The sequence below is a fragment of the Apium graveolens genome, unplaced genomic scaffold (assembly GCF_009905375.1).
Source record: "Apium graveolens cultivar Ventura unplaced genomic scaffold, ASM990537v1 ctg5527, whole genome shotgun sequence".
Lineage (NCBI taxonomy): Eukaryota > Viridiplantae > Streptophyta > Magnoliopsida > Apiales > Apiaceae > Apium > Apium graveolens.
Window position 1 is genome coordinate 22,351 of NW_027419001.1, and position 72,089 is coordinate 94,439.

At 32.9% G+C, this 72,089-nt stretch overlaps 2 protein-coding genes across 2 annotated transcripts; one reads left to right on the plus strand and one right to left on the minus strand.

Annotated features, from left to right (window-relative positions):
- Positions 1-37,956: 37,956 nt before the first annotated feature.
- Positions 37,957-38,978, minus strand: LOC141702697 (protein FAR1-RELATED SEQUENCE 5-like). The gene is made up of 2 exons (XM_074506324.1): positions 38,565-38,978; positions 37,957-38,424 (listed from the first exon to the last, which is right to left on the minus strand). Exons 1-2 carry the CDS (start codon positions 38,976-38,978, stop codon positions 37,957-37,959), a joined length of 882 nt encoding a protein of 293 aa, XP_074362425.1.
- A 4,680-nt stretch (positions 38,979-43,658) lies between these two features.
- On the plus strand, positions 43,659-52,702 carry LOC141702696 (serine/threonine protein phosphatase 2A regulatory subunit B''beta-like). Its single transcript, XM_074506323.1, has 13 exons — positions 43,659-44,002; positions 45,193-45,435; positions 45,562-45,667; positions 45,804-45,903; positions 46,827-46,932; positions 47,088-47,178; positions 48,462-48,603; positions 49,834-49,981; positions 50,153-50,262; positions 50,756-50,912; positions 51,568-51,693; positions 51,792-51,942; positions 52,323-52,702. The coding sequence occupies exons 1-12, from the start codon at positions 43,853-43,855 to the stop codon at positions 51,930-51,932; spliced, it is 1,620 nt and encodes a 539-aa protein (XP_074362424.1). The 5' UTR covers positions 43,659-43,852; the 3' UTR covers positions 51,933-51,942; positions 52,323-52,702.
- Positions 52,703-72,089: the final 19,387 nt, after the last annotated feature.

The window sequence follows — 72,089 nt, forward strand, 5'->3', positions numbered from 1 at the left end:
ACCTGTTTTACCTTACCTTATTTATTGCACCAGTTATACCTTGTAATACCATGTGCCCTGTTTTCCATAACTGTTTATATTCTGTAAAGAAGCATGCAATTTACTTAGTTACAACTGTTTTCAAAAAGAGATATTTCTATTTCACAAAACTTTTCTTTTATACAAAGATTTGATTCAAAAGCTAAATAAATTGATTGATTCTTTACAGAGAATGCCTCCCAGAAGAAATACCCGCACCAACACCCAGAATGAAGAAACCAACAACAATAATAACCAAAATGATATAAACCATAATGTGAACCCAGGACCCATGGACCCAGCAATAGCCCAGATTCTTCAAATCTTGGCCCAACAAACAGTTCACCTCGCACAACAATAGCAGAGACAGACCAATCCCCAGGTAACTTTCAAAACTTTTCAGGCAATAAACCCACCAGAATTCAAGGGTTCCTTAGAGCCAATTGAAGCAAATGTTTGGTTAAAAGAAATAGAAAAGGCATTTGCCTTAGTGAAAGTGAAAGAGGAACAGAAGGTTGAGTTTGCAAGTTACTATCTGAAGAATGAGGCCACCTATTGGTGGGAAATGGTGAAGACATTGGAAGGCACAGATGTTATTAGTTGGGAAAGGTTCAAGGAATTGTTTTTAGAAAAGTATTTTCCTCAGTTTGTTCAGGATCAAATGGAGCTGAAGTTTTTAGAGTTAAAGCAAGGGAATATGTCGGTAACAGATTATGAGGGGAAGTTTGAGGAATTGTCAAGGTATGTGCCGTCGTATGTTGATACTGATAGAAAGAAAGCTAAGAGATTCCAGCAAGGCTTGAAGCCATGGATCAGAGGGAAGGTAGCTATTTTTGAATTGGATACCTATGTCGGGGTTGTACAGAAAGCTGTGATCGCAGAGACAGAGAGTGAGATGTTCCAGAAAGATAAGGAAAGCAAGAAAAGGAAAGTTGAGGGAAGTGAGGGTCAGTCACAAACAGGGAAGTTTCCAAATTTTAAGAAGGGCAAGTTTCAGCCAGGGAGAAATTTTAATTTCAGGAGACAAAATGTAGGATACGGAGGCCAGGGCAATCATTCAGCTAATGTGAATCAGCCGAATCAGTTGAGATTAACTTTTCCAGATTGTCAAGTATGTGGAAAGAAGCATGGAGGAGTTTGTAACAAGTTGAATGTGGTATGTTTTAAATGCAACCAGAAAGGGCACTACTCGAGGGACTGCCAAAATCAGCCAGCAAGAGAGCCAGTGAATAAGGATCAGCCTATCCGGAATCCAGCAGTGAAGGTTCTATTCATTGGATTTACATGCTTTAAATGTGGGAAGCCAGGACATATGGCCAGGGATTGCAAGACACCAGCCCCAGTTAGTAATGCATTTAGGATTATGGGATCTACCCCAACAGTGAATGAGACTCCGAGAGCTAGAGTTTTTGACATGTCGGTGAAGGATGCGATCCAGGATACGGATGTCGTGGCAGGTACGCTTAATGTGAACTCTTTATGTGCCAAAGTGTTAATAGATTTGGGAGCAACTCGATCGTTTGTTTCACAAGATTTTGTTAGTAAATTAAATTGTCCAGTTGAGTGCTTAAATGAGATAATGACTGTGGAGTTAGCAAATCAAGAACGTGTAGCTGTGAATCAAGTTTGTGAGAATTGTGAGGTTGAGATTTTTGGTAGTAAGTTTTGTGTAGATTTGATACCATTTAAGTTAGGAGAATTTGATGTGATATTAAGGATGGATTGGTTATCTAAGCATGATGCTCAGATAGATTGTCGAAATAAGAAAGTAATGGTGAAAATGCCAGACGAAAGAATAGTAACGTTCAAGGGACAGAAGCAGGTAAAGAAGTTCTTAACGATGATTCAAGCCAAGAAGTTACTACGGCAAGGATGCGAGCATTTCATAGCATATGTGATCGACAAAAGTCAGGAGCCAGCAAAACTTGAAGATATTCCAGTTGTAAATAAATTTCCAGACGTATTTCCCGACGAGTTACCAGGACTTCCTCCAGATAGAGAAATTGAATTTGCAATTGACTTAGCACCTGGAACAGAACCAATATCCAAGGCCCCGTATAGAATGGCGCCCGTTGAGATGAAAGAGTTAGCAAAGCAATTGCAAGAGCTGTTAGAGAAAGGAGTAATTAGACCCAGCGTATCCCCGTGGGGTGCACCGGTATTATTTGTCAAGAAGAAGGATGGAAGCATGAGACTGTGCATCGACTATAGGGAGCTCAACAAGTTGACGATCAAGAATAAGTATCCGTTACCCAGAATTAATGATTTGTTTGACCAATTGAAGGGAGCCAAGTATTTCTCCAAAATCGATTTAAGATCGGGATATCATCAACTAAAGATCAAGCCAGAAGATATACCAAAAACAACTTTCAGAACAAGGTATGGGCATTACGAGTTTTTAGTGATGTCTTTTGGATTGACCAACGCCCCAGCAGCGTTTATGGACCTGATGAATAGAATTTTCAAAGAGTATTTGGATAAGTTTGTTATTGTGTTTATAGACGATATTTTAATCTATTCAAAGACGGAAAAGGATCATGCGGAACATGTGAGAACGGCTTTGGAGATTTTAAGGAAAAAGAAGTTATATGCTAAATTGTCGAAGTGTGAGTTTTGGCTACAGGAAGTTCAGTTCTTAGGACACATAGTCAGTAACGAAGGGATCAAAGTGGACCCGACAAAGATCGAAGCAATTATGAATTGGGAGAGACCGAGAACACCCACTGAGGTAAGAAGTTTCTTGGGATTGGCAGGATATTATCGACGATTCGTTCAGAATTTCTCAAGGATTGCCACACCATTAACAAAGCTTACACGAAAGAATGAAAAGTTTATATGGAATGACAAGTGCGAAGAAAGTTTCCAGGAGTTGAAGCGGAGATTAATCACGGCACCTGTTTTGTCACTTCCAGACGATCAAGGGAATTTCGTAATTTATAGCGATGCTTCTCATAAAGGATTAGGATGTGTTTTAATGCAGCACGAAAAGGTGATTGCATATGCGTCAAGACAATTGAAACCACACGAACAAAAGTATCCTACTCATGACTTGGAGCTAGCAGCTATAGTTTTTGCTTTGAAGATTTGGAGACATTATTTGTATGGAGAAAAGTGTGAGATTTTCACGGATCACAAAAGTTTGAAATATATATTTACCCAGAAGGAACTTAATATGAGGCAAAGGAGATGGTTAGAATTGATCAAAGATTATGATTGCTCGATTAATTATCATCCTGGTAAGGCGAACGTGGTGGCAGACGCGTTAAGTCGGAAGGAAAAGTTAAATGAGTTATCAGTACCTGAGGATATATATATAAGGAATTTCAGAAATTGGAATTGGAAATTAGAGTTTGCGAACCTGAGGAAGCGAAAGTGTACAGTATGACTTTCCAGCCGGAGTTGTTGGAGAAAATAAAGAAATGTCAGAAAGATGTAATGGATCAAGATATAAATCGTTTGGTAGGTGAAGAATTATGCACGCAGAAGGATGATCAAGGTATTTTGAGATTTTCATCTAGAATCTGGATTCCACCAGTGACGGAGTTAAAGAATGAAATTTTACAAGAAGCACATAGTTCAAGATATTCCATCCATCCAGGGAGTACCAAAATGTACAGAGATTTAAAGAAGAATTATTGGTGGCCAGATATGAAGAGGGAAATTACGGAATGGGTTAGCAAATGTTATACCTGTCAGAGAGTTAAAGCAGAGCATCAAAGACCAAGCGGATTGCTACAGCCATTGGAGATTCCAGAGTGGAAGTGGGAACATATTACCATGGATTTCATAGTTTGATTACCAAGGACAAGGGCTAATCATGATGCCATTTGGGTTATAGTGGATAGACTTACCAAGTCAGCTCATTTTCTGCCTATAAATGAAAGATTTTCGCTCGACAAGTTGGTCCATATGTACCTAAAAGAAATTATAGTTCGTCATGGAGTTCCAGTGTCTATCGTATCTGATCGAGATCCAAGGTTTAATTCAAGATTCTGGAAGAGTTTTCAAGAATGTTTGGGAACAAGACTGAATATGAGTACAGCTTATCACCCACAAACGGATGGCCAAAGTGAAAGAACGATCCAGACAATCGAGGATATGTTACGTGTTTGTGCGATTGATTTCAAAGGAAGTTGGGACGAACATTTACCTCTGGTAGAGTTTGCTTACAACAACAGTTATCATGCCAGCATTGGAATGCCACCCTATGAAGCCCTTTATGGACGCAAATGTAGATCTCCAATATATTGGGACGAAGTAGGAGAACGCAAGATACTTGGACCTGAACTGGTACAGCAGACAAAAGAAGTTGTTGAACTTATCCAGAAAAGATTAATAGCCGCTCAAAATCGTCAGAGGAAATATGCAGACCAATCAAGGAAAGACATGGAATTTGAAGAAGGAAGATTGGTATTACTGAAAGTATCACCATGGAAAGGACTAACGAGGTTTGGAAAGAAAGGGAAGCTAAGCCCAAGATATGTCGGACTTTTTGAGACCCTAAAGCGCGTTGGCAAAGTAGCTTACGAATTGGCATTACCTCCGCACATGGAGCACATTCACAATGTTTTTCATGTATCGATGCTCAAGAAATATAATCCAGACTCCAGGCATGTAATAGAATATGAGCCAATAGAGCTTCAGGCAGATTTATCATATGTAGAGAGTTCGATAGAGATTTTAGAGGCAAGAGAGAAAGTATTGAGAAATAAAGTGGTAAAGTTAGTAAGAGTATTGTGGAAAAACCCAAAGGTTGAAGAGTCAATCTGGGAGTTAGAAAATGATATGAGAGAAAAATACCCTCATTTGTTTTCTTAGGAGATTCTGAGGACAGAATCCTTTTAAGGGGGGAAGGATGTAATATCCGGGATGTATCGTATAATTATTTTTGATATTATTATGTGTGCACAGTATCTATTCTATGAGTTAATTGTTAAGTGTTATCTGTATTTGAATATTCAAAAATAATATTAATTGAGTATTTTAATTTTTATATGTCCAAAATAAAATATAGATAATTGTTATATCTTCCTAATTATTTTTATGTTGATTTATGGATTTATAAGAATTATATGAAATTTCTAAAATCTTTTTCCGGGTAATTAAAATCTATTTTATAAAAACGGAAACCAACCGACGTCAACTGTTGTTACGTTTTTGGAACCCGAAACTCTTCTGAGAACTCCTTCCTAACCTAATTGTAATATTCCGAGCATTTTCCATGTTTCGACTTTTTCGATCCGGCTTACGGTTTGTCCTGCGCGGGTCCCGGCGCAACATTTTTGATACAATATTCGTTTCGGTAAATTAATAAAACCCGTATTTTCGATAAACGGGAGCTTTTTATTAAACTATCCCAATTATCACTTTGTAATACGTGTAACCAGGCCCTGAGACCAAGACCGCAGTACAAATTGTACTGATTTGGATAATTATCCCGAAAACCGATACCGTTTGGATCAATTTTTACAAATAAACGTACCGTTTTATATTCGGAATGATCCAACGGGATACAAATTTTCCATAATTATAAATAGCCTTTTACCGTATTTTATTTCGTATCAAAATCATTTGCAGACAGATAATTATATAATTTTCAGAGAAAAGCCCTAATTTCTTAAAACTGTTCAAAGAATCAAACAGCAAAACGAAGGCGTTACCGATCTCTGTTTTCAAAGCTTGAGTAACCAAAACGAAGGATTTGAGGTGTTCTATCAGATTCTGAGCTTTGTTTCACTGCAGAAATCAAGGTTATTTTTCTAAAAATTTATTTATTTTCAAATTTATTTTATTAAAAATATGAATTTTTGTTCGGATGATTGTTTGTATGATTTGATGATTGCATGTTGTAGAGCTTGTTTTCCTGATGATTTTCATATGTCATACGTCTGATTTGGAGTTCAATAACATGTTCAAATTTGAGTTTAATTTTTGAATTTCAAAATTAGGGTTTATAACCCGTATGAATGTTCTTAATTGAAATTTGGGGGTTTCTTATTTTGTGATAGATTGATGTTGTGTTATAGTGGGTTGTGTTCTCTGTGAAATTTGCAATCTAGTCGTATAAGTTTCATGAACCAACGAGGTCTGTAGAGAAGGGAGTTGTGTTTTGAAGTTTTCTGATGTTCGCCGGAAACTAGAAAACTTCACGGCCAAATTCCGGCCAACTCAGGGATTGTTAGGATGAATTGATTGCATGGTTGTGTTCCTGATGTTGTGTAGATGTGATCTGGAGGTGTTGGTGGGGTGAGGACGCCGGGAACGTGTTCTCCGGCCACCCCCGACTTTTTCCGGCGACTGGACTGCAAAATTGCAGTTTGGTCCCTGCGGTTTTGAAAATGATGCAGTTTGGTCCCTGTAGTTTCCAGACTTTGCAAATTTAGGATTCCTATTTATAAAATGTTTAAAAATCATATTTCTTATTTATTTTTATTATAAAAATTCGTTTTAAATTTATGAAAATTCTAAAAATTATTATTTTAATTCCGAAAATTATTTTTTATTCACAAATAAATCTGAATTAATTAGTTAATTAATTTCAGTTAATTTTTAATTGATTAATTAGTCAATTAATTCGAAAATTAATTGATTAATTGATTTAATTAATTATTAATTGATTTTTAATTAATTATTTAATTAGATTTAATTATTTAAAAATGATTTAAAAATTCCGAAAAATAGTTTTGAGCTTTAAAATATTATTCTAAATTATTTCCAAGGCTCGATAATTATTCTAAAATTGTTTCGGAGCCAGAATTGGCCAACCGAACCCTGTTTATTATTCCGAAATTGATCCAACGACCCGTTTTAATTCCGAAAAATGTTTTAAAAATCATTTTAAATACCCGAAAGCATATTTATGACCCGAGACTTCTTTATAGATGATATGTCATTGATTACATGATGTATTATGTGTTATACATGACCTGTTGTTTGACTATCGGTCTATATATTCGGTGTTTACTTGGTTATTGCATAGATTTCAATCCGTTAATCGGATTTGGGTAAAACGAAGGGTAGATAGAAGTATGTGTTGAATAGAATCCTATGAGTTGATGATTGATAGATGCTTATGATATGTGAGCAGAAGAGGCAAGGCGTAGAAAAGGGAAACAGGTAGTTGAGGAGTAAGACAATTGTGATTGAAAGCAAGTGCAGGATAGTAAGCTAATATCAGGCAAGTGTTCTGAACTTTCTCGAGATATTGTAGTACTTGATAATCCTGTGATATTGCAAGTGCTTTGAAGCACAGAAACCTAAATCCTGATTTCAGTTATTGTCCTTGAGCCATGAATCATATTTTTTCTAATCCATTGACTATTGTATACACAAACAAGAACCACAAATCTACGATACTACTCCACAAATACATACAAACTAAATACCAGACACTGAACTGAATTATTATATACTCAATCCATGATATCTTATGCTTTGAAAGACCAAATCCTTGAAACCCTGAAACGTTGTTTCCTTTGTTATCCAATTCTTTCATTACCCAGCATTCAAGCTTTAAAAGTACCTTGTTGATCCTTACAAGGATCTAAACCCTTTCATTGTTAAACATTTATTGTTGTTAATGATTTCGGTTATTGTTTATTATTGCATATTCTGTTATTATGTTAGAATTGGATTGTTTTTATAAAATTGTGGACCAGATTCGTGGTCAGACCATATAATGGTCAAGTTAGGCCAATGTGTGCCTTGGATCCAGTAGTTAGAGCAATGCTGTGTGCCTTGCTCGAGGTTAGTGCGTGACTGATCAGCAGCCTAACCTTGGTTTTTAAATTAAAAGTATAATATCCAATTCTAAATCATAATCCATTGTTCACTTGATATCATAAACATATTCACCTGATGATCATTATTCTCAGTTTTGTCATTGTGACTTGCTGAGCTAGTTAGCTCATTTGTGCGATGTTGTTTATATTCTTTCCAGTTAAAAAGGAACCAGTTGGTAAAGAGGATCCCCAGTCCAGCGCGAGAGCTAGGGGTTCAGGTTGAGAAAGCTGAGCTAGTAGGCTTCTTTTGGGATAAGTTAAATTTGTAAAAGTTTATAATAATGTTTAATACTCAGTTTGAGTTTGAATAGTTGGGACTTGAATGGTTTGTAATATATTAGTGTGTTTGGCTTGTATGCATACTTTAACCTGTTGCGGTCCATGGTGGTTGGTAAGTAGGGTCACTGCATATATTATTATTATATTTATTATTGTTATAAGCAGGTTATAATTAAGGTGTGTGTGTGGACCCCAAACTTTTGACCCGGGTTTGGAGGGCGCCACACCATGTGTACTGAGGGATATACGATGTATGCAAAATATACCCGGGTGGAATGGGGAAGCATATAAAGCCCGAATGTGGCTAGGGTGACAACCGGGAGTAAGAAAGTCGTCCCTCTACATGTAGAAAAGGTTACTATTTCCGTAGTACGACTGATCATCGTATGCGGTGGCTCCAGTGAATATCCTAAAATTCTTCCAATTGGAATTGTGATGCAATACCGTAACCCAAGCCTAGGTGCTGGGTTTACCATTAAGGTATTCGCAGGATAATAAATCCACTAAAGAATTGTTTTCAAAATAAGGTGTGTATCACCAAGGAAAACTATTTTTAATAAAACCCAATTATCATATATGGCATTATACTTGAGTTTGTCATACAGTCATTTCATACTATACATTATTATGCTGGGCATTATAGCTCACACTTGTTTTCTTAAATTGACACAATACAACAGTGAATCAAGATGCCTATCATGGAACTCACAGCCAGGAAATGGGTAGAAAATGGCCAGCTGTTATGTAGGATGTTTGGTGCTGTAACTCAGGTAGATCGAATAAGCTGGATTGATTTTCAGTTATTTTTAGTTCGGCTTATTTACAAATATGACTTATGTAAGATAATGAATAAAAAACGAATATTTGGCCGACGGACTAACCTTACTTAAAGGTTATTTCCCCGGTAAGACTTAATTACGTTTGGGTTGTAACAATTATCACTTTGTGGATTGATTTACTCTAGTAATAAATGGTTCGTTTCCAAGACAATAACCTTTAAGCGTGTGTGTGTGATAAGTGTGGGGTTGTAAAAGTATGAGTATTTATATATTGTGATACGAGATAAGTGTTATATAGTATTCAAGATGGCATGGCCTCCTAGATCCTTGACCCCGGATTTTGGGGCGCCACATGAATGCTCTTTTTAATAGACATACCCTGTTGAGAGGATATATCTAGAGTTTGTTTAGTCCCCATTTTTACAACTGCATCATGTTGAGAGGATACAGAGGTGGCTTGAGTGGTTAGCTCAGTTTTCTTACTCTTCTTTGATCTCTTGACCAAAGGTGACTCAGTTTCATGTTGATCCTCACCACTCTCAGTTATAACAGTTAGGGTGATCTCTTTTCTCTTCTTTTTACTCACCTCATCCTTTTGAGAAGATGAGGTGGTTGGTTTCCTAACTTCTACTGGTTTTGGAGGAATGGTTTTAGCTTTGAAAGATCCCTGTGGATGATCATGTGTTTGTACTTTCACAGATTCAGGGATCATAGTTGTGCTAGATTGTACATTTGACCTCATGTCAGGCATTGGGTAAGGGTAAGTCCTAAACCTCTCCAACATGAATGGAGTGATTTTAAGACTTACATTTACCTTAATCTTTGTAGTGAGTGAACCAAATATTATTTTGGACACTTGCTTACAATTGCCTATATTTGTGCTATCTATACCATTTAATAAATGTATATCTGCTACTTTATGATTTAAAGTGGACATAATAAATCTAGGAAAGAAAATTTACTTACATCTAACTAACAGGGGCATTGTTAGCCTGGTTGCAAGTTCTTCCAGGATCAATAGCCCAACATTCAAGTGTCTGTTGTGGGAAATTGAGTACACCAGCTTTTGCACCACATTTGAAATGTTGTCATACCCTGTCTTCCTGCATGTGAAGGCCCTCACCACAGAATCAAAAATAAAGGACCACTCATTCCTTAGATTTGTTCTATTCAAGCTTGACATGTTGATTCTTCCACCATAGTTGATGAAGTCCATAAACTCAGTCAGTTCATTAGGAGTTGGTACATCCACTATATTTTCAGTTGGCAGCCCCAAAGCTCTATTCACATCTTGTTCATTGAACTCTATTAGATGGCCTCCAATTATGCATATCACCGCCATATATATATATATATATAGAGAGAGAGAGAGAGAGAGGGAGAGAGAGTTGTCATTCATATCAGTCCTCACTACTGCTGTAGTCCAGAATTCATGCAGAACATCTAGATACAGAACAGGATTTGCAGTCAAAGCTCCTGCAAGATAAGATTCAGCCAAAAGTTTCACAAACCCCTTGAAACTGTCAGGAGCTTGTTAGCATCAGTAAAAGCGAGATAGTTTGTTCCTTTCTATGGAATAGAGGCTCTTGCAACATTTAGTGCCATTTTTATTGATGAGAGTGAATGGATAAGAAGAATTTTTGAGAAAGGAGTAAAAACGAAAGAGAAATTGGTTTTTGCTTGAAAGGCTAGGTCACTTGAGATCTGGAAAGTTGTAAGTATATATATGTATCGAGATGTCTGGGTATTTATAGTAAAAGCAAATGACTTGTCGAGAACTCAAAAATAGACGTTTGGAATTAATCTATCGAGAAGTCATTCTAAGAAATTAAAAGCATATCAAGAAGTCATTTTAAATTACTCTTATAGAGAACTAAAAATTGACTTATCGAGATGTCAAATAAAGACCCAGTTTGTCCAAAATTGGGCTGAATTAATTCCAACTTTTACTTGAATAAATTCAAAATAAAGCTAGAATGAATTTGCCAAAAGTATTTTACCAAAAAAATTTATTAAATTAAACTATTTCAGTTCTGAGTTATTGAGAAGTCTAAAAATTATACTTGTAGAGAACTCTTTGAATTAGCATTACTAGAGAACTCTACAAGGACTTATCGATAAGTCATAATAAAGCTTATCGAGAAGTCACTCGAGAAGTCAGTGAATTGACTTATCGAGAACTCACTCAAGAAGTTTTAAAATGACTTGTCGATAAGTCAGTTAGACTTATCGAGAACTCGGTTCTCTATATACTTTTGAACACTTTAATTCTGCCTTGTGTTAATTTCATATATTAAGAATGTAAATTAACAACTGAGCAGTTTACTTAGAATTTGAAAAATTCCAATTAAAGATTTTATTTTGAAAAATAAATATGTAGAGATTTCTGAAATATTTATAATTTATATTTCAGTTAATTTCCAATTAAATCAAATTAATTTTGATTTACTAGAAATTAATCTACTGCAAAACATTAGCTGAGTTCTTGCCTTAGGATGAAGAATTAAACATTCCAATTTCACCTACAAGTCTAGTGAAAGTTACTTCATCCAAAGGTTTAGTAAAAATGTTAGCTAATTGTTTTTCTGTTGGAACAAAAATGAGCTCAATGGTACCATTTGTATCATGTTCTCTAATAAAATGGTACCTTACATCAATGTGCTTTGTTCTAGAATGATTAATTGGATTAGCCACTATAGATATAGCACTAGTATTGTCACACATGATAGGAATTTTTTGTAACACTAGGCCATAATCCATTAGCTGATATCTAATCCAAAGCACTTGAGCACAACCACTTCCTGCAGCTATGTATCCAGCCTCTGCTGTAGAAGTTGATACAAATTGTTGTTCCTTGCTATACCAGGATACAAGTCTCTAACCAAGAAATTGACAGCTTCCACTAGTACTCTTTCTGTCAACCTTGCATCCAGCAAAATCTGCATCTGTGTAGCCAACAGCTTCAAAACCAGTTCCCTTAGAATACCATAATCCCAAGTTCTTAGTCCCCTTCAAATATCAGAAAATCCTTTTCACGACCATCAAATGTGATTCTTTTGGATTGGCTTGAAATCTTGCACATAGACATGTTACAAACATGATGTCTGGTCTACTTGCAGTTAAGTAAAGCAATGATCCAATCATTCCTCTATAGCTTGAAATATCTACACTTTTGTCTTTTCTATCTTCATCCAACTTTGCTGCTGTAGACATAGGTGTAGAAGCAGGTGAACGATCAACCATACCAAACTTTTTCAATAAGTCCTTGACATACTTAGTTTGGCTGATGAAGATCCCATCACTTCTTTGACTAACTTGTAGTCCAAGAAAGAACTTAATTCCCCCATCATACTCATTTTATATTCACTCTGTATAAGCTTAGAAAACCTTTGGCAAAGCTTTTCATTTGTAGAACCAAAAATGATATCATCCACATAGATCTGAACTAGGATCATATATTCACCATATTTCTTGTAGAAGAGAGTCTTATCTATAGTACCTCAAGTAAAACCATATTTTAGTAGGAATTCTGACAATATATCATACCATGCTCTATGTACCTGCTTTAGTCCATATAGAGCCTTGAGTAATTTATACACAAAATTTGGAAATTTTGGATCTTCAAAGCCAGGTGGCTGTTGCACATAAACTTCTTCTTCTAACTCACCATTTAGGAAGGCACTCTTGACATCCATTTGATACACTTTAAAATTTGAATGTGCAGCAAATGCTAGAAAAATTCTTATTGCTTCAAGTCTTGCAACTGGAGCAAAAATTTTATCATAATCAATTTCTTCTTCTTGTAAGTAGCCTTTTTCAAACAACCTTGCCTTGTTTTTGGTAACTATACCATTTTCATCCATCTTGTTCCTGAACACCCATTTTGTTCCAATAATGCTTCTATTCTTTGGTGCAGGAACTAATTCCCAAACTTTGTTCCTTTCAAACTGATTAAGCTCCTCTTGCATAGCAGATACCCAATCAGGATCCATTAGAGCTTCTTCAGTTTTATTGGGTTCTATCTAAGATAGAAAGTATGCATGTAGGCACTCATTAGCAGTTGCACTTCTAGTCCTCACACCAGCAGTAGGATCACCAATAATTGCTTCTCTAGTATGACTTCTATCCCACTTCCTTGTATGAGTTTGTTGACTTGTGCCTTCATTATTCTCTTCATTATTGGTATGACTGCTAGATCCTTCTTCTCTTTCTCCCCCTGAGTTTGTGCTATCAAATTCAGGTGTTTGAGATGAGCTTCCATTCCCATGATTTTCCTGTTTAGTAATCTCTTCATTCAACATCTATTGTGCATTGACTTCATCTTCACCATCAGAATCACTATCAATGTTGAGGTTTTCAAATGCAAGGGCTTCAGCTTCATTTTCATCAAGGCATTCCAATCCTGGACATTTGTCATCATCAAAAGTCACATTTGTGCTCTCCATAATCTTCTTTTAATATATCACATAGACCTTGTAGGAAGTTCTCTCCAATGAATATTCCAGAAAAATTACTTCAAAAACTTTTGAGTCAAATTTTCCCACATATTCAGAGTTATCTTTCAAAATGTAACACTTGCTTCCAAACACATGAAGATGCTTTACAGTAGGCTTTCTCTTAGACATGATTGAGTAAGGTGATTTGCCATGTGTCTTGTTAATGAGATATCTGTTCTGAGTGTAACATGCAGTGTTAACAGCTCCTTCCCAGAAACTTGTTGGCAATTTGGCATCTTGCAGCATTGTCCTAACAGCTTCAACTAATGTTATGTTCTTCCTTTGAACTACTCCATTTTGTTGAGGTGTTATAGCTGCTGAGAATTCTTGAACATTCCCTTTATTTTTGAAGAATTCATTCAATGTTGCATTCCTGAATTCTGTTCCATTATCACTTCTCAATCTTTTCACACAATTTTGATCTTCAGCCTGTTTTTCTATCTTCTTGATGTGCTCAATTATGATGTGTGAAGTTTCATCTTTAGAGTGCATGAACTCTACCCAAGTGTATTGATCCACCATCACAAGTGCATATTTGTTCCTTGAAATCGATAAGACATTTACTGGTCCAAACAAGTTCATGTGAATAAGTTGCAATAGTGCACTTATAGAATTCACAGTTTTTGACTTGTGACTTGATCTCTACATTTTTCCTTTCTGACAAGCCTCACAAACTTCAACTTGAGCAAACTCCGATTTAGGAATGTCTCTTACCAACTCCTTTTTGACTAAGGTGTTAATTGCCTTGAAATTCAAGTGAGACAACTTCTTATGCCATAGCTTGCTTTCTTCTTATGATGGCTTGGTATAGAAGCAACAAATTCCATCCTTATTTTTTGAGTCCAACTCTGTAACAAACAAGTTTCCTTTCCTTTCTCCTTTCAGAGCAACTTCACCAGTTTTCTTGCTGATAAAAATGCATTCTTCTTTGTTGAATAAAACTTCAAAACCTTTGTCTGCAAATTGGCTAACACTGAGAAGATTCACTTCAAGACCATCTACCAGTGCTACATCATCAATGACAACATTTTCAGAAACAATCTTTCCATATCCCATTGTGAATCCTTTGTTGTTATCTCCAAAGGTCACCAAAGGGCCAGCCTTCTCCTCAAACTGTGATAGCAGGGCCTTATCACTTGTCATATGTCTGGAACACCCACTGTCAATGATCCATATGACTTTCTTCACTTTGCCCTGTAGACAATGAGTTTTAAGTGTGTTTAGCAACCCAAGTAGTGTTGGGTACTTTCTTCTTGTTAACTGATTTAGCAGAAGTAAAATGAGTTGTTTCAGATAAAATAGAATTCAATAACTGTTGTGCATTTTCCCTATCTTATGTAGACCCAATTTTTGTTTCTTTAAGGTCTACTCTCAGTTTGTGGAAACTCTTCATCACTTTCAAGTTGCAATGGATACAGTCAAACTTGTCACAGAATGAGTAGGGATCATTTTCATATGCTTCATTGTATTTGCATGCTCCTTCAGCTGGATTGTTAACAACCTTTTTATAAAGATGAGTTAGATGATTTACAGAGCCACATTTTTTACACTTCTTTCTTGGAGCATCTGCAACATAAGCAAAATTATTGTTTTTATTTTTCCTAATTTTCCCAATTTTATTTTTCTTTTTCTTTCTTGCATCTTCAGTCTTGGTTTCTTTGACAGGTGTCTTGGAGCTTTGTTTATCCATGAGCTTCTCTGCAGCTTTGGGAGATGAAGTTGCTTCTGCATTTTTCTTCTCTTTATCTTCATTATCAATTTCTTGCTTGATAATCAACTCTTCCTCACTGAAATTTACTTTACATGCCTTGAACATAGGTGAATCAACCTTTTTCAGGATGGTTGGATCATTTTCAGCTTCTGTTGATTTCCCTTTGTCACCTATATTCTTCGTCTTGCTGTTCAAAGCATCATAATCAAGACCAATGGCAATGTTTGCACATGGCTTGTTTTTCTCATGATATTGTCCAATTAACTCAGATGCATCCTTGAAGGATTTCAATTTAACTTCATTCTTTTCCAGCTTCTCCCTTAGCACTGCTTCTATATCACTTACACACTTGAGCTTGTTCTTAAGATATGCATTTTCTTGTCTTACAGTTTCAAGCTCTACCAACAACAATTCAGTTTCTTATTTCTCACTTTCAAGCTTCTCATTTATCTTTGTCAATCTGCTAACTTCTTCATTAGCAGCAACCATACTTGTATGAATGTGAAACATTTATGTGCTCATCTTTTCTACAGTTTCCTTATATTGACTCACATTTAAATCAATGGTAGTGAGAGTTGGTACCTGTGATTTTGATGAGGATGATTCTCCTTGCTCCAAGGCCATTAAAGCATAATTTCCAACTTCCTCATCTTCATCATTATCAGAATCATCCCAATTTTTTCCCTCTGCAATATAAGCTTTGCTTTGTTGTTTCTTTACAAGAGCTTCATACTTTACTTCCAGTTCAAGATAAACTTTGTCTTTCTTTACTTTCTTGGGATTCCTGCATTCTGTAGCAAAATGGCCTAGTTCATCACAGTTGAAGCACCTTATCTTTGATCTATCAACAGATCCAGTTTTGTAACCATTTTTGCTATCAGATGTGTACTTCCCTTTTTTCTTTCCAGCTACTGTCTTTGTTGAAAGACTATCCTTTACCCTTGAAGAATCATGGCTTCTTTACTCTAATATTAGAGAACTTTCTTGCCAGATAGGCCATTGACTGATCAAGCTAATCAAGTTCATCCAAGGTGTAGAACTCATCTTCTTCCAATTCCAGAATGACTTGTTCCTCTGAATCATTTGTTCTTTGCTCACTTGTTGAGGCAAGTGGAGTTATCTTGGCTCATCATTAGATGTTTGGCTTTCAGTGACAATTGAAGCATTTGAGCCATCTATAACATGTCCTTGACCGGATCTCAATGATTTCCTTTGAATCATTTCTAGTTCATATGTTTTAAGAAATCCATATAAAACTTCCAGTATTATTCTGCTCAAATTTCTCCCTTCCCTGATTGCTGAGATTTTCTGTTCCAAATGATCAAGGAGAGTAAGCAAGAACTTTAAGTTCACTTCTTCAGCTTCATAGTATTTGTCATGGAGCTGCAAATCATTTATCAGCTTATTGAATCTTTTAAACACATCAGTTATACTTTCTTTTGGCTTGGCCATGAGACCCTCATATTGTGAAATCAGTATCCTTCTTTGATTAGATCTAACTTCCTCAGTCCCCTCACAGAGTATTTCAATCTTTTCCCAGATTTGCTTAGCAGTGTCACAGTTGACAATGTTGTTGTACATTACATTGTCAAGTGACTCTATCAATATCAATTGCAAGCCACTATCCAGGAAAACTTTCTCTTTTTCAGGCTCAGAGTACTCAGAATGGTCTTTTGGAGCATAATGAGCTGAAATGACCATATCACCATCTGTTGTTTCTTCAACTCTAACCATAGGAGTGAAGGGCCCATTTTTGAGAATCTGAATATAGAGTGGATTGGCCATCCTGATAAACAACAACATTTTCTTTTTCCAAAGAGTGTAGTTAGCTTTGTCAAAGGTAGGAATTTTGATGCTACTGATCTTCTGTGTATTCATTCTTCCAAGATCTTGAATCTGTTTACTTTCAGATTTTGCTCTGATACCATTTGTTAGGAAATGAATAACACACAGAGGGGAGGGTGAATATGTTTTACTGTTTTTATGCTTTTCTTGAACTTTTTATGGTTGAACAAAGTATATTAAATCTTGTAGTGAAATGTGTTACTTGCTGAAATTAAACATGCAATAATAAAGAACACAGATCATTCAAAACTCACTTAATTTTATATTAAAATTAAGACTGTTTTGCTACAAAATTTCTAAGCTCTTTGTTGATAAATTGCTTAGTTTCTTCTTGAGAGTGTTACAAGATTTTCTATCTAAATTGCTACAACTTCAAAAAGGACCAGTTTTAACTTTATAATTTAGTTAACTTTTGGTTTACACAGTGTATAATAAGAAACTGCTTTTCACTTTAGTAAACTGTCACTTGTCATTTCCATTTTATGAAAAGTGTATCTTCCATTTCTGGCTTAGCAAATCCTTGCACACCGTGTTAACTTTGATCTTCCTCTGTCAGTTAATCTTCACCATTGATCTTGCACTCTCTTCAAGCTGCTTTTTGTAGACTTGTCAATACAGCTGTTTGGATTGTTTGTTGATTGTAAATCTTGGATATTGAACTGGTCTGTAAATTGTACTTTGAGATTTTGCCTCGAGATCTCCACTTCGTCTATAGAGAACTTGACATCTCGATAAGTATATTGGCTTATCGAGATCTCTAGTACTCTATAGTAAATTTAACTTGTAGAGGTCTCTGAGTTCTCTATAGGAGAATTTGGTTTGTCAAGATCTCTAGTCTTCATATCTTCACTTTAACTTATTGATATCTCTGAGTTCTCTAGTGACTTATTGACTTATCGATAACTCAGAGTTCTCTAGTCAATTTTGGCTTATCGATATCTCTGAGTTCTCTAGCGGAATTTGACTTATCGATAACTCAGAGTTCTCTAATGAATATTGACTTGTCGATAACTCTGAGTTCTCTAGTGAAGAAATGACTTGTCGATATCTCCAATATTCATGTCTTCAATTTGACTTGTCGATATCTCTGTGAGTTCTCTATAAGCTTTTTATGACTTCTCGATAAGTCATTTGGAGTTCTCGAGTGACTTCTCTATAACACTAAATCTGTGACTTGTAGAGATCTTGACTTAGAATATTTTTATCCAAATAGATTTATTCAACTCCAAGCTTCTTCATAATTCTTCTGAGACATGATCTTCTTGATCTTCTTCCAGATAGAATTCTTAGGCTTGATATTGTTTAAACAAAAAGACTCCAATCTGCTCTTTTACATTTTTATAGACTTTAGATGTTACAAGTACAAATGCAAACTAAGATTACAATATAAATTACTTAGGTTTGTCAATTTGACTTAGTCTTGTTAAAGTACATGCATGTCTTGCACAATAGCAAACCAATAAATGGTGGACATATACGTGCAAAGAAAAATCATTATGCCAATAACGTGGTTGTCACGACGACATCAAATAGAAATAGCCTTAAAATAAAAACTAGAAACTTAGCCCGACCCAAAATAAAACAGCCCAGCCCAGCCCATAAAGACATGTCCTTTATATTTGCACCTTAAATTAAAATTAAAAATCAGTTACACAAAACACGCGCACAAAATTGCTCCATCATCTTCTCCAACAAAATCAACGGAAATAATCACTAAATTCAACCATTAAAACCCGAGTTCTCACATATATTCAGTCAATTTCAGCATTATTTCCCCGTATACCTTCAAAAAATGAGTTCAACGAAACTACTTTTCAACCGAAACAAACATTTGCTGCAACGAAGAACTTCAATTCAAAGTTTGTGACTAAAATCAACTCAAATAGGTATATATCTCATAGTTTTAAAGGTATTCATCGCAGTAATATGCATAAATTTACATATACATTTAATTTAATGCATGCTTGTATTTTAGTGATTTTTAGGGGGTTTTATTTATTATTCTGTAATCTAACATATTAATATTCAAACATATCATATCTAGCATTTTATTGAAGCAAAAATGGCTAGGAATAGAGGAGATATGTTGAATTAGATTTTAAAATGTTCTGCAGTATTTTATTTCATAAATTGATTTTATTCAATAAAAATATTGATGAAATTGATTGATTTTGTTAAAATATTAAGTGATTATTTAAGAGTATTTAGTGAATCTTCAAAATATGATGAACAGTTTAATGATTATTTAGATATATTTAATGACATGGGATTGTAGATTGTTATTTAGATGTATTTATTAGAATTTAGATGAACATGTATATTAATGAAAATTTATCACAGTAATATCAAGAAATTTATGTATAAACTTAATTTGATGAATTGATGATTGTATTTTAGTGATTTTTGAAATACAATCATGCATTATTTAAGTTAGATTATATACAAAACATGTGTATTATAGAGTTTTGTTAAGTTAGACTTGGTGAATTTATGATATTCAAAGATAATTTGTGTTTCGATGCATTTTGCTTTTGATAAGACAAGATTTTACTGTTTTTTGCGACTTATGTTTTGGTTTACAGATGTTTTTAATATTGTGGTATGGTTATGTTTAACGTTGTCACTATGAAATGGAAATTATTGTTAATGTTGATGTTGTTGTGTTCTCATAGTTCCTTTTTATTTAGATATTACTTTGCTTATATTTTTCCATACGTTGATTTTTAGATTATACGTTGATTTTGGCATATAGAGATTATGATTTTGTACATATATAAATTATGTGAGAGTATCCATCTGAATTTTGTACATTAACTGATCATATGTCGGCATGCTTATGTACTTTCGAAAATATGTACTACTAGCTAAAACAAACTTTTGAAATCCTATATAAAAATTAATTTGAAGATTCATCTGTTACAATAAAAACAAACTTAACTTTAATTTCATGTTTTAGCAACTTTAATTTACCTGTTTCTGCATCACCTGGATTGTGTATAAAAGGCAACCAAACTTAGGTGATGTTTGTTCTATTGATTGATTGTATATGAACAAGATGTAAAAGTTAAAACAAAGCAACTAATTTGTTTTAGAACTTATCTTGAACCAAAACTTAACTTGACTTCACTTAACTTGATCAACTTCAAAATTGAAGCAATTACTGTGAATTAATTCATGTCTCCATATCTGTCGTTTATTCTACTCTTGAATTTAATCAAAATTGATGCAATTACTGTGAAATAATTCTTGTTATAAAATTTACTAATTTTTACTATCAATTTTACAGGAGCTTCTACAGTAACACCACGAAGAAGTTCAAGAATAAGACAATCAACTCGGCAAATAAGACAAACCACACCTGTCAATTGTCATTGTTGACTAGGAAGATTTGACAGATCAACAATATACAATGGAACAAGGTATAATATATTTAAAAATTGCTTAAAATAATTGCATATTTCCATTCATTTTATAATTCTTATAAATGATGCAGTACCAAATACTCCTCCAAGAAGAAATACCGAAATAGTAAAGAAACCAGAGGGTTTATACAAGACCAAATAAAATATTTAAGCAAACGGCAGGAAGACCAGAAAACTACAATAATGTATATATTCTACACTTATTCTCTTATTTGTAATTTTCCAGATTAGTCTACATATTTTCCATTTGTTCTTCACCTTACTTGTCACCCCTATATGTACTAATAATTAAAAAAACTATGTTGGATGAAATATCAACACAAGAAACACCAGAGACTACTCAGGAGGATATTCAGCGACAACTTGAAGAACATGAGACACAAGAAAGTAGATGAAATGGAGTTTGAACAACAAAAGACACAAGAAAGTCAAGATCAATTTGAAGAGTAAGAACCATCCAACAAACCAAAAATAAACAAATGGAAGATGAGGGCATTCAAAAAGGTAAAAAGTTACTATATTACACATGTTATTCACCAAACTGTACATACTAATCACCAAATTACACATAATAATCACTATATTGTACATAGAAATAACTATTTGTATAGTCTGGTTTCTCGGATTTAGGGCCGTTAGACTAAGTTAGAGTTTAGGCTGAAGGCCCTAAATCCTAAACCCTAAATAAATGCAATATTTATCCTAATTTCTATTTAGTAAAAAAAGAGGTAAAAAATTTTAAAACCTATTTAAGGAGTTGGTGAACCCTAAAAAATTAACAACTGTTAAATTAAGTTACGTTTTTAATTATAGATAGTAATCACTAGTTATACAGTGTGGTTTATATGATTTAGGGCCTAACGGCCCTAAATCCTAGACTAAGTTAGGATTTAGGCTCTAGGGTTTAGGGCCCTAAACCCTAAATCCCAAATAGATGCAATATTTATCCTAATTTATATTTAGTAAAAAAAGGTAAATATTTTTAAACCTATTTAAGGACTTGGTGAACCCTAAAAAATTTGCAACTGTTAAATTAAGTTACATTTTATATATATAGTAATTTCTAGATATTGAATTATTAATTTTTGTAACCAGACAAAACATACTATTCAAAACAATGTTGAAGAGGAAATTGAATTTGAAGAAACTGAAACACAAGACAGTCAATATCACGTTGAAGAGCAAAAACCAACCAAGAAACCAAAGATGAACAAGTGGAAGAAGAGGACATAGAAAAAGGTAAAAAAAAATCACTATATTACACATGTTATTCATTAAACTATACATAATAATCATTAAATTACATATTGTAATCACTATATTATACCTAGAAATCACTATTAAAGTTGCAATTTAAATTATAGATATTAATATTTAGATCTTGAATTATTAAATTTTATAAACATGACAACGTTGAAGGTGAAGATAAAGAGCCAAAGAGAAAAAAAGGCAAATTTGAGAATTCCAAAAAAGAAAACTGCAAAACTGGACACTGAGGTAAATCATATGAATAATAAAACTAAGTTTTTATGCTTCCTTTTATAGTCTCTCACATTTTTTTTAAATTATCAACCAGATTGAAGGTGTTGTGCATATCAATAAACAAAAAGGAGATTTAAAAATCAGGAATTCTCTGAGACTGTTCAGCCAAATGGTATACTACCTCTCGGAAGAACAAAAGGAATGGGTTAGAGATTCTGGATTCGAGCATCTAGTCGATTTCTATTTGGAGTTGTTGCCATCAAAGCTTGCATATAACATCTTTCAGATTTTTGACCATAACAATGTTTCTTTGAGGCTTAAACATTCAAACATACAAATCACCGAGGAAGATGTTTTTGATGTGTTGGGAATCTTATGGAGGATAGTCTATCATGCTGGCTGCTGGCATCAGGAGACAAGTACCAGAAGAGGACTGAATAGTGGTTAGAACAATTTCTTGTTGACAAAAGGAACAAATTACTACTAGAATAGTGGTCGAACTAATGAATGACCAAGGGTTGATTGAGAATTTTAAACTAAATTTTGTTATAGTTTTGTTGAATGTCATGTTTGGAACACCAACACATGCATACATTGACAAATAACTTCTTAAGTTGGATAGCAATCTTGATGATTTGTGCAAGTTTAATTGGGCAGAGTACCTAATTTCCTACCTAGTCAAAGCAAATGATAGTTGGAACAAAAATAATTATGTTTTCTTCAGGTGATCAATGGTGTTTTTGATGGTAACAATTGTATTTATTTGTATATTGTACATTGTACATTGTTTTTTACAAATAAATGTATTTATAAAAATATGTTGTTATGTAGTTATTCTATGTAGACCGAGTACGCCACAAAGGAATCAAATTTGTAGAGAGACACTTTCCGTCTTACAAAGGTTGGCATGAGGAACTGTTAAAACAAAGATAGGCAATTGAAGTGTTCAACAGAGTTTTTGGTGTTGGTGTTGTTATGCCAACATTGAGGGATTATTTGGAACAACAATCACAGAAGGAAAAAATAACCCAAAAGGTAAAATTTACAACAATTAAACATCTATACATTCTTTTTTTTCAATACTTGCTTAAACTGATTAATTCTTTATGGTTTAAATTCCAAGGAAAAAAACTTGAATGACAATAAATATACTAGATATGAAGTTGGTAATGATAACTGGGAACAAAATCAGGATGGACGAAAGAAAGATGATGTTGTCAAAGATCAAAATCGGGTACCTAAAAAAATCATTGCTCTTAATATTGTATTACATAAAAAATGACTACTAACAATTAGAAAAACACAGGGTGACAAGGATGCTGAAAAACAAATGGATATTACGCAGAGTGATCCAGGCAAAAGACGTGAGGAAAAGGTATAATCACTAAAATTTAATATTTTAATCACTAGTTCTTGAACATTAATCACTAATTCACTTCTATAAAATCACTAATACTTGACAGTTTAATCAATATTTTTTTTGCTTTTTAATCACTAACTACAACTTGTATTGTATCTTATATAATGTCTCCTAAAATATATTGCATATACATGATGAAGTTGAAAAATTGAGAGAGAGAGAGAGAAAATGATTTAATTGATTCAAAGATAGTGTTTGATACGGATCTGAAGTGTGCATTAGAAAAAGATCCAACAAATCAGAACCTATTGATGATTAAAGAATTGATCAATGATGTATTTATTCCAAAGAGCCAAGGGGATCCAACTGCAAAGAAAAATAAGCAATCAAATCAGCAAAGGCAACAGCAAACAGACGAAGCAGATGTTGAATTGGGAAATGAATAATTTGATGAAGAATTGGTAGATGTTGATCTTGTTGAATATGTGAGAGCAACACAGGGCAATCTAACCAACTTTGGTCCAGATGAAGACGATGATGGAATTCCATCTTTTTCTCTTGAAATTGATGAAGATATATGTTAGATATATTTGATAATGTCATGGCTAATATGTTTTATGTTTAGCTTTCAGATCTTGTGTGAACAGGATAGATCAGTACTTAACTGTTGATCAGTACTTATACTGGAAGTCAGGACTTAAGGATATCAGTACTTATATTATCAGGAGATAATCATCAGAAGATAGATATCAGAACTTAAGTGCTGAAGGACAATCAGATAAGGACAGTAGCTGATTAAAAGAAAGAAGATAGAGATAAAACATAAGAAAAGATATGCATGAAGAAGGAATTCCGTGAAGAATGGAATACTTGGAATAGAAGATATCTGATTGATATATTTTAGGAAGCAGAATTATATTCCATATCAATTAGCGATTATCTTGTAACTGTGTAGTATATAAACACAGGCATAGGGTTTACACTATAAGTGTTATCATTATCGAAGTTATTATTCTATATAACCCTAGCAGCTCTCGTGATATTTGTTCATCACTGAGAGGTAACAGTTCTATATTGTAACAGAGTTTATTGTTTCAATAAAGTTTGTTTTCTGTTACTCAAGTTCTTTAAGTTCGATTTGAGTGTACTATACACTGTATTCACCCCCTCTACAGTGTGTGTGTGACCTAACAATTGGTATCAGAGCCTATCTGTTAACTTACATACAGTTAAAGATCCAAACACAATCATGTCGGACACAGAAACTCCAACTAAGCCTACCACAACTGAGGAACCACCAAAGACACAAATTCAGAGTCGGTATGAGACCATCAGAGTCCCCATACTGAGACCATCTGAATATCCCATATGGAAGGTAAGGATGACCATGTTCCTGGAAGCAACAGATCCAGAATACCTGGATAGAATCAAGGAAGGTCCTCACAAACCAACCAAACTCGCTGTTGCAGTTGCAGGTGAAGCAGCAACGACCGTACCAAAGGAGAAGAGTGATTATACTGCTCAGGACATAACATCAATTGCTAAGGATGCTAAGGTACGACACTTACTGCATAGTGCCATTGATAATGTAATGTCAAACAGGGTAATCAACTGCAAGACTGCTAAGGAGATATGGGATGCTCTGGAAACAAGATGTCAGGGAACTGACACAATTAAGAAGAACAGGAAGACAATACTCACTCAAGAGTATGAACACTTTGACTCAAAGACTAATGAGTCATTGAATGATTTATATGATAGATTTGTCAAACTTTTGAATGATTTGTCATTGGTTGATAAAGAGTATGATCTTGAAGATTCAAACCTTAAGTTCCTGTTAGCTCTTCCTGAATGCTGGGATTTGAAGGCAACGACAATAAGAGACAACTACAATCTTGATGAAATAACTCTTGATGAAATCTATGGAATGCTCAAGACACACGAGCTGGAGATGGAACAAAGAAGCAAGAGGAAAGGAGGAAAGTCAAGGACAGTTGCTCTTAAAGCTGAAGAAGAATTCCCCAAAGCAGCTTCTTCAAAGAAAGACAAGGGTAAAGCTCTTTTCATAAAGTCTGATACTGAGTCATCAAGTTCTGAGAGTGATGATGACTCGGATTCTGAAAGCTTGCCTGAGACTGATGCTGATGAGGAGATGATGAAACTGTGTGCTCTTATGGTGAAAGGAATCACAAAGATTGCATACAGGAAGTTCAGGAAGGGAAAGAAGTTTCCCAGGAAAAGCATAAGTTCTGATAAGAAGAATTTCAGAAGATCTGAAGGAAGAGGAGGAAAGCCTGACAGAGGAGATTACACCAATGTTAAATGCTATAACTGTGGTGAGAAAGGCCACATATCTCCTGACTGCAAGAAGGTAAAGGGTGACAAAGGCAAGGCTCTTGTCACAAAGAAGAAAAGCTGGACAGACACCTCAGACTCTGAAAGTGAGGAGAACTATGCATTAATGGCAAATGCTGATAAAGAAAGTGCTGAGAGCAGTTCTGAAGCTACTGAAACAAAGGTACCTCAGACTACTTATGCTTTTCATACTGATGATATTAATGAGTTGAGAAGATATCTTAAAACCATGTTTGTTAGCTATAGAGATCAAACTTTAACATGTGAAAGATTAACTTCTGAAAATCTTGCATATAAAAAAAGAAATGATTTCTTAGAAAAAGAGTTAGTCATATTCCATCAAACTCAGAAGGATAGAGATGATGCTTTTTATGTTAGGGATGAAGTGCTAAAAATGAATGAATCTCTAAAAACTGAGTTAGAAAAGGAAAGAGAGATAATCAGGACTTGGACTAACTCTGGCAGAACAACTCAAAATTTGCTAAGTAGTGAAAATTGGAAAGAGGGCTTAGGTTATGGAGAAAATAAGAATGATAAAGGAACTGAAGAAATTAAGCCTGTTGTTAAGCAAAAGCCAAAGTTAAAACCTGTTAAGTTTGTAACTGTAAAGTCTGATAATGAGAAATCAGAAGTTAAAGAGGAATTAACTTCTGACAAACTAAAATAGGAAAAGACAGCTGAAGTAAACATAGGCTTAATGACAAAGAAGCAGCTTAAGCATAAGCTGAAAGATGTCAAGAATGCAAACAAGGTAAAATCACCTAGGAAAAATAGGAATGGAAAGAAAGGTGTGAATAAAAGCAATGATTATAAACCTGTTCCTGATGCACCTAGGAAAACATGTCATAACTGTGGAAGTTCTAACCATCTGGCTTCTTTTTGCAGGAAAAATAAGAATATTAACTCCTTACCTTCGAAATCAGGAGTTAAGAGTCAGTCAGTTAGATACAAACCACAAAATCCTTATTTTCATTGTGGTAGTTTATGGCATTCCATTTATACTTGTAAGGAATATCATAGTCTGTACTATGATTATTATCAAATAAAACCTTCTTTGAAGAAAGTTTCCATTGTTCCTTCTAGTATAAATTCTGATTCAAAGTCTGATAATGTAAATTCTGATAAGAAAAATGTTAACATAAACTTTGATGCTAAATCCGCTGCAAATGTTAACAAACTTAATAACCAAGCAAGTCTGGGTCCTTAAAACTAATAATTAGTGGTCTTTATGATTGCAGGGCAACAGGAAAAATATTCTAGTTCTGGACAGTGGATGTTCAGGTCATATGACTGGAAATAAGGCCCTGCTATCAGACTTTATGGAGAAAGCTGGCCCAAGTGTTTCTTATGGAGATGGCAACATTGGAAAAACATTGGGATATGGCAATATCAATCTTAGGAATGTCATCATTAAAGAAGTAGCTCTGGTCTCAGGACTTAAACACAACCTTCTGAGTATAAGTCAAATCTGTGACAGAGGTTATCATGTTGATTTCTTTGAAGAACACTGTGAAATTGTGAGTAAATCTAAAGGCAAAGTTGTTCTGAAAGGATATAGACGTGGTAACATTTATGAAGCTAAGCTTTCAACAAGTACTGATGGCTCTGCAATCTGTCTGTTAAGTAGAGCATCAATTGAAGAAAGCTGGAATTGGCATAAGAAACTCTCTCATTTAAATTTCAACAATATAAATGAACTGGTCAAGAAAGATCTTGTGAGAGGATTGCCAAACACAGTATTTGCTCCTGATGGTCTTTGTGATTAATGTCAGAAAGCCAAACAAAGAAAATCTTCATTCAAGAGCAAGACTGAATCATCAATTCTTGAGCCTTATCATCTTATACATGTTGATCTATTTGGTCCAGTAAATGTCATGTCTATTGCAAAGAAGAAGTATGCGTTGGTCATAGTGGATGAGTTCACCAGATACACATGGGTGTATTTCTTGCACACAAAAAGTGAAACTGCATCTATCTTGATTGATCATGTCAAACAGCTGGATAAAATGGTCAAAGATTCTGTGAAAATTTTAAGGAGTGATAATGGCACTGAGTTCAAGAATTTGATAATGGAAGAGTTCTGCAAAAGCCATGGAATAAAGCAGGAAATTTCTGCTCCTGGAACTCCACAGCAAAATGGAGTTGTTGAAAGGAAGAATAGAACTCTCATTGAAGCTGCACGTACAATGCTTGAAGAAGCAAAGCTTCCAACCTATTTCTGGGCTGAAGCTGTGCAGACTGCTTGTTTTACTCAAAATGCAACACTCATTAACAAGCATGGAAAAACACCATATGAGATGGTGAAGAAAAAGAAGCCAAATCTGAAATATTTTCATGTATTTGGATGCAAGTGTTTTGTTCTCAAGACTCATCCTGAACAGCTATCAAAGTTTGATCTAAAAGCTGATGAAGGAATCTTTGTTGGATATCCACTTTCCAAAAAAGCCTTCAGAGTCTATAATTTGAGAACAAAAGTGGTCATGGAATCTATCAATGTCTCTTTTGATGACAAGAAGATCACTGGTCTTAAAGATTTCGTTGACCATGATCAGCTGAGATTTGAAAATGAAGACTCATATTCTGATACTGAAAAACCTGACAGTCTAAGTCCTGATACTACAAACTCTGACGGATTAAACTCTGATGTTATTGAAACTGTGGTGACTACGTTAAAGGAAGATGCACCTATGCAGGGGGAGCATACTCAAGATCCTACCACATCTCAAGAAACATCAGAACATGCATCTGGCTCTTCAAGTTCTGATTCGTCAAGTTCTGATAAGCCAAGTTCTGATAGTGCTGAAAATCTAAATACTGAAGAATCCAACTCAGAGAGCATAGTTTCAGGGGGAGCATCAGAAAATGAAAATGAAGATAGCATGGATCATGGGGGAGCATCCAGTTCTAGAGAAAACATTTCATCTGCAAGGAAGTGGACAAAATCACATACACCTGATTTGATAATTGGAAATCCTGATGCAGGTGTCAGAACTAGAACAGGTACTTCAAATGAGTGTCTATACAATTCTTTTCTCTCTCAGACTGAGCCAAAGAAAGTAGAAGAAGCTCTTCAAGATGCTGATTGGGTGCAAGCAATGCAGGAAGAGTTGAATGAATTTGAAAGAAACAAAGTCTGGACCCTAGTGCCAAGACCAAAGAATAGATCTGTTGTTGGTACAAAGTGGGTATTCAGAAACAAAACTGACAGTGATGGCATAATTACAAGGAATAAGGTAAGGCTGGTTGCAAAAGGATATTCTCAACAGGAGGGAATTGATTATGATGAAACATTTGCACCAGTTGCTAGGTTAGAAGCCATAAGGATATTTTTGGCTTATGCTGCTCACAAAAAGTTTACTGTCTTTCAAATGGATGTGAAAAGTGCTTTTCTCAATGGAGAATTGGAGGAAGAGGTATATGTTGAACAACCTCCAGGTTTTGTAGATACCAAACATTCAGATTATGTCTACAGGCTTGATAAAGCACTTTATGGACTTAAGCAAGCTCCTAGAGCATGGTATGAGACTTTAGCTCAGTTTCTTCTGGAAAGTGGATTCAACAGAGGGACAATAGACAAAACACTGTTCTACCTCAACCATGGAAAGGACTTACTTCTGGTCCAGATTTATGTTGATGATATCATTTTTGGATCTACAAATGACAAACTTTGCAAGAAGTTTGCCAAACTAATGCAGTCAAGATATCAGATGAGTATGATGGGGGAACTTAGCTATTTTCTGGGCCTTCAAGTCAAGCAGAATGAGGAAGGCACTTTTATTTGTCAAACCAAGTATACCAGAAACTTGCTAAAGAAATTTGGAATGCAAGATTGTTCAAGTGCATCCACTCCAATGGCCACTGCAACAAAACTGGATAAGGATACCGGTAAATCAGTAGATATTACTGACTACAGAGGTATGGTTGGCTCTCTACTCTATCTAACTGCTAGTAGACCTGATATCATGTATGCTATCTGTCTTTGTGCAAGATTTCAAGCAGATCCAAGAGAGCCTCACTTAACAGCTATAAAAAGAATCTTTAAGTATCTTAAAGGAACAGCTGCTCTGGGATTATGGTATCCTAGAGAATCAGATTTTAAACTAATAGGTTACTCAGATGCAGATTTTGCAGGTTCCAAAATTGACAGGAAAAGCACAAGTAGAAGCTGCCAATTTTTTGGAGGCAGATTGGTTTCTTGGTACAGCAAGAAACAAAAGTCAATTTCCACATCAACTGCGGAAGCAGAGTATATTGCTGCAGGAAGCTGTTGTGCACAGATTCCTTGGATGAAGAATCAGTTACTGGATTATGGGTTAATATATTTCAAAATCCCTATTTACTGTGATAATCAAAGTGCTATTGCTATGACAGGTAATCCAGTTCAACACTCAATGACAAAGCACATCAGCATCAGGTACCACTTCATCAGGAAACATGTGGATGAAGGTACAGTGGAATTGCATTTTGTTCCCACAGATCAACAGTTGGCAGATATCTTCACAAAACCATTATGTGAAGCTACTTTTACAAGATTGGTAAATGAACTTGGAATGGTTTCAGGTTCTTTCTTTAAATCTGCTTAGACTTGTTCTGTGTTATCAGACTTTATGCTCAGTATTTACAGAATTAATCTCATTGTGTATTCTGTGCTTAATTGATAAATGTCTTTAAGTACTGACTGTTGTCTGATATATGTTTCTAACTCTGATAAGTGATATGTTTGTTCTTGTACCTATTCAATCCTATGAGGATAACTGTGCTAGATACTGACCTAGTAATCTTCAATAAACAAATGATTCCATGGAAGAAGTAATTATTTCAGTGGAAATCTTATGACACTAGCAAATTCTGATAACTGAGCTTAGTTAAGTTTACTTTGTATATCTTACTACTAAGTCACAAATTAGAATAATGCTACTCATCTGTTAAGTTCTGATACTAGTAAAACTGCTGAATGTACTAAGTGCTGATAGACCTTTCTTAAAAAAAATCAGAATAAAATCAGGTACTCCTTTGAGATCTAGAGTAAAAATGTGAAAGGGACGACCCAAGTGCATTGCTGGTATTAAGTAAATATGCATTAGAAAAACAAAATATTTTCTTGGTGACTTTTCACACTCTATGATTACTGGAGAAATACTCTGATAATAGCATAAATTCTGATACACAGTCGTGACTCACTTACACTGAGAAGCCACTGTAAAATAGAATTTCAAAAGATGCATAAAATTAGCACAAAACAGTTGAGGTGGACTCAAGCATGAACTCATTCATCAGTAGGTTTCAGGATAATGACAGCTCTTTAGCAAAATTTTAGTTATGCCTTATTTCTAAGATGTACTGAAGTGAATCAGACTTTACTCTTTGTCTGTTACTTAGCTTAATGCACACACTAATCACTCCATCTGAATAATAAAAATTTCTGTGGTGGTCTATGTTATTTTAGATAAACAGTCATTGTGTCATTTTTGCACAAATTCTGAGGACAAGTTCTAGTTACACGTTCTGATGATTAAGTTCTGACGTTCATAACTAAGAACTTGTATGAGGATTTACTAAGATGAGCATTCCTTTTTCGAGTTAAGAAATTATGTTCTGATGACTGTTAAGTTCTGGTATAGGTCTAAGTTCTGATTTCTCAGTCTAATCCTTTACTTGGCTTATCTTTGAATGAAATTTAATAACAGTCTCAGTCTGTACTCGCATATGTTGAAGTGGAAGATTAATAGTCACTATGATTCCTCTTTCCAATGACTGTTATTCTTTTTCAAAGTCTAGGGAGACGAGGTAGAATTAATTCTACCTGTCAGCATTAAATATCTTTGCGTCTCTTGGCATTCTTTTGCCTATATAAACAACCACTTCACATCAGTCTTTCCATCACATTCTTCTCACACACTTATCCTCCTTCTTCTGTCAAAAACACAATGGTTCGATACAACATGTTTTTGAACACACAAACCTTCACAATGGAGCTCAGTTGTGCCGACTGGCAGCAGGAGTGGCATGTAACAGCCATTCCTGAGGAGATCTGGGATTCTGTCCCACAGGAGGTGCTAACTCACCTCCTATTCTTCTATATGGACTACCATCGCCATCTGGAGCGATTGGAGGAGGAAAGGCGGGAAGCTATCCGTCAGCAAGAGCGAATCATACGACTCGCCATCTTGTTCGTTGAAGATAGGAAGAGGAAGATGACTTAATCTCGTCTTCTTCCTGTTCTTCTTCATCCTCAAGCTTTGTCAGGCTTCTTAGCTAGGACTAAAACTGTTGACGTTAGGATTAGAAGCTTAGGGAAAATCTGGTATTGATGTAATTTCTATTTCATATATGTATTGACTTGATATATTAATGAAAACTATTTTTACTTCAAGATTTTGTCTCTGAGTTATTTTATCTTGTGTTGTTAAATCCTGCTTGATATTCTGATGACCATTTAAATTTTGTCTTTATTTAAGTTCTGATTCTCTGTCAGCACTTATTCATCGAAATTATCTCGGTCATTTTTAACATGAATCTGAGAAGGCAACTTCTTAGAAGGATTCTGCAATTGGGGGTTCTAGGCTTCTCAAGAGGCTTAGACGTATGACGGTTCCTGAAACTCCCAAGGAATCCAAATCAACAAGGAAGTACAAGAAACAGAGGGCACAAAGGCCAGTTTCAGATGATGAGGAGGAAGCAGCTAAGGGGATCAGGAATCTCTGATCTCACAAGACAAGGAATTTGCTCCAGTCACTTCTTCTCCATCAACTCCATCTCAGGAACCTGTATCTGACAAGGGTAATTCACCTTCTGTGTCTCTTGTTGATCCAGGCACAAGTGCTGAAATTGATATTCAGAACCTGGTTGTGCCTGAAATACTTTTCTTAGAAGCTCTAACAGCAAATAATCCTTCCACAACACCTGTTACTGATGCTGTTCAAACTCCTGAGTTATCACTAACACCTTCTCTGCATCAAGATGCTGATGATCAGATTTTAGGTGAGCATCAGGATATGGCTGTTGATCAGAACTTAGTATCAGATCAGCAATTAGAGGATGCTGAAGCCTCCATTGCTACTCACACTGTTGTCTTATCAGAAGATACTGATTCTCTAAGTTCTGATGCTGCAAATGTTGGAGATACTGGTGAGGCTGCTACAACTGTAGATGTTGATGAAGCAGGTCCTTCAGGACATACTCCTCCACTGACTCTTCCTAAGTCTGAACTGGTAAAGGAGTTTGTTATCAGGGATGCACCAGTACCTTGGAGTGAAACTCCTGCAGGTCAGGAGTGGACTAAGGAATGGAACTCAGTTTCATGTGTTCCAAATGCTTTACATCTTGCTGAGCACTTGACTAAAGCTGATGAAATGTTACATTCTGATGATTTTAAAACCCAGCTTAGAGTCACTGCATTGAGTACTAAACATCTACAAGGTCTTCATTCCAACACTCATGCAGAGCTACACAAGATTCAGGAGAACTTTATCAAACAGGAACAAGTTTGGAAAATTGATAAGAAAAAGTTCTTCCAACCTACCATTGACAGGGTTGCTTATATTGAGAAAACTCAAGAGAAGCAACAAGCTCAGATTGATCAAATTCTGACAAATCAAGCTTCTCAGCAATCGCAACTTACTGAAATCCAGACCTCAGTGGAACTACTTATCTCTCTTTTATTACCTGCTGATGCCAAAAAGGGGGAGAAGGTAATTAAGTCCAAATGCAAAACCAACAAGACACTGCAAGGAAAGGATGATGGAAAAGATGACCAAGGAAACTCTGGAATGGGTAGTGGTCATAGTCAAGGTAGAAGGTTTACATCAAGACAAGCTAGTCACAGAACAAGTTCTGATACTGGGAAAAGAATAAGTTCTGCTGTTGGTAAAAGGATAAGTTCTGATGAACTTCTAGATCTTGATGAGAAAATGTCAAGACAGTTATTTCTTCAAGAAAATCCAGGGATGGACTTGGAAAGTTTAAAGGAAGAAGAAGCCAGACTTAAATCAGAGAAAGTCACATCTAAATCTGAAGCTTCTGGTAAAAAGTTACTTCCAAAACCTAAAGGCATTGTGATCAAAGAAAGGATACATACTGAAGAAACTTTGGCTAGATCACAACTACAGATAGATCCAAGATCCAAGGGTAAAGAAAAGGTTGGTGAACCTATCAAGCCTTATGTACCTCCTGAGGAAGAAGAAATTACTGATGGAAAAGATGATCTTGCTCTGACTTCAAGAAAAGTTCTTAAAACAACCTTTGACATGGCTCAAGTTGTTCAGAGTCAAGAAATTGTAAGTTCTGATATTCAGAAGAAGCAAGTAACCTCTGACAGTGCTCAAGTTAACTTGATATCAGAAAATAGATCTAAAACACTCCTACCAGGATTCACTAAAGCAAAACAGACTCAATCTTTGAAGACTACTCCAAGTGGTTTTGAAGCAAGAGTAGTTACTGGAAAGGAAGCTAGAGATAAAACTGGATTGGGAAGTGCTGATGAAAGAAGAGTACACAACACTACCGATGATCCAACTTCCTTGAGTGAACCAGGTATTGGAGCAACTCCTGAGAGATTGAATCAACTAGAATCTGTACAGATGGTTTACCATACCTACTTGAAAGAATACATCATGTTGTATTTCATGACAGATGGTAGGGTTTATCATATAAGACAAAATGCCATTCCTTTGAAGTATTTTGAAGAATTGGAGCATGTACTTTTCTTACTTCAAGTGGATGACAGAATAACAGAGACTGCTGCAAACTACTTAAAAGAACATATTCAGAGACAGAAAAGGCTTTATTCTGTTAAGTCTGACAGCAGATATGTTCCAAAGTACAGAGATCACAATGGGGATATTGTTGATATGAAGCCTAATACTGCACAGATCAGAACGTATCTTGGTATTAAGGGACTTGAATTCAATCTTGAATCTGACAAAACTTATGTCATAAGACTAGACCAGGAGTTAAGGAAAGCAAAGATTAATGATCTCAGAGCTGCAATCTTTCAAACTGGTGAAGATACTGCAGAGCTTAAAGGTGTTAAAAGGAGAATGATTGATGAACTAAGATATGCTGAGAAATGTTTGTTGAAGAACTATCTCAGAACAACTCCTGACATCAGAGAGATCAGAAGATGATGAAGCCAAGTCGAAGATCTACAACTGCTTAAATTCTGATATTTATGCAGATTGAAGTTGTTATCAGAAGTTGAAATTGGTAAAACTTTAAGGACTGTAAGTTGTAGTTATCTAGTCTATTTCTCATGCATTTGTACTTAATGTTTTTGACATCATCAAATATCTGTTTAACTTGTATATTTTGTTAATTTACAAGTTGGGGGAGATTGTTAGATATATTTGATAATGTCATGGCTAATATGTTTTATGTTTAGCTTTCAGATCTTGTGTGAACAGGATAGATCAGTACTTAACTGTTGATCAGTACTTATACTGGAAGTCAGGACTTAAGGATATCAGTACTTATATTATCAGGAGATAATCATCAGAAGATAGATATCAGAACTTAAGTGCTGAAGGACAATCAGATAAGGACAGTAGCTGATTAAAGGAAAGAAGATAGAGATAAAACATAAGAAGAGATATGCATGAAGAAGGAATTCCGTGAAGAATGGAATACTTGGAATAGAAGATATCTGATTGATATATTTTAGGAAGCAGAATTATATTCCATATCAATTAGCGATTATCTTGTAACTGTGTAGTATATAAACACAGGCATAGGGTTTACACTATAAGTGTTATCATTATCGAAGTTATTATTCTATATAACCCTAGCAGCTCTCGTGATATTTGTTCATCACTGAGAGGTAACAGTTCTATATTGTAACAGAGTTTATTGTTTCAATAAAGTTTGTTTTCTGTTACTCAAGTTCTTTAAGTTCGATTTGAGTGTACTATACACTGTATTCACCCCCTCTACAGTGTGTGTGTGACCTAACAATATATATGGAGAATATAATACTTATTGTATTACTCCTAAGCCAACAATCATAGAAAAGAGCACACGTCTCCAAAAGTTGGGTAGATTTGGCATATCACCATATGTTGACATAATGGTAAATATTGAATCCAATTTTACAAGTCAGGAGGTGGGATTATGGAGATTTACATTACAAAAAAGGGATTTAATGTAAGTACTCCATATTTATTGTATCCAATTATACATTGCAGTATATAATTCTAGCCGTAAAATAACCAATTAAATATTGACAGCGAGATGATATTTAGCATGGATGATTTCTTTTGCATAAGGGAAGATATGCAAACACTGAAAATCAACAATAATTTAGCAAGTGCAGTAATTGACACACACGCAATTATTCTCAATGATAATGAAAAGTACAAGGCAGAGGAATCTCCGTTGCATATATTCTGTACTATTGACTGTGTGGTTATCAATCTATCCACTAATATTCATAAGATTATGCACTTATTTATCAATGTCCATTTTTAATTTCAAAACATACATATTTAACAACATCCAAGCTTGGATACTGACAAGAACGGTACTGCAATATATTCGATATTTGCTGAGAATATGGATAAGATGCTTGAAAAATTCAAGAGGGCAAGGCTTGATAGTATGGACATGGTAAAATTTAAATTTACAGTATAAGCATTTCTATTTGATTTGCCATAATATTATTGTCATATTTACGTATCACATAATAAATTTATTGCAGATCTTTTTCCCAATTATTGCCTATGAATATTTCTATTTGATTTGCTACAACATCAAGAATCCAGCATGGGAAATAGTTGACAATATAAGAAGGAATGATGATCCAAAGATCTGCTATGGACAAAAACCAAAAACTATGGCATAAAAATATCAACACTTTAAATAAAATATAAATTTCTTTAGTAAATTCATGTAACTTAATTTTTTAATTTTTTTTCAGCATTCACACTTTGACAAGTACATGAAAGCAAAAGGACATGTCATGGCGGTAAACAGGATAAAAAGCTTGAAGCCAAATTATTTGAAAATATCATGGCAGATATTAAATATTTTAATTGATTGTGGCATATTCCTAATCAGGCACATGGAGACTTATAAAGGAGACTCAAAGAATAGGCAAACAGGGTTGAAAGAAGATCATGTAAAAACAAACTTCAAAATATTCACTAAAAACACACAAATAATCACAAAAAATATAACAACTAATCAGTGAAATCTTATAAATTTTTTAATTGCAGAATGGGCAGAAAAATCAACTCAACAGGCTTCGAATCAAATATAACAGCATTATACTATCATCACAACTCAATTCTACAAGGCAGGAAAAATGAAGGAAAGGAACTCTATATTAAAGTTGCCTCAAAAAAGCTAATGAACTTGGTGATAGAATCCTCTCAACAGTCTCAGGAACAAAGAATGACCAATAATCAAGGAGATAGAGAAGTGCAGACTACAAAAACGAAAAATGTTACTTTTGCAAAAAACTTGACAAGTACATTTGATGAAGCTACAAAGAACAAATTTGTAAAAGACTAGTTCTATTATTTTCTATTTTTGAAAATGTAGATTTAAATTGTTGGTATCTCTGTGTGATATTAACGTTTAAGTAGAAGCACTATCGATGTTTAGTACTTTTAGTTTCGGAAACTGGGGAATGACGATATGATTGGAATTTCAAATATTATAAATGTTTCGCCAAATATATTGTTACAGTGTAAAATTTATATGTTATGTTTGTTTTAGTTGCTGGATAATGTTTTGATGAAATACTAATATACTATCATGGTATAAAATTTATCTTTATTAGACATAATTTTGTTTAGCATCCTGCATTCCTCTAAATATAATGCTAAAAATGAAATAAAAGCATATAATATCATAATAAAAGACCCAAACATATTTTAACAATAAAAAATATAAGCTTGTCCCGTAAACGTTAAGCAATCTATATAAGTAAAAATTTAAATTGTCTAAATAGTACTCACAAATCTCTTGCAAGAACACACATCATGGTTTCTAACAGAAACATGCACAAAATATAGTGAAACACACTATAATCACTAATTAAACAACTAACAATCACTAAACAAAACAATCCTAATCACTAAAAAAATAAAATCAATCACTTATAAAAGGTGAAAAGTAACAAACTAGTAAAATAGATTAATCTTAAAAAGTTTGCCTTTTTGCATTCCTCTAATGTTAAAATTATACAAAAGCATAATGAAAGTCATAAACATATACAAGTACTTTTATAACAATAAAAAAATATAAACTCGTCCCGTAAAAAGTTCAACAATCTATATAGCAAAAATTTAAATTGCCTAAATAATAGTCATAATCAATTTTATTCAACCCTGGTTTTCCTCCTTTTTATACATCTTCTTGCATCATGAGTTGTTGCACCACATAGTGCACACTTCCGAATCCTTTTCTTCGATTTGTTAATTGTTTTTTCCCTATCTCTTAAAGTAGTTTCGTTTGTTCTTACAAACATTAGTTGGAAGAATGTTAACTTCTCCTTCAGGTTGCTGCTCGACCATTGCAGCAATATGATCCTTTTTTGTAAAACTAACAATAGATCCATCATAATCATCCAACTCCGTATTTAACTTCTTTATAGTGCTGTGTACATGCTCAAGCCTATCCATTTCTACCCCAGCCTTGTCAACTGTTTGGCGAAAATCAAACCAAATTATGGTCAGTTTTAAAAATACTTGTTCCATCTTAAAATAATCACTAGTTACCACATCTAAATTTAATGAAGTTCCCCTATCATCAGTTTGCATCCATCGATTAAGAACAAGGATTCTTGGAAATTTGGTAACCCCAATTTGCATTAAACCACAAAATGCATATCTACAAACAATACCACACATCACAAATTTCTTGCAAGAACACACGGCATGGTTCATACTAACAGAAACCTACATAAAATATAGTGAACATATTATAATCAATAATTATACAACTAACAATCACTAGAATAAACACATCAAATCATTAAAAAATAAAAATTAATCACTAATAAAAGGTGAAAAGTAACCGAATAATAAAAGAGATTAACCTTAAAAAGTTTATCTTTTACCCTCACATCCCTGATTTCAAAATGAGTAACACCATCAACTTCTTCACTCATACGCTTAATTTGCATTTCCAAACAAGAAGCAAGTATTTCTTCCTGAATTTTATAAAACATAGTACATGTGTATAAAGTGGCTGCATCATCTTCTATAAACCACTTTGACAATGTTGTAGGAAGACTTGACTTTGACTCATGATCCAGTGTAACTGTCTCATTCCTTTGCTTGTCCATTGCACTCTCAAAACGCAACCAAAACTCACATAACATATCTCCTTGTTTGTGAAACTGCCCAAAAAATGAGTTTTCACTCTCAGATTTTGAAGTAGTTCTTAGCAACCCAAACATTGGCTCATTTCTAAAAAATGCAGGAATCCATGAAGCCTTTAGAGCATACATATCTTGCAACCACTTATTATTTTTTAAATGAAATTCCTTTATAACTGCCTCTCATCCGCTCTCAAACTCTTCAATTTCTATAATAGATTACCAGATTTAAGTTTTCATTTTCTCCATAAAGTCTATTTCTTTGCATAATCGATTATCAAGCTGTAAACAAATAAAAAAATAAAAAATTAATGGAACCTAATGAACTTTAAAAGCTAAAATGATACAGAACATTATTGTCACGATAAAACACAATATAAAACACATGGAACAATTATTTTAATCATTGATAAATGTGACATTTATTAATAACAAGGAAGAACAGTGAGACAGGGAAAACACAAGGGAATATGAAAATTCACTAAAACATTTATTTTAATCACTAATAAATGTCACTTTAATAACTAAACATTATTGTCTTAATCACTTATAAATGACACTATAATACCTTAACTGGTAATTTTTCCATAATATGCCGCATGCATAAACGATTCTTACTACGAACAAGACCGTTGACATTAGAAAATACATCACGTACAGATACCTTCATAGTAGGACATTGATCAGTAATAATCAAAACATGATTCCGTCCCATTACCTTTACAAGATGACCAAAATCCCAACTGTAATCATCAACACTCTCATGTGAAAGAAGACATGATGCAAAAGTTACACATCTATCATGTTTGTCAACGCCAGTGAATGGTGCAAAAATCAAATTATACCTGGAAAAATAAATGATAAAAAACAGAAAAGAGTTAAAAACTAAATAGAAAAAACAACATAAAAACAACATAAAAACCAAGGAAAATGTGGTCCATTTCTCGACCTTTTAATAAAACTCAGTATACAATTAGAGTAAATAGCTGTCGAGTACCTATTTGTATCAAATGTTGCATCAAATGATATTGCATCACCATATAATTCAAAATTCCTACGACCAATAGAATCAACCCAAAAATAGTTTTGTGAGGCAACCATCGGAATCAACATCATAAGCATAATATAAGGCTTTAGATTTCTGCTGGATACGTTTGAATTTATCAATCATCATATGCGCATCCTTATCACCTATAAACAATTTCAAATCCCTATTGAAGTTCCGAAAATCTTGCAGCGAAGCACCATCATATCCACCATACATTTTCTTGGCAAAACTAAATGACTTGCTAACACCAATATTCACCTTTGCACCATTATAACATATATTCCTCAAATTAGTAGTCATTTCACGACTAGATCGCAAAAATGACGACCTTTTCACATGTCAAAGGATGATTGTGATACGCAACAAAGCAGTACACAAAATATTTATTCGGAACCATATACTTCAAAACCATCTTTACTTTACATCCACACCTACGAGTAACAGAACGCCTCATCTTCAAAACTTTTGGATCATCCTTGGGATTATTGAATCCTTCATAACTACAAACATAATATTTCAACAGAAGGCATCATTTAGCTTTTCAGTTGTTTTGCGAACGCTAAAACCACCTAAATGAGCATAAGTCTTATAAAACTGATAACCTTGATCTACACTCTCAAAAACGTGATTAGTGTAAGGCACGCCATTCTCAACAACACAATTAGGTATATAATACCTATTACCACCAGGAGATGTAGTATAATTTCTCGAACTGCTTTCACTTTCTGTTGAAGAAAGATCAGTAACAACACCAATACCAACATCACTGCCACTCCTAGAAGAATCGCCGCAAAACGAATCTAAAAAAATATAAAACAATAACTGAATACATATAACACAATAAATGACAAATTGTATTGTCAATGCAATTATTTTAATGTAATTATAAAAAATCACTAAAATATTATTATAATGCAATTTCATAATCAATAAAATATTATGAATACGATTACAACAAACTGACAATTTTTTTTCTCTCTCTAGAATTCTGTTATTATTTTTATCTCTCTAAATAATTATATCAGTCTCTACTTGCTTATAACATAAACTCTACTATTATAGTCTCTATTTCTTTGTATATCAGACACAAACAATCTCTAAAACATAATTAACTAATACAGAATTATGTAACACATAAACAATCACCAAAAGATGAGCATATAATCATATAATCACCAATAGATGAGCATATAATTAGATAAACAAATCACAACTAACATTAATCGCATAAATAATTAAAAAAATTAAGCTAAAACTATTCGTTATACAACTTAAAATCACAAAAAGATACAAAAATTTTAAAACGAGCTTTTCAACATATCAAAAAATATAATACAAGATATTTTACCTTGATTAACTCTAATTTTATCCAAATCAACTGTAATCATCTTCAAAAAACAAATCGAGAAGCCGAGTATCTCTTTACAAATCAACAATCACTAAATCTGTGTTCTGAACAAAATTTTCGAAGATAATTCTTTTTCGAAGCTAAATAACTAAATCAACACTCAACTAATTCTTTTCTGAAGCTAGATAAAGAAAGTTTAATGGATTAAAAACTAAAAAACTAGAGAGAGATAGAGAAAGATACGGAAGAACAAAAGAGAGAGAGAACGAGAGAAAGATAGGGATGAGGGAGAGAGAAAATAAAAAGCAGTTATGAATTTTAGTGAACCAAAATCTATGTCTTTTATATTTTTTTTAATTAAATTAAATGAGTTGCTGAGATTTAAAGTTATAAAGAAGAAATGGATGGCTATGACGAGTTTTTAGTTTTTATTTTAGGGTTGGTTTCCATTTGATCATTCTCCTATATATATATTAGCCTAAAACCTGGGCGATGCACTGTTATTTTAAATAATTGTTATTTAATTATTTTTATTTTAATATTTCATTAATTTTATTTATTAAAAGAATAAGTATGTCTGAATAAATATAACTGAATATATCTTTCATTGTATAATAATAGCTAATAATAATAATAATAATTAAGTTTTAAAATAAATAAGTTCATAAACCAAGTTCAGAAAAATATATACTTGGTTAAATAGTCATGTGTTCCAATCAGAACATCATAATTTAGAATTACTTAGAATGTTGATAATATTCAAATCTTGGGCTAATTTATATTATAACTATTACTATTCTATCTAATCATAAATTGATTAAAAAAATCTAATAATTAGAATTTAACGACAAAACTACTACATAATTTATCGAAAATTGAAATGTTTTTTATTAGTGGTTTTGCTTGATAAATATTAATGTGTTACTGTTAATGTCGATAAGCTATATTTAAAAAAGAATTATGAGAGTTGGTTACTTAAAAATAAAAGTTCATATCTAACTCTATATTCTCTGAGCACATAGTTTATTAGAACCGATGTAATGCACATATTAATGCACATATTAGTATTAATGTTATATGGAGTATAATTTTTTTAAGACTTATTTTGAATTGAAAATTTTATGATATGAAATTTATGATATAAAATGTTTAGATAATATAATTTGATAATAATTATATACACACATGTATATGTTAGTGATATCTTTAAAATAAGGGACATTTAAAAAAATGATATTAGACACTAAAATATAGAGTTTTATTGATATCTATCAATGTGTATACAAATGTTAATTATGTTAAATTATTTTCCTTTGACCTGATTATCAATAAAAATTTTAATATTTCGTGTTTAATATAATTCTATAAATATAGATGATGATATACTAACAGTCTGGATAAGTATGTAGTCCCAATTTTTTAAAAATAATTTCGGCTTTAACACGTATTCATATTCTATTTTATCCTAAATAATTAAGATTAAATAAATAAGTCTAAATACCATATGAACATATACCCTGCTAGTAACAAAAGAAAAAAAAGCAGCAAATAATCACGTATCACGTAAATATATTAATCATGATAGTATAGTGATTTGGTCACCCAATTATTGTTCGTATGCGAGCTTATTTGTTGATTGTGACGGAACATAACATGTTACTTTAATATTAAATTAAAAAATATATTTACATCATTTTGTCAAAAAAAATATATTAACAACAATTTAGTAATGATAAATAAGTAATTTCAGCAAGTACTAAGGAACCGGCTACCAAACTTTTAATATTTAGTTTATTATAATATATATATATATGTATGTATGTATAATAGATAGATAATATACTATAAAATAATAGATACTCTCCCCGTCCCATTTTTGTTATCCACTATTATCATTTTACTCTATCCCAAACTAGTTGTCCAATTTGATTAATATGGTAAATAAATGATGAATAAAAAGAACGCAGAAGATAAATAAAAGGTAATTGTTATTATAGTTTTATATTATGATAACTATTGATCTATTTGATTTTATTAAATAAAATATGGATTTAGATTGATGAAATAAAATATGGATTTAAATTGATGGAAAAGAAAAACGGGGCGAAGGGGTATAATAAAAGAATAATTTTGTTAACATTGAGGTAAAGACTTTCATGAGAGAATTTCTATAGTTGAGCATATTTACTCAATTATTTTAGATTTTCTAAAGGAAATTACTTTTGGAAAAAAAATCAATATATAACAAAAAAAACTTAGCAAAAAAGAAATATATATAACAAAATGGAGCTAGAAAGAAATTAAAGAAATAGAAGGGGTAAAAATTTAGAAAGCACACAGCTGTAAAAAGGATCACGTGGAAGTCACGTGAGAAACACATCTTTCTCCATCACTAGCGCTCTCTCTCTAAAGAAAGACATATACACACATACACACACTGGTTGTTCTCTTTTTGTGAATGGGCTTGAATTGAATTGGATCCAAAATTGAGCTTCTAGGGTTTGCAAAATCAATCAGTCATTACATAAATTAAAATAATTATTTAAATACACACAACAACAATGATATAATAAATCAATCAATCAATCGTATAATCTGAAATAGGCTACGATGGATGTGGATTTCAACGGCGATGTAGGTTGTTTAGATGCGGAGCTATTGCAATTATCGGAGGTTTCTTCTTCTGCTATCAAATCCAATCCTTTTCTCGCCGAGAAGCTTTTCGAACAATGGCTTTCGCTCCCAGACACTCTTCTCATGGTTATTTCTCCTTTTATTTTTCCTCTTCATATATTTATATATCCTTAGATTTGTATTTTTGTTTCTATCTTTTCGGGTAGAGTAGGACACGTTTTTGGTTTTATATTGTGCCGATTAATTAACAAATTACTATAACAGATTGAATCCCTTATGGTTGTTTTTTGTTTCTCGGGAGGGCGATTGTATTTATTTGTTAGAGACAATCATATCGGATCTTGTTCAATATATCTAATTTATCGTTGATGCATTATAAGGAAAGAGAAAGATGTAAGGTGGTTAAACAACTTCCTTCACTTTTTTACTTGGAAAAAGAGGAAAGATGTTGAATTTGTAACACTATTTTTGCCGAATCCCCAGCTGAAAGCTTTGTACATTGATTTTTTGGGTTAACCGTATATATGTTGGTAGTTGGTGTGAGGTGTACTATCTTAATGTTGCTGTTTATTATCCTTCATGAATATATTCATCGTTGAGAATTGGCTACTGACAAGTTTGATGTTTGTATTGAATTTGTCTTTGTAAAGTTTCTCGACGTATGAATGATAGATCTTGTATGTTATGCTATGTAGTTGGGCAAGTTGAACGAATTAATATTCAATTGTTGGTTGTTATTTTTTTACTCTGATGAGCTATGCCAAGGATCTTATGCAGTTGCTGGGACAAAAGTTTATAGCCTGTTATCCTCTTGCCCACTTGTTAATTTTATTAGCATAATCTTATTTTTTTGGACGATGGATATTCTTACATATTCATAGTAGGTATTACTGCTCTAAATGACTTTATGTAAGATTCACAGATTAGTGCCATTTATTAATGTTTGATGGTATGACGTTTTATTTTGCCGTTCGTAGATATAAAAGCTTACGTGCCAAGTAAAATTAGATACTTGTCTTGGAGTTGTTTCCAGTTATAAATGTTTGATGGCATTTATGTGTTATTATTAAAATAATAGATTTCTTGCAATTAATACACCGATTATCAATAAAAGTTCATTTATTTAGTTATTGTTGTAAGAAAAAATATCATCAATTGTTAAGAGGTTGAATTGAGAGTAAAGCCCTCTGCTCCCTTTTTTCTTCCATTTTTTGTCACTTTAATAAATTCCTTTATAATCTTCAATATACTTTCCTAAGTTACTATAGTTTGCTTCAAAGTCAACTTATTGAAGAACTGTAATTTTCACGGTGCAGGTAAAATCCTTGCTTAACAATGCCAAGGCAGGCGTTCCCTTAAATGTTTCTGGAACATGTTCTAGTCCAAATGCTGCTTCATCAAATTCTATACCTTCCATGTTTTCTGCTGGAAGCACGCCTCCACTTTCACCCAGAAGTTCATCTGGTTCCCCGCGTATTGTTAAACAGAGAGCTGGTCCTTCTGTCTTAGGTTCCCCTCTAAAAGTACTGAGTGAACCAGTAAAGGAGGTGATACCGCAGGTCTGTTATGATATTTTGCAGTTTATAATGATTTCGTTCTACTTATTATTATGTTATGTTGAGCTGCTTTTTCTTACCTTTTTGATTGCTATTCTTCTTCCACTAATGTAATATTTGTTGATTTAGTTCTATTTTCAAGATGGTCGGCCACCTCCAACCGAACTGAAAGAACGATGTTTATTTAGAATCAACCAATTCTTTTATGGCCATATGGATGGATTGCAGATAAATGGTGAGATCTTCTTGAGCATTTAATAGCTAGTGTTAGTCTTAATGCTCTTTCATCCTTTTGTGGTTCACTTAAAACTCTGTGGGGAATCACCGAGAGAGTTTCTTCACTGATAAATTAATATTATGTGGAATTTCAGAATTTAAACCAGTCACCAAAGAAATATGCAAGTTGCCATCATTTTTCTCCCCTGCGCTTTTCAAAAAGATTGATGTTAATTCAACAGGCATTGTAACTAGGTATGGGTTTGTGTCAGCTTTATTGTATCTATTGCTAATTTCTGCTAGTAGAATTTGTGCATTTGTTAATGTTTCTCTTGAAATTTTAATATTAATTTATGTTTTATAATTTTTGACATTGATATGGTAACACAAAATTCTGCGTTACTGGTGAATGATTGATATGATGTCAAGATTTGAACTTTTAAAAGTAATTTCCTTCTCGCCAAAAAACTTGGAGCATTTTTGGGTTTGGCAAGGCAGTGTGGAGGGTTCACTTAAGATATAAGCAGTATCTTAAGTTAGGTTGATAATAACCTTTGTATGGAAGACAGAATAAGGAGATACAAAATCTCCTAAACTAGAGTAGAACTAGAAGTGTAACACATTTTTAAATATTACAGCTTAAAGACTAAACTTTACTTGGGTAGAGCTTTTTCTGATTTGAATATATGTATGAATGAAGTGTGAACAAGCCGGATTGTGAATAAAATTTGTGAATGTATTTTTATTGCTGATAATTCAATAATATTATTATAATAAAGACACATGTATAGGTACATGCCAGGTAAAAATGTATCCGGATACTTGCAACTGATATTATTGACTTGTATAAATTTTTTAATTTTGAATTCTGAGTCAAGTACAAAACCTAGACACAGCTTATGGACTTGCTTGCTACAGATGCATGGACCTGTAGGATTTAAATATGCATGTGATATAAAGACATATGAGTGAAATTAACCAATTTTCAGCTGCGTGGATTTGTATATCTGCACACATGTATAGTATGTAGCAGTGTAAGGTGGCACATCTATGCTGTATAAAGAATTAATTAAGCTTTTAGCATTCAGTTTGTTACTTTAATTGATTCAGTATGTTTTGGTGTGTGAGCAGTTGAACCTTTGGTATTTATACAATTTTCTGAATTCGTATGCGTGTAGAGATGCATTTGTTGATTATTGGGTAAATAGCAACATCTTGACGAAGGACATCCCAAGCCAAATATTTACAGTTTTAAAACAGCCAGATCTGAAGTACATCACTCAGGTATTCACCAGTTCTGAGATTCTGTTTGTTGTATCGATCATCTAAACTAGCTGCTCCCAAGATAGTAGGTCGTAAACCTCCTTCTTGCAGCTATATTCGGTACAAACTACCAAGTTCCCTTACACCTGTAGTTTTTCCACCAAACTTGACCACAGGATGACTTCAAACCTGTGCTTCGAGAGCTTTTATCAACTCACCCTGGCTTGGAGTTCTTGCAGAGCACACCTGAATTTCAGGAAAGATATGGTTTGTGCTATCACTTCTTATATATATAGTGGCTCTCCTTTATAAAGACAAATACATGATTCCAGTATATCAGTTGCCTTTGTGACGTTAAGAATGTTTTATAAATTAAATCTGTTTCTGTCAATGCTAAATATTAAACTGCCATCCCTGTAGCAGGATTTGATCATTTACATTTAAACTAAAATTATATGGTCAACTATGTAGATATTCCCGACCCCTTTTTATTTAATCAAGTAGGGTGTACTATTACCTTGTTCGTCTTGGTCATAGGATTCTCTGCACAGCTTTAAGTTAAATAATACTGTTAAATTCTGTCAGTCATGACAAAATATGTTAGTGTATCATTTGAACTATGTTGAAGGGGAAAACATGCCACAATCTTACACTTAATTTCTTTTACAAGTTGGTTGTGTATAGCATAACTCCCAACAATCATGTTAGAGTGTAATGGGAATTCTGTTCAATTGGTTCATTAATCAATTTTTTGTATTGTGATTTTAATGTCTAAACAAATTTTTTGTGTCTGCTCAACTCTATGAATCCAACGGTGTTTTTTTATCGAAGTTAGTAGACAAAGCTGTGCATTTGAATGTAAAGCAAAAGGCTGAAGGGTTGAGAAAAAGATAAATAAATAGTCAAGAAAGTGATGGCAGCTAAACTAAAACCATAAAAGTGAAAAGCTTATTTTAGAGTAGTAATTAGCAAGTAAGCCTTCAAGTTAATTAGCAAAAAAAAAGAAGTAAGCCTTCAAGTTGTCTTTGTTAATTTTGGATCCAACCTAGTGATATTCTTGATACAACCTCCTTATCGTTGTGGTCATCCTAATTTTTGATTCCTTTGTCTCGACCATTGTTTTGCAACTGTTAATAGCAATTTAGGATAAAAATGTCCCTGTAGGTCTGTACTAAATCTGTGCTATAATTCCTGAACTGCTAAGAAATATTAATTCTTGGCAAAGTGGATCTTAGAACATAATCAGAGATGGATGATATCTGTAATTTTTACTACATATTGTCCTGTAACAGAGATGTGTACTTGCTTGTGGTTTTTTAGTGTTTATTATTATATTCATGTAAAAAATGGCCTTTAATGGAGAAAAGTTGTATCTTTTTCAAAAATAAAGAATCTCATGCACATGATTTAATTTTTATTTGGTTCTGAACTTTTTATTGAAAACATCTTTGAGATCCGCGGTCGTGATGCTAGGTTGCAGATTTTTTCGTATTTGTAACATTTTGAGGTACATCAAGTATAATTTAATAATCTCTTCTTTTTAATGCCAGCTGAAACTGTAATATACAGAATATTTTACTATATGAATCGATCCGGCAATGGTCGTCTTACCCTGAGGGAGCTGAAACGAGGGAACCTGATTGCTGCAATGCAACATGCAGACGAAGAAGAGGATATTAATAAAGTTTTGAGGTAGAGTATTATTATCTATATATTTCTAGTTAAATTTTTAGCTACGTATTTTCTTTCCAAAGTACTTGATTATTGTTATAATATTATTAATATCACTGTCATCATCTTAATTATAATTTCACTTTCTTATAGTCATTTTGTCATCAAATTCAATTGAATGCTAATAGTAAATGAACTTAGATCAGTGCTCCATGAGCTGACTTGAATATGTCTTATGAAACTATTGATTTAAAAGTGTCAATACCCTCTGATAACTAATGATATGCATGTGTAGAAAACAAAGAACACTAGACTGCTGATAAAAAAATTGATGTTAGTATACTTTACTGCACTTATATACTTTAATATGCAACTATACTACTTTTTAGACTCCATTCCTGACATGTTACAAAGAGCTTATGAAGGTGTTGAACCACGAAAAACATTCACATACTTGACAGTTGCAGACAGCATTCCTCACCTAGTTCATGAAGTTTAGACAAAAATTTAGTTGTTGCATTAATCACCTGAGCAATTCCGGCACCTCCATTCACATTTTGATGTAACAATATGATGTCGATTACTTGCCCAAACTATCTGTAGGAAATAAAGGTATATGTTATATCATGTACGGCATTTATAGCAACTGTAATTTTTACTTACAAGTTTGCTATTTGACTATTAGTGTGATAAGTAAAAGTAACTTATAAGTTGAATTCTAGAAGTACAAATATGTGCTTATTGAGTTATTTCAGTTATGTATTTTGATTTTACAATTTGACTTTATTAAAATTTTTATTATCCCTCTATACACAACTTCTAGTACCTTTTTGTTATTTTATATACATTACTTTTACTATTAATATTGTACAGAATTCCAAACATATTAAATTGTTTTTCTAGGTAATATTTGGCTATATATATATATATACACAAACCTCCATCCCTATTGTGTGCAACAAGTTCGTTAGTTTGTTTGCCAGCTTGATTTAGTTTTCAAGGCTTTGACATCGTATTAGCGAATTTAATTCGTGCAGCTTGCAGGTGTAAATACTTAAAATTTATTCGAATTCTATATCTTTACAACTATTTTAGATTTATTTTTTTAAAAACATTTTATGTAAATGATGGTTCCTTTGTTTGTGCCAAGGTCCCCGATATTAATGTTTTCAAACATGTTGGAATGACTGGGCATGTGAAAGAGTAGTCGGTCACTTTTTTTCTCAATTAATGTAAATTCTGTTGCTACAGGTACTTCTCTTATGAACACTTCTACGTGATCTATTGCAAGTTCTGGGAGCTTGATACCGATCATGACTTCTTAATTGACAAGGAGAACCTTATAAGATATGGTAACCATGCACTTACATACAGGATCGTTGACAGAATTTTTTCTCAGGTTTGTTTCATTTTAACACTGCTTTAATTCTGTTAACACATAATGTACTATATCCCTTTTTAATGTCTCTAACTTCACATGTTCTAGATGAACCAGATTTTAGCAGCAATTATGTACAATTCCCAATTGTTTATTATGTCTATATATGTCACCCTATAAATTTCTATGCAGGTCCCAAGAAAGTTTACCAGCAAGGTTGAAGGTAAAATGGGGTATGAGGATTTTGTTTATTTTATACTGTCGGAGGAGGATAAATCATCTGATCCTAGTCTTGAGTACTGGTATGTATTTTAATTGATGTTCTTTGACCCAAGGTCTTGCGTAAATTTTAACTGTTATATCCAGTACGCAATGTACAGTTGTTGTTTTAGCCTCGTAATGTTAAATGGACTAGAGAGTGAGAATTATGTTTGGTGATGCTATAGCCTATAAGAAATTTATCATTATGTACTATCTTAAACTTTTTATAAAACTTTAGGGTCTTTTTACTAGAGAAAAATTGTTGGGGGGGGGGGTTGGGGTGTGTTAAACATTTAACTTGTTTTTAATAGGATAAAAAGTAGGTGGTTGGGATGACATAGAACAATGGCTTGCAATTCTCTGGTTTGACATGCATTCAAAAATTCAGATGTTAAATCTTTAAAATGTTGCTAAAATCTTGTTCCGCTTCTAATAATAAATTATCTTGATTCAGTTGAGCATTTTTTTTTATCTTTGCATGGAGTGCAGTGTATTATAAGTTGACTATCATCTGACGTTGAATCCTTTGGTCAGGTTTAAGTGCATAGACTTAGATGGAAATGGTGTTCTGACGAGGAACGAGTTGCAATTTTTTTATGAAGAGCAGTTGCATCGAATGGAATGCATGGCCCAAGAGCCTGTTCTCTTTGAGGACATTTTATGTCAGATCGTGGATATGGTTAAACCAGAGGTTATTTCTTTACCATTTATGAAATTTGTCATTCCTATTAATATTATGCTACCTGTGAATCTGTCTAGTGTTCCTTGGTTTTGTGCATTTAATTAAGCTATAGCTGTTAGGTAGATATCTGATGAAGTCTACTCTTTTTATTATTGTGTACTGCTTTGCAATAGACAATCCTTATACTTAACAAAAAGAATAATAATTAAAAACAACGTACGGAATCCTACTAAATTGTTTCACACTAATTAGGATTTGTCAAATTTACATTCAGTCTTGTAATTCTAAGCTTTTCTATGGAAGAGTACTTTAGTTAATGGTAATGGAAGGTCTCTACATGACCGGGATCGTTCTTCCATAGTACTTTCAATTATTAAACTTAATTGTGAGGGTTCAGGGTTTAGGGAGCTGGTATTTTTTTAAGCACCTTGTACTTCAACTGCACTTCCTGTAGGATTTAAACATTCATGTCTGATGAGCTATTCTAAGTATCAACGGTTTTCAGAAACAGTAAATTTCTGAATAGTACTTCTAATTGGAGTTAATTCTTGAGTAAAGAAATGGTGTTTACGCTTCCTAAATTTTTGATGTTCACATGTGGTGTTACCAGCAACATGCATTGTCTTGCACATTGTGGGAGATTCTGACTTAATATTTCTTTCAGAATGAGAGCTATTTTACGTTGCGTGATTTGAAAGGTGGAAAACTCTCGGGCAGTGTTTTCAATATCCTCTTTAATCTCAACAAGTTTATGGCCTTTGAAACTCGTGATCCATTTTTGATTCGGCAGGTGTGTGAGATGTTTCTGTTCTTCTACTTGCATATCTAGTTGCTTTTCAGAATTTTTATGATGCAAAATTGCATCAAATGGTGGTGTATGTTTTGCAGGAGCGGGAGAATCCAACATTGACAGAGTGGGATCGGTTTGCACACCGAGAATATATCAGGCTTTCAATGGAAGAAGATGCGGAAGACGCCTCTAATGGAAGTGCAGATGTTTGGGATGAATCACTTGAGGCCCCCTTCTGAGCCTTACATGGTAAGATCTCTAAAATTGGGTTCTAGTGAAAGTTGAAATTGGTTAGCAGATCACTTTGTTTTTTGCTTTGAAATATATATGCGATGGTTAACATCTAATGCATATATACTGCTTGAAAAATAGTATGTATAATGCTAAGTTTGAAAATTATTACACCCAACATATCTCTCCATGTGTGACTTGGATGGCCACTCTAGAAAATGGTAGGAGAGAAAAAACCAGTGGACCACTGTGCATAGGTTGAGAACTATTACTTCTAATGCCTCTGCTTGAGATGCTGGTGTTACAACAAATATCAGAACTTTATTGGGCTTGTATATTATTATCATTAGCTTCGGTTAACTTTTGTACTCATTAGTCCTATTTGGTTCATAATGCAGGCGCCATCAGAACTTCGGTACTGATTATGCAACAAGGCATAAATTCTGCACTAGTTGCAAAGAGGATCGTTGATGCCATCAAAACCTATTGTTTACAATGAAGTCAAAAGCTCATTTGTTTTGCCAGTCATAAGAAGTCCCGGAGAATTGAGGTGTTAGATTGGAAGTTTTAAACTAGAACATTAAAGATTTGCCCAGAGAGCTAATCAGAAACAGTTAGAAGTTTCAGCACCTTTTACTTATAGGTGTAAGAGAGTTTATTGTCCTATTAGAATTTATTTTTTATTTATTTTATAATATGCATATCTGCAATTCTTCTCACCGGGATTAATTTTGTTAGTGCTGGCTGCCGGGCCCTATAGTTAATATTTTTTTCCCAACTCTTTCATTTAGCATCTTTCTTCCATTGTGAGTAGCTTTATTTTCTGGTTCTCTACATTTTTTTTCCTACCGAGATTTTATCCTGTAGCTTTTTTAATCTTTACTAGCTTCATATCTTAATCGGGAAGCTCAAATTATAATTGGAAAGCATGCTGATCCAATTAGCAAAAAAAAAAGAAGAAAAAAACAAGCATAACTTTGTTGTTTTCTGATGTTAGCTAAATGATGAGTTGTAAACATAGCAGAACCATTTCATGAATGTGCATGTAGGTTGAGGAATTGTAGTAATAGACCCCCCCCCCCCTGTATACGTATCTATCATCTGTCTGTTATGTTCAGTAAGAATGCCTTGGAAATGAACAAGTGGCTATTGCAGTGCATTTGTACATGTTGTCAAGAGTTTCTGAAAATAAAATAATGGTAAATTTAAAATAAACTGTGAAGTAGAAGTAGATAACTAAGGGTAGCTCAGAGGTAGTATAGGGGGGATTTATCAAGGACAAGGACAAAACAACCACTTCCATTATTCTGGAACAAACGAAACAACTAAGAAGAGAAACATGTTTATCTACACATAAATACATCCCTCCTATATCAGGAACATAAATTTATGTTGATTATACATTCATTATAAAGTTAACTACATTTGGACATAAATTCCACTCTGCAAATGCAATCGAGCAAGTTAAATCAGGACTAAAATATTATATTCCGGTTGATTGTGCTTTTAAAACCATAGAGAGAATTTTTCTGTAGCTCGGCCAGGCCTATTATCTGTATGAATTTTCTCTGTAGCTAGGCCAGGCCTATTATCTGTGGCTCTAGGTCATCGAGGGAAGATTATAAATCTACTCATTTTTTCTGGTTCTTTTTAAATCCATAATAATATCCCAGGTTAAGTCACTAAGATTAACGAGCTCTATCTCGTAAAAGGCACGAGCATTTTCTATATTTAATTCATTAAATTTTAAAAATATTTACAGCATATTTACGATAAATGAGTTATATGATTGTTTATCTTGATAGAATGATATATTGTAATATCAGTAATCCCCTATGTTTAATTTATTAATTTATACATTAAATTTCAATATTTATTGTATTCACGTGAATTTATTTTTATTTTTACTATAAATTTAGCCATTCAATATAAAAAATGACAATTAAATAAGATATATATAGTTCTCTGCTGTGTAATTTACTTTTCTGAACTATAATTACTTTGTAAACTACTCTTTGTATTGGTTCGTATGTGTACTATGAGCAGCTCTAAATTAGTTGACAAATTCATTAAACCTACGATAATCCCCAAAATAGTCTAAGATTTTATACATTTTTCGTACTAAAGCTCAAGACACTAATAATGTTTTTTCCTGAATATAATTAGTATATTAAATATACCTATTCAAAGTAATAAGTCTTAAACATTGTGTTATATTTATCATGATTGTTATTACAATTATGACAAGATAAATATAATCAATATACATTATCGAACTATTAATAGAAATAATGAAAACAATGACATGTAAAAATAGTTAAAATAATTAATACATGTAAATTAAATTATACACAATTAATTCATATATCTAACTTCTTTATTTGCTTTTCCATATATATAATAAAATCCAAAGTGAAACAGAAGAATTAACAATAAAAAAAATATTCAAAACATCATATTTTGAAAGAAATAAAAAAGTTAGATATATAGCTCAGAAACATGAAAATATAATAGATATAGATACGATAAATGGAAAAGTAAAAATAAATTTAATAACAAATAGTTTGATAAAAAGAGAACTATCCAAATTAAAACAAAAGGAAGCAAATAAACTAAAAAATATTTATTTTGGAGCAATATAATTTACAATAAAAGCATATTTTCAGAAAAATATCGATACCCCTATACAGATATATGTACTAGACGATAGAATATTAGGAAATATACAAGATTCATTAATAGCAGTAGTAAAGGGAAACTTGATATATCAGAAATTAAAATTTATAATACAACCTGATTTTAGCATATCATTAAGAGATGAAAATAAAGAAAGATCTTTAACATTATATTATAAATTAGATGGAATAAAAATGCAAAAGGGAAGTAAAGTAATTAGTATAGAAACTAAAATAGTTTATGCTATGACTGGAAACCATCATGTAAAGAAACAAACGGAATTAGGAATAATAGTACCAAAATTATACAATGATATATTAGAAAAAATTGAACATAAAGAAGAATCTCAAATAACAATCCCAGAAGAATTTACAATAGACTTTAGTAATAGACAAATAATTTCAACACAAAGAATTAAACCAATATTAGAAGGATCTAGATTAAATTTTAGAAAAGAATTTAAACATTTAAGTTTTAGAGAACAACCAATTATGTCAAGACAATATAGTTTACCTAAAACTATAAATCTAATAGATGTGAAAACTGATAGATTAAAAATTAAAGTAATAATATTCGAAGGAATTGTAGCAAAAGATTGCATAGCTGAAATAAATACAGGCGTTGTTAAAAATTTTATACACATAAGTAAAATTGATGAAAATAAATGCTCCATAATAGAACCACAAACTTATAATTATCCTGAAAATGAGAGAGAAATTATAATTACTAAAAGTGTAAATTTAAGATTTAAACTACAAGATTTAGAGTATAATATAAACATAGGAGTTATAAAATATGATAGTTCTAACGAATTATTATTAGGAAGTGACTTTTTAACAATGATAAATTATAAAATTAATAATAAAGGCATTGAAATAAATGACCAAGGAAAAATTCGATTTATTAATAAAATATGAATACACATGAAAAAATAGAAAACAAAAAACATAAATTACAAAAAATAAAAGACGCTCTAAAAGAAGGTGTATATTCACAAATAAAATATTTAGAATATAGTGAAAAAGAAATAAAATTAGAAAAAGACATAAAAGAATTAGAAAAAGAAAGTTCAGAAACTGAAAAAATATGGATAGATATGGGAAATGGATGGAAAAAACGAATAAATCTAACTAATGAAAAGAGAAATGGATGGAAGGAATGAGCTAATAAAACTGGCTAATGAAAAAATAGAAGTTTTATGGGAAGAAATCATAATAAAAGAAAAAATTCAAAATATGACATTGGTAATGAATGAGATTAAAAAGGATCAAACTCAAACAAGACAAATAATAAGAGAAGAATTAACTAATCTATGGAATGCATCTGAAATACCAACATTTAAAATAATATTAGAAAAATTAACTAATCTAGAAGACGAAAAACCAAAAAATAAACAAATGCTAAAAGAAGATATCACAGAAACACCAGAAATTGTGGCTATAAATGCTTGGAGGAGAACTAAAGAACCTGTTATGATAGATATTAGTAAAATGAAACCCGTTATACCAGAATCTGTAGATAAAACATTAGATGGATTATCTTCGTTACATAAAAAAGGAAAATTCTAATGGACAAACAAGAGCATAATGTAATAACATTTCTTAAAAATCATGGGAAAGAACTACTGGAAAAAGAAAGATATAAATATGAAACAATGAAAAAGGAATCAAAAAATTTAGATATAGAACATGAAAAAATAGAATACATACAATTAAAGTTTGAAAAACAGGAACAAGAATTAAAAAGATTAAAAGCAGAAAATAGCAAACTCAAATTAAACACTAATGAAGAATGGTTTGACAAGTATAAAAAATATAAGAACAAATATGAAAATATTAAAAAAGATTTGAAAGAAACTAAAAGAGAACTAAAACAAACTAAAAAGGAGTTATATTTATCAGGAAATAGAAGAAACCAAAAGAAATTTAGAAATGTTAAGAGAAGAAATAAAAAAAATTAAAGGAAAAGAAAAAATTACTGAAAGTACAAGTAACTCAGATACTTCAAGTAATAGTGTCAGTTCTAATGAAAAATTAATAAATTTTATAGAAGAATATGGGAATGAAGATAAATCAGAAATAGAAAAGGAGAACAATCAAATAATGCAAGCCTTAAGAAAAATGAAAAATGTGAATGCTATCATAAAAGAAGAACCACAAAGTGACAATCAAGATGAATATAACGAATCTATAGATACTGAGATGGAAACTGTAAATGAAAACGTTGATGACTATCCAGAAGAAGAATTAACGAATGTTAATTTAGAAGTAATAACAAGAAGTAGTAAAAAAATACCTAAACATATACCAATCGGACATCATGCAGAATTTAAAGAATCTGTAGGATCTATGTCACAAGGTGTTAACCTTAATGGATATTTCTTAGATTTAGATAATGTCTACGAAGAACAAGAAATTAGTAGAAGGATTACATATTGGAATCTAGGAACTTATATAGCACTAATGAGTTCCACACATACTGATAATTTAGATTATACTTATGATTTAATATCCAAAACATTAATAGGAAAAGTAGCATTTTGGATAGAATCTATAGCATACCAATTAAAAACAGAAGTAATGCGTAATGTAGGAGATTGGAAATCTATGCTACAAATCTTTGATATGATACTGAAAAGAGAATTTTTAGGAGAACCATAGATAGTAGCTAGAGATCAAGTATTGGTAAAAAGAAAAATAGAAATAATAATGAATTTAAATAATATGAAATGTTGTAAAATAAATAAACTACCTGAATATACTATAAGCTTTACTAAATTCTTTTATGAAGCTAGGTTTCAACCCGAAGAAAGCCTAATCTATCAACAACTATATTATGATCATCTTCCAAAGCCATATAATAATGAAATAACAAAAGAATATAATAATTTAGAACCAAGAGAAAACACTCTAGGAGAAAGAATAAGAGTATTAAGAGGATATCTTATGAGAAAATGCGAAGAATACCGAGTTCAACAAACAGTTAAAAAGGATAAAAAACTAGGATTAAGAGAAATATGCGGTTTTACTGAAAGAAGATTAGTATTTGGATGTGATGATGAAAGGAGAAAAAACCCAAGTAAGAGATATAAGAAAAAATACATAAAAAGATTTGATAAAAGATAAAACTACAATTGGAACAACAATCCATATTATAATAAATACAAAAGAAGAAAGTTCAAAAAAATCAGAAACAATTCTGGCACAAGGAAAAGATTTAGGAGTAGAAGAAAATTTAGAAGAAAACATCATTCAATAAAGGAAAAGAAAAATTAAGTGAATGCAAATGTTGGAATTGTAATGAAAAGGGACATTATGCAAATAAATGCCCTAAATTAAAAGAAAAGGGGGTAAAATATGTAAATATATCACAGTTTATAATGAATCCGGAACAAATAAAAGAAGATAATAATAACTGGTATGAATACGAAGAGTTTTATGTTAGTGAAACTCATAAAGATAGTGGATCAAAATCTTTCATTTATAACTCTTCAAGTGAAAGTTATTCAGATTAATGGTAGCTATTTACATAGAAGCTTACGTAGAACATAAGCTTGGAAAATTAATAAAACAAAAAATATTTATAGATAGCGGAGCAGACTTATGCTTGGCAAAAGAGAAAGTATTAATCTCGCATAAATGGAAAAAATTTAAAATACATAGAACTAAAGTAACAGGATTTAATGAACAAAGAAAAGAATTAGATACAATAGCTGAAAATATGAGGATAATATTAAATAAAACAATATTTAAATTACCTTTAATCTATCAAGAAAATAAAATGAAGCAACCAATATTATTAGGAAATAATTTTTTAGATCATTTTAAAACACAAGTTGTTACTTCTAATACTTTAAGTTTGCAAACACCTTGCAATAAATGGAAAATATTAAAAAGAATAATGCTTATAAACACATTAAGTATAAACAACTTGATAATAAGTAGAAACAATAATCTACAAGAATTATCGAAAAAATATCATAGTCTACTAAAATCAAATTTTGGAGAAAATCCAGTACAATTATGGGATAAAGAAAAAATATATGCTGAGGTGAAATTAATAAACCCAAACGATATAATCAGATCAAAACATATTAGATATAGCCCAACGGACCAAAAAGAATTTGAAATCCAGATAAATGAATTATTAAAACTAAAAATAATACAAGAAAGTAAAAGTCCACATAGTAGTCCAGCTTTTTTAGTAAGAAAACACAGTGAACAAAAAAAAGGCAAGGCTAGAATGGTAATAGATTATAGAGAATTAAATAAAAGACTATATTTGATGGATATTTCTTACCATATAAAAGAAATCTTATTAATATACTTGGAAATAAAAATTGGTTTAGTAAATTTGACTGTAAAAGTGAATTTTGGCAAATTAAGCTGACCAAAGAATCCAGACCTTTAACAGCTTTTAGTGCACCGCAAGGACATTATGAATGGATAGTATTACCCTTTGGATTAAAAAATGCTCCACAAATATTTCAGAGAAGAATGAACCAAGTTTTTAGAAAATTAATAGATTTTTGCATCGCATATGTAGACGATATATTGATATATAGTGACACTTTAGAATGCCATATAAAACACCTAGAACAATTTATAACAACCGTAAAACAGCATGGGATACTACTTTCTGAAACGAAATCAGAAGTCTTTAAAAATAAAATAGAATATCTAGGATATATAATAGATAAAGATGAATTAAAATTACAAAACCATATAGTTTCAAAAATACAAAATTTTAAAGATAAACTAGAAAATAAGAAAGAAGTCCAACAATTTTTAGGAATAATTAATTATGCAGCAGATCATATAAAAAATTTACCACAATTAAGAAAACCTTTACAAGAATTAACAAAAAATAAACCTTTTGAGTGGAAAGAAGAACATGATAAAGCTGTTAAAACTCTTAAAGAAAAAGTCAGTAATTTACCAAAACATAGGATACCAATAGAAACAGATAAATTAGAACTTTATACTGATGCTAGTGATATAGGATGGGGAGCTGTCCTTATTGCTTACGAAAATAATGACATTGACAATGAAAAACCCCTCATATGTGGTTATGCAGGAGGAACGTGGAAACCAAATGAATTAAACTACCATATAAATGAAAAAGAATTATTGGCAGTAAAATTTGGAATCAAAAAATTTCATTATCATTTATTACCAGTAAAGTTTATAGTTAGAACAGACAATACTCAAGTAAAGGCTTTTATTACAAATAAAATAGATTTGTTACCAGAACTAAATAGAAGAAGAAAATGACAGTCATTTTTCTGTTGTTATGATTTTATTGTTAAAAACATATCTGGTACTAAGAATGTTCTAGCTGATTTTCTTAGCAGGTACAAGTATGACGACTAACAACTTTGATGTGTATATCAGCGATGTTACAAAAATTATTACAAAAAATCATGAAGATATAGCCCAAAAATATGAAACGATCACCCAGTTAGACAAAGACATCAAGATTTTAGTCCAAGAAAATACGCATCTTCCGAAACAGTTATCAGATGCTATAAAAGACAAACAAACAGTGAAAACTCTACAAACCCCACTTACACCCTCTGCCAAACCATAAATTTTTACATCTAAACTTGCAACTATGCCTTCTTCTTCAAATCACATGAAATATCTCCACCTATTTCCATGAGTGCCAGGGTTAAATTCTCATCTGAGATTATAACAGCATACGAAAAAATTATGAAATATTATGACTATAAGTCAAATGATCAGATAGTACGAGGCATTAAAACAAGTAAATATCCAAGATATTTGTGCCAAATAAATGCAAACCCGGATGTGGTAGAAAAACTATTTACCTATGGATTTATTGATAAAATATTAGTTGATGACACATTATATAGCATTTCAAAATTACCTACAGTAATTGTGAACCTATTACCGCAACCTTTTAAAAAATGAGTATAGCTCATTAAGGAGCAATATAGTGAATCACTTGAAAACCAGAGATAAAGTAAGCATTATCTAAATTATTGAGGATAGGTTAACTAAACCCAACCATTATTTTGTTAACGAATACTTTATTTAAGGAATAAGTTGATATTATTACAAGAAGATTGTAGTACGCCATTAGATTCAAGTATGGATTGGAATTGATCGATATTATTACTTAATCTAATATTGTTGAACAACAGTAAAGTGAAGAATTTGATGAAACATTTGTAAATTGAGATAGGGAATACATCCCAGGAATATGATTAAGTACCGAAGGCTAAAAGAAATATCCAGTGAACCGATATGAAGAGAAAAATGGGGGAAATCATCAATTGAATCATTATTGATAGGTTATCCCAAACCTAGTCATTGAAGGGCTTTTAGCACATAAACGCAACAAAACGTAAATTTAAATCTTAAAAAAAATGAAACCCTCCGCAGGATCCATGCGAAAAATAATATTTAATTTGTAGTTCAATATGTTTACCTTAAGAAGCTTTACGTTAATGAAAAGATGGAGGTCTTTAATAGCGATCCAAGAACGATGAACGGAGATGCTTAGTAGCTACTCCTCAAGTGTGAAGCACTCCACCGGTATCCACCAAGAAAATGATGTAATGAAGGAGGGAGAGGTTGAGATAATTAGGGTTTTGTAAATCTTTTTGGTTGAGGCAAAAATAGGGTTTATAATAGTATATTTATAGGCAAAATTTTCAGCTGAAAATTTTTCCATAAAATATTATTATTATTAATCCTTTATTATTCTCATTAATAATTAAAACACCTTTTAATTATTAATCATTTTTCTAAACTCTTTAGAAATAATTCTCTCACTTGATTTAATTTCCAAAAATTAAATTCTTAATTAATAATATTAAGAACTTTTCTTAATTAATTTATAATCAATTAAATCTCATTTAATCAATTATTAAATTTGCCAATTAATTATTTATTTCATAAATAAATAATTATCAGCCATTATTAATTAATTCCTCCACCATTAAATCATTCTCTTTTATGGTGTGACCCTGTAGGTTCAATATTAAGCCGGTAGTAGAAATAAATAATAATAAAACTATTTTATCATTATTTATATAAATTCTCTAATTTATTAAATATGATTAATTAATTAATCATATTTATTCTACATCGTGAGGGATACTTCTCAGCATATCGCGACTATCCGGATAATACAAATTCACTGCTTAGAATACCAAGAACCTATTCAGTGAATAGTTACCGTACAATTAATTCCTTCTACCCTGCAATGTCACGATTAAATACAAGGCATGGAACTTGTGTCAAGCCTATCTTATTTAATCACCTGCTTTCCCATTCACTATGCTTAGTTCTATTTAATGTAAATTAGAAACTCCTTTCTAATTTCATTCACTCTGGCCAAAGATTCCTGAACTAACATAAGTGGATCAGCATTGAACATTCTCTTCCTTCACTGGAAGGGGTAGATCTTTTATTGATCATACACTATCTTCGTGTACAAATTCCTATACCCAGTAGAGCCCTTATAATTGTCCCTTGAGACTAAGAACTAAACCAAAGGATAGTTCAGTGTACACAAGATGACTATGATGACCTCAAGTCTAAGGATACTTGTACAACTATCACTATGTGAACAACTGCTGGCACGTGAGTGAACTCCATCAGTTGTTCAACTGTGTGAGTCATGTTCAGTGAACTTATTCTATAATAAGCACCTACATACTAGCTATAGTATCACCACACAAATGTCTATGAGAACAGACATCCTTCAGAATGAAGCAAGCATAGTATGTACCGATCTTTGCGGATTATTAATTACCAGTTAGTAATCCTACGACCAGGAACTATTTAAGTTTAGAGTTATCATCTTTTAGGTCTCATTATTATGATCTCATCACAATCCATAAAAAGCTTTACTCTAAACTGTGGTATATCTTATTTAAACATTTAAATAGATAGAGCCCGCAATAAAAACAAAACAAGTCTTTTATTAATATCAATGAAATCAAAACAGATTACATAAAAGTTATTCCTAAATCCTCATACATGATTGGACTTAAGACATATCTCTTTCAATCTCCCACTTGTACTAAAGCCAATCACTTTGGTATCTAATACCCATCTTGTCTTTATGACGATCAAAGTGACTCTGAGAAAGTGGCTTTGTTAGTAGATCTGCTACGTTGTTATGTGTGTCAACTCTCTCGATGTTGACATCTCCTCTTTCAAAAATCTCCCTAATCAGATGAAAGCGCCACAGGACATGTTTGGAATTTCTATGAGACCTAGGAACAACCCCCAACTCAGAAACAAATTTGCTCATCCAAACGGCTTCTTTTGCAGCCTCACTTGCAGCTATATATTCTGCTTCCGCTGTGGAGTCAGCCATTGTAGACTGTTTTGAACTCTTCCAACTAATCGCACCACCATTCAGAGTAAACACCTACCCTGACATGGATTTGCTATCACTTTCTGATTGAAAACTAGAGTTAGTATAACCCTCTATTTTTAACTCAGATTCACCACCAAAAACAAGAAAAATGTCCTGAGTCCTTCGCAAGTACTTAAGGATGTTTTTCACTGCTTTCCAGTGGTCTTCACCTGGATTGGACTGATATCTGCTCATCACACTAATTGAATAAGAAACATCAGGCCTTGTACATAACATCACGTACATGATAGATCCTATTGCGGAAGCATAAAGAATCTTACTCATACGCTCTCTTTCCTCAGGTGTCTTAGGAGACATTTTTTCGGAAAGGGACACTCCATGGCTCATCGGTATGAGACCTCTTTTGGAGTTTTCCATGCTAAACCTTTTAAGCACTTTCTGGATGTATGTACCCTGGGTAAGACCTATCATTCTTCTAGATCTATCTCTATAGATCTTCATACCGAGAATGTAGGATGCTTCTCACAAGTCCTTCATGGTGAAGTTCTTTGATAGCCATACTTTGACTGATTGTAGCATCGGTATATCATTTCCTATAAGAAGTATGTCATCCACATACAATACAAGAAATGTTACCGCACTCCCACTAACCTTCTTGTAGACACATGGTTCATCTATGTTTTTGATAAAACCAAACTCTTTGATTGTCTCATCAAAATGGATGTTCCATCTACGAGAAGCTTGCCATAAACCATATATGGTTCGCAGCAGCTTACACACTAGGTGTTCATTTCCCTTGGAAAGAAAACCCTCTGGCTGTGTCATATACACTTCTCCTCAAGTTCCCCATTGAGGAAGGCCATTTTCACGTCCATTTTCCAGATCTCATAGTCGTAGTAAGCAGCAATCGCAAGCAAAATCCGAATTGATTTTAATAGGGCTACAGGCAAAAAAGTTTCATCAAAGTCAATCCCTTGCCTTTGTTTGAATCCTTTTGCCACGAGCCTGGCCTTATAGGTCTCCACATGGCCATCTGCTCAAATCTTTCTTTTGTATACCCACTTGCACCCAATAGGCTTAACACCTTCAGGCGCCTCAACCAGAGTCCATACTTGGTTGGTATACATAGATTCCATTTCAAATTTCATGGCACTATGCCATTTCTCTGAGTCAACACTACTCATAGCCTCATTATAGGTCACAGGGTCGTCATCATCAATGATTGACAACTCATTGCCATTCTCAATGACAAGGCCATAATACCTTTCAGGTTGGCGAGACACTCTCCCTATCCTACGAATGGGCTGTTCCACAGAAGGTTGTTAAGTCTGAACAGGTGTTTCCATTTGATCCGTAGTAGTTTGTGCTTCTTGAACTTCATCAAGTTCAATTTTGCTCCCACTGTTTCCTTCAAGGATAAACTCCTTTTCCAAGAAGGTAGCATGCTGGAGACAAACATCCGATGATCGGTGTAAAAGTAATACCCCAAAGTCTCTTTAGGATATCCCACAAAATTACATTTTACGGATCGAGATTCCAGCTTATCTGGGTCAACCTTTTTGACATAAGCTGGACATCCCCAAATCTTAACGTGTTTAAGACTCGGTTTCCTTTCTTTCCATATCTCATAAGGAGTTTGAGGAACAGATTTGGAAGGCACCTTATTCAGTAAATATGCCGAGGTTTCCAATGCATAACCCCATAGGAATACTGGAAGATTCGCATAGCTCATCATGGACCGAACCATGTCTAACAAAGTTTGATTTCTCCTTTCAGATACCCCATTTAACTGTGGAGTATATGGATGAGTCCACTGGGAGACTATACCATTTTCTTTGAGATAATCTAGAAACTCTCCATTCAAGTATTCACCACCTCGATCTGATCGAAGAGTTATAATACTGTGTTTGGTTTGTTTCTCCACTTCATGTTTATATTCTTTGAACTTTTCAAAGGCTTCAGACTTGTGTTTCATCAAATACACATATCCGAATCTAGATCTATCATCTATGAAAGTAATGAAGTATGAAAATCCACCCATGGCTTGCATAGACATTGGTCCACATACATCTGTGTGTACCAATCCTAACAAATCTGCAGCCCTCTCTCCATGTCCACTAAGTGGAGATTTGGTCATTTTACCCAATAGACAAGACTCGCATGTAGGATATGATTCAAAATCAAAGGGGTCAAGTAACCCTTCCTTATGCAATGTCCGCAGTCTATTTTCACTAATATGACCTAGCCTACAGTGCAATAAATAGGTCAGATTTTCATCATCTCGTTTTCTTTTATTAGTTTGTTCAATCTGAAGTAAATCATGCTCTACGTCACATACATACAAACCATTATTTAAAATACCACGTCCATAAAGAACATTATCTCTAAGGATAGAACATTCATTATTCTTAATAATAAATGAAAAACCATCCAAATCCAACATAGGAATAGAAACAATATTCCTCACAATAGAGGGAACGTAATAACAATTATTCAAAATAATAGTCTTTCCCGTAGGCATATGTAAACTAAATGATCCTACGGATATGGCCGCAACCCTTGCTCCATTACCCATACGTAGAATCACCTCATCTTTTTTAAGAGTCCTTCTTCCCTTAAGTCCTTGCAACGAATTGCAAATATGAGAACCACATGTGATATCTAATACCAAAGTAGAAATTTGACCTAGTGACATATTAACTTCGATCATGAACATGCCTGAATCAGAAGCGGTAGTCTCACTACCCTTCTTCTTCTTCTTCAATTCTGCAAGGTAAACCTTGCAGTTCCTCTTCCAGTGCCCCAACTTGTTACAGCTAAATTAGGACCAGTCAACTTGTGAGCATCTAGTATGCTCCGGAGTGATAGTGCAGAAGACATGACGGATATAGTAAATCTGTAAATGATAAACACATAACAATACTTAGCAAATATTCAATTTCATTTCAAAACACTATATGAATCGGGTCTTTATTCATAAGTGTCTCCCACTAGTTTATCTAATTTATTCAACCCCCTAAGTGAAAATTAAGCATTCATAATGCTAGTGGGAATAGGGATCCTACATTCCATCACACAACCTCGGCTGTGGCACGAAACGTCATGTGATGTTCAATAGGCAGGCAACTCTTGTCAATTACATCTTATGTTATTTCCTAATATAACTTTAGCCTCTTGAATAATTGAGTCACGGCTGTGGCACGACAAACTCAATATTCTAAGTCAAGTCTAACCCAACATTTCATACAATTAAATCAGTCTCCAACGGCCCACGGCTGTGGCACGTACCGACCTTTAGATTCTAATTCAATGTACACATCTCTATGTAATAGACAAGTATTTCTTATTTCGAAATCAAAGCCCTCGGCTGTAGCACGAAACGACAATGATTTAAAAATAAGAACCACTTTCTACCATGTTGGAAGGCTATGACCGACACAAGCCCGTTGTGTCATTGGCCAATTACTACTTGATATTATTTAATTTTAGAGGGATTATATTACGTTACAATCATAATCATATTATAAAGAGATTCTTCCTTTTAAATTAAATATTTCAAATCAATAATCGATAATCAGATGATTCCCAGATCGGGTGGAGCACTATCAAGAGGCGTCACTTAATAACCCTTTCTTACAGATAGAAATCTGTTATTGACAGAATCATCCTTTCTCTCAATATTGAAAATTTATATTCAATTACGTGTTTCATAAATACAAGAATCTCATGATTGTATTCATAATATTATTGTTAAGGCAAGAAACGATTCTTATTCTAGATTTTCTAGAGCACGCCCTATATTGATTTAAGTTCACCTAAATCTATCATCGCATGGTAAACATATGCATATATCTCATATATAAAATTAAATAAACAAGTAAATATAAAGTGCAATAAAGTAAATGTGTTTTGTTATGGCCCCTTCCTATGTGATCTTTATCAAGCTCATGATAAAGATCAAGGTCAATCTAATATGGTGATGGAAATAAATACAACTATTTATTACATAAGTCTTCTTCTTTGTTTAGACTTCTTGTATGCCTCGTCTTCTTCTTTGTATCACCTCCATTGGATAGCCTTCTTGAGTCTTCAATTACATTACATGATTGAAAGTAAAACTAATCTAATGAACTTAAAAGAATAACTCGAGTTACATTCGAGTTTTATGATTACAAAGATTGACGACATGCAAGTCGTATTTAAAACCAAAATCAAAACCATTACACTAAGGTCGAAAGTCCCTAACCATCCACCATGCTCATACAACACATAAAAGCATGTTAAAACACATAATCTGATCTTAACATATCATATTATCCATGATCTAATCATAAAAAAAATATGACAAAAATCAGAATCAAATCAGAAAAACAGGAATCACTGTTTATGGGCAGTAAATGACGTCAAACGCCTTACAGACGAGTCATTGATAGCTTTAGCTATCAGTTTTATTTAGAAGCTCGTTTATCTATGGAATAGGGTATTCGTTTGCGTAAATCGGACACCAGACCCAGATTTCAGCAAATCTGCAACATCCAATTCAGAATCCGGATCTAATATGATTCTCATAATTAGAACAAACATAAATCATGTATATATTAGTATATATACAGATTACATAATCATCTTATGATTATATAACTCACATGAATATCATATATTCAAAACCATACATATATAAGCATATTATATCAACATCAAATCATGGTGAATCACGTACATGCTCATATATCGAAAACAGTTAAACACATAAATGAATTAAAAACTTTACGCAAGTAGCTCTGATGACATTGAAGGGTTTTTAGCACATAAACGCAACGAAAATGTAAATTTAAATCTTAAAGAAAACGAAACCCTCCGCAGGATCCATGCAAAAACTAATATTTAATTCGTAGTTCAGTATGTTTACCTTAAGAAGGTTTACGTTAATGGAAAGATGGAGGTCTTTAATAGCGATCCAAGAACGATGAACGGAGATCCTTAGCAGCTGCTCCTCAAATGTGAAGCACTCCACCGGTATCCACCAAGAAAACGATGTAATGAAGGAGGAGGAGGTGGAGAGAATTAGGGTTTTGTAAATCTTTTTGGTTGAGGCAAAAATAAGGTTTATAATAGTATATTTATAGGCAAAATTTTCAGCTGAAAATTTTCCCATAAAATATTATTATTATTAACCCTTTATTATTCTCATTAATAATTAAAACACCTTTTAATAATTAGTCCTTTTTCTAAACTCTTTAGAAATAATTCTCTCACTTGATTTAATTTCCAAAAATTAAATTCTTAATTAATAATATTAAGAACTTTTCTTAATTAATTTATAATCAATTAAATCTCATTTAATTAATTATTAAATTTGCCAATTAATTATTTATTTCATAAATAAATAATTATTAGCCATTATTAATTAATTCCTCCACCATTAAATCATTCTCTTTTATGGTGTGACCAGGTTCAATATTAAGCCGGTAGTAGAAATAAATAATAATAAAATTATTTTATCATTATTTATATAAATTCTCTAATTCATTAAATATGATTATTTAATTAATCATATTTATTCTACATCGTGAGGGATACTTCTCAGCATATCGCGACTATCCGGATAATACGAATTCACTGCTTAGAATACCAAGAACCTATTCAGTGAATAGTTACCGTACAATTAATTCCTTCTACCCTGCAATGTCACGATTAAATACAAGGCATGGAACTTGTGTCAAGCCTATCTTATTTAATCACTTGCTTTCCCATTCACTATGCTTAGTTCTATTTAATGTAAATTAGAAACTCCTTTCTAATTTCATTCACTCTGGCCAGAGATTCCTGAACTAACATAAGTGAATCAGCATTGAACATTCTCTTCCTTCACTGGAAGGGGTAGATCTTTTATTGATCATACACTATCTTCGTGTACAAATTCCTATACCCAGTAGAGCCCTTATAATTGTCCCTTGAGACTAAGAACTAAACCAAAGCATAGTTCAGTGCACACAAGATGACTATGATGACCTCAAGTCTAAGGATACTTGTACAACTATCACTATGTGAACAACTGCTGACACGTGAGTGAACTCCATCAGTTGTTCAGCTGTTTGAGTCATGTTTAGTGAACTTATTCTATAATAAGCACCTACATACTAGCTATAGTGTCACCACACAAATGTCTATGAGAACAGACATCCTTCATAATGAAGCAAGCATAGTATGTACCGATCTTTGCAGATTATTAATTACCAGTTAGTAATCCTACGACCAGGAATTATTTAAGTTTAGAGTTATCATCTTTTAGGTCTCATTATTATGATCTCATCACAATCCATAAAAAGCTTTACTCTAAACTGTGGTATATCTTATTTAAACATTTAAATAGATAGATACCGCAATAAAAACAAAAGAAGTCTTTTATTAATATCAATGAAATCAAAACAGATTACATAAAAGTTATTCCTAAATCCTCATACATGATTGGACTTAGGACATATCTCTTTCAGTCATTGTCTTTTATCAATGAACAACTTGTCAAATAAGTGGGTTAGTTGCTGCTTGAAGAAATGGTGATACATCATCAGATTCGGGAATTGATTGTAAATGATCAACACTATTTGATTGAAGATTTTCCATAAATATTTAGAATACGGTGAATTATGTCGAACCAGAATAGTGTATACCACTCCTAGATGGACGAATATTAAGTAAGGCAGAACTAAAAGAGGGGAATTTGGCTAAACATCGTTGACTCAAGGGATTCAAGTTACTCCAAAAATATAATACAAGACCTAGATGTCAAAGAAGACTTTATGATAATATGACATAACGAAAAGAATAAACATTATATGTGACTAGACGTCAAGGGAGAGCATCGCAGTTAGTTTCGTATGAGAACTCATTGGAACCAAAATAAATGATAAGATGGGTTAGAATATGCGGGTAATATCTTCAGGTTAGAATATTTTCTTCTAAATAGTAAAAGCTTGTCGCTCGGAAAATATACTCGATTGTGATGCAAGGAAATTAAGGTATGATAATACGTTTGTGCGTCAATCATATCCAGTCAAGATTTTCTCGTTGATTCTTAATTCTGAAGTAATTTCGAGAATGTTAGAAATCGAATATGCTAGGATTTCCATATATCATTCGCAGATGGACAAGAAGATTAAGAAAACGATGAAAGAACCTTGAATATAATTGGAAGTGATTACAAACTAAGTTAACTGAATAAAGAAACATGTGGGAATGAGGTTCAACAACCAATAACTATTAGAAACATTTATGAACAAGAAATACTAGAATTAGAAAGAAAAGAAAATTTAGATGCATTATGTTGGTCCTGTTGAGACAATAAAATAGGCAGGATAAGTGTAAGTGAGTTGGTTTCACCGCCACACACATAGAAGGTTCATAGGGTGTTTATATGTGTATACTCGAGAAGAGTAATTTAGCTCCATTATATATAGAAGATGGAGATTTGAGTTGAGTTATACGAGCAACTAATAGAATATGATGTCAGCGAGAAGCTGTTAAGTAATAAGTGATGATGTGAGTAAAAGTTTATGAAAAGTTGTAAGATTGAGGGACAACCTGAGAAAGTGGAAGTGAAATACTTGAATGTATCATTATCTGATCCTTAGTATGATTCTGAGGACATAATCCTTTTAAGAGGGAAGGATGTAACATCCGGGACAACGTGTAATTATTTTTATCAATAAATGATTATTATGTGATTATTAGGTGAATTATCTGATGATTGATAATAATATTTGGATGTTTATATATAATAAAATGTGAGTAAGTTAATTTTAATATGTCCAGAATAAAATATAGATAATTAAGGTATTTTTTTGATAATTTTTGGAGTGTTATATGATTTATGAATTTATTAATTACTTTCTGAATAATTACGAAACTATTTTATAAAGCTGGCCATCGTCCAACTTCAACCGTTTTTACGTTTTTACAACCCGAAACTCTTCCGAAATCTCCTTCCTAACCTAATCTGGTAATTCCGGACATTTTTAGTGTTTTGACTTTTTCGATCTGGATTACGGTTTGATCCGTGCGCGGCCCGGCGCAAATTTTTCGATACGATAATCATTTCGATAAATCAACAAAACCCGTATTCTCGAAAGACATGATATTATTACATTATTTTCGTATAAAGTATTTTATTAGAAGCCCGGTTTGGATATTTATTGTAACGCCCCCAAATCTGGGGTCAGGGGATTTGGTCGTCACTATGAAACCTCAATCCAATTTAACCTGTTAAATCAATAAACAAATGCCAGCGGAAGATATTTATCATTTATGACCCCAAAATCATCCAAGATATTTTAAGGTTGCAGTTCTAGAAACAAGATATCCAAATTCCACAAATAAATTTTCACTTCCTTTTTAAAACTCTTTTCAACAAATTCCAATCTCAAAACTTAACCCGCTAGTATAACTTCGAAATGAAGTATACTAGACCCAACTATAAAATAGCACAAGTATAATATAATATAATATAATCAACTTTACACAAAAGAACTTACACTAGCCCGTAAACCCTGGACCAATCACCTTCCAAACGCTTCTTTTTTGCTTCCTTGAATTACGCGGTTAAACAACGCAAACTAATCCTCACTGGAGGTTAAATTTAAAAACAGGCAAGTATGAGCGGAAGAAATGTTCAGCAAGATCGTTGTAATATATATATATGGTCGTTTTGATATAAAATCGATATCTGCAATAGCGCAGATCATTTTGAAAACATAATTGCTGAAACAGAAAATTTATTAAAGAATCGGATAATTATTACTCACTATATTCAAAACTCTTTTTGATATTTTCGAGCGAAATGCTTCAGCAATACTTTAAATCATGACGAGAATAAAACTGTTAAAACAGTGTTTATGGAAATATCATAAACAACAATAACAAGAAGCAATGATTAGTGAATGAATCATAAACTTTACTCAAAACCAAACTCTTGATATTAATACTTATTTTATTGTCATATCAAATTAGATATCAATATGAACTTTGATTCTCACAACATCCCATATTGAAGTCAACATCATTCATCTATACTAATACCACCTTTGATATTTAACAACAAAGTAAGTATCAGCATAAATCAGAAACTGAATCAA

Coding starts and splice junctions, on each gene's coding strand:
- LOC141702697 (XM_074506324.1), bottom strand. CDS start 38,978: ATGTATGCTCTAAAGGCTTCATGGATTCCTGCATTTTTTAGAAATGAG. Junction 38,425..38,564: donor TAAAAGATAAACTTTTTAAG/GTTAATCTCTTT, acceptor TATTTTATGTAG/GTTTCTGTTAGTATGAACCA.
- LOC141702696 (XM_074506323.1), top strand. CDS start 43,853: ATGGATGTGGATTTCAACGGCGATGTAGGTTGTTTAGATGCGGAGCTA. Junction 45,904..46,826: donor TCAACAGGCATTGTAACTAG/GTATGGGTTTGT, acceptor GTATGCGTGTAG/AGATGCATTTGTTGATTATT. Junction 47,179..48,461: donor TGAATTTCAGGAAAGATATG/GTTTGTGCTATC, acceptor TTTTAATGCCAG/CTGAAACTGTAATATACAGA.